This window comes from Scyliorhinus torazame, chromosome 9 (genome assembly GCF_047496885.1).
Source record: "Scyliorhinus torazame isolate Kashiwa2021f chromosome 9, sScyTor2.1, whole genome shotgun sequence".
NCBI classification, from domain to species: Eukaryota; Metazoa; Chordata; class Chondrichthyes; order Carcharhiniformes; family Scyliorhinidae; genus Scyliorhinus; species Scyliorhinus torazame.
Window position 1 is genome coordinate 233,267,981 of NC_092715.1, and position 72,089 is coordinate 233,340,069.

The 72,089-nt window shown below is 45.6% G+C and overlaps 1 long non-coding RNA gene across 1 annotated transcript; it reads right to left on the reverse strand.

Annotated features, from left to right (window-relative positions):
* Positions 1–23,839: 23,839 nt before the first annotated feature.
* Positions 23,840–53,446, reverse strand: LOC140430078 (uncharacterized). The gene is made up of 3 exons (XR_011949315.1): positions 53,318–53,446; positions 47,897–48,000; positions 23,840–23,932 (listed from the first exon to the last, which is right to left on the reverse strand). It is a non-coding gene; the product is annotated as an uncharacterized lncRNA (long non-coding RNA).
* Positions 53,447–72,089: the final 18,643 nt, after the last annotated feature.

Below are 72,089 nucleotides of genomic sequence, written 5' to 3' on the forward strand. Positions count from 1 at the left end.
ACTCTGTGATCAGATTGAACTAAAGTATCTGACTTTAAAGAGAAATGCCGAGGCGTAAAGAAATGTACTGATCATGCAGAGACCTTCTTGTTCAAAGAGACTGTCCGTCGAGAAGGAGTTTCAGTTGGAGGAAGAAGAACAAAAAAAAATGGACTATATCATTATACCTGTTTGCGTGTGTTGTTTTTTGTAACAAAAAAGTATATTTACTGTGTGCATTTCTTAAAGGATAGTGAAAAGGTGAAAAATGAAACCATCTTGAAGTTGATTGGTTTTTTGTTTCTTGGGGGGAGATGTCATGTCAGAGTACCTTTAAGAAATGGGTGTTTAAGAAATGTACCTTTAAGAAATCAGTGATGTCAGAGTGTGGGTGGAGCTGGGCTCTCTGTCAGCTTTTTACTTTCATTTTAGGCTGTTTGCTGCAGGGTGTGAGGTGAGGTGATTCATTTTTGAAGGAATAACAGGAATACAGAGTACTGGGCAAATGGTAAGATTTTTGGTAGTGTGGATGAGCAGAGAGATCTCGGTGTACATGTACAGAGATCCCTGAAAGTTGCCACCCAGGTTGATAGGGTTGTTAAGAAGGCGTATGGTGTGTTGCTTTTATTGGTAGAGGGATTGAGTTTCGGAGCCATGAGGTCATGTTGCAGCTGTACAAAGCTCTGGTGCAGCCGCATTTGGAGTATTGCGTGCAGTTCTGGTCACCGCATTATAAGGATGTGGAAGCATTGGAAAGGGTGCAGAGGAGATTTACCAGGATATTGCTTGGTATGGAGTGAAGATCTTGTGAGGAAAGGACTTGAGGCTGTTTTCGTTAGAGAGAAGAAGGTTAAGAGGTGACTTAATTGAGGCATACAAGATGATCAGAGGATTAGATAGGGTGGACAGTGAGAGCCTTTTTCCTCGAATGGTGATGGCTAGCACGAGGGGACATAGCTTTAAATTAAGGGGAGATAGATATAGAACAGATGTCGGAGGTAGGTTCTTTACTCAGAGAGTAGTAAGGGCGTGGAATGCCCTGCCTGCAACAGTAGTGGACTCGCCAACATTAAGGGCATTTAAATGGACATTGGATAAACATATGGATGATAAGGAAATAGTGTAGATGGGCTTTAGAATGGTTTCACAGGTCGGTGCAACATCGAGGGCCGAAGGGCCTGTACTGCGCTGTAATGTTCTACGTTCTATGTTCCATGTTCTATGTGTGTTTTATTTTCTTTTTCAGAACTGGATAGCTGCAGTCACAGCCAGAAGGTGTATGAATCTCTCTCTCTCTCTGTAATGTAAAGGCTGCAAATCAATCCTTTGGTGACTACTGCTCTCAGTAGTGACTTTAACCTGAAGTGCTTCTGTTTAAATGTTTTTTTTAAGTTCTATGGATGTTAAAAGGACAGCTTAAGGATTACTTAGTGCTGTATTCTTTGGGGGTTGTATTTGAATTAATGGTTGCTAAGATGTTCACTGTATGTTTTAAAAAGGTTAATTTGAGTTCATAGAATAAACATTTTGTTTTACTTTAAAAAATACTTTTCCATTTCTGCTGTACCACACCTGTAGAGTGGGCCGTGTGCTCCCCAAACCACAATCTATTAAAAGTTGTGGGCCAGGTGAACTCCATGATACACTTTGGGGTTCTCTAAACACTGGCGCATAACAGCTATGATTCTAGCAAAGTGAGGTTCAATATCATACACCATACAGACGGATGATTGATGAGTTTGACACCGTCATGCTGATCAATTTATTGCTTCACAAAGTGAGTTCACAGAAAGATCTCAAGAGGTTCTTCCCATGGAAAATCTAGAGAGAAATTCTTCAGAACAGAGGCCTGACACAGTGACAAGTTCAGAATCTGTTTCTGAGGACATTTTGATACATATCGTGAAAGCTGCTGGAAAAACTACTCAAGAAGTACCATCTAAAGAAAGGCATGAGGACAATTCTGTGGTCTCAAGTAGCCCAATTCCAGATGCCACATTTCAGCAGAAAGGAATAGATGTCAACCATAGAAGTGTATATTGTATATTGTATATGTTTCGAAATAATGGAAACAGCGCGTGAGTTTGAAAAAGCGCGGGAGCTGCGAGGCAGAGGGGACAGTTTAAAAGGTTGCGGCGTGGGTGAGGTAAGTACTGCTTAACCACTTCCTTACCTTGCAGGTCAGCTGTTCGGGAGAGAGAGAGAGCCGGGACCTTGGAAACAGCGCGGGAGTTTGAAAAAGTGCGGGAGCTGCGAGGCAGAGGGGACAGTTTAAAAGGTTGCGGCGTGGGTGAGGTAAGTACTGCTTAACCACTTCCTTACCTTGCAGGTCAGCTGTTCGGGAGAGAGATCAGTTTCGGGAGCAGGCCTATTGGCTGACTGTAAATCAGGAAGGATACAAAGGGTGTGGCTGAAGTGCCTATAGAAACAGAGTGCTGGAGGCAAACAGAGTGTATCTGAGTTTGGGTAAGGCTGCGTGAGGGTAAGAGGTGAGTGAGGGCTGTGTTTTTGTTTGGAGTTTGGTGTTTGGGGTTGAGTTTCCCCCCCCCAAAAAAATAAAATCCAATTAATTAAGTAAATTAATTAACTAGTTAAGGGAATTTGGTGCTCATCTTAAGGAGGTGCAGAGAAGCAGACCTGTGAGGGAGCCTCGGGCGCAATTACATCACAGCCAGCAGGTAAGTGATTGGCTTGTAACTGGGAAGTGATTTCTCTCTCATTGACTTTCTCTTAGCTGTGTAGTGTAGTTCAAATTTAACTTCAGGTTTAAGTCATGGCAGGAGAGCTCAGACCCGTGTCATGCTCCTCTTGTGAGATGTGGCAAGTCAGGGACCCTTCTGGTGTCCCTGACTCCTTCATCTGCAAGAAGTGTGTCCAACTGCAGCTCCTGTTAGACCGCTTGACGGCTCTGGAGCTGCGGATCGACTCACTTTGGAGCATCCGCGATGCTGAGGAAGTTGTGGATAGCACATTCAGTGAGTTGGTCACACCGCAGATTAAAATTACTGAGGCAGATAGGGAATGGGTGACCAACAGACAGAGGAAGAGTAGGAAGGCAGTGCAGGGATCCCCTGCGGTCATCTCCCTCCAAAACAGATTTACCGTTTTGGAAACTGTTGGGGAAGATGGCTCACCAGGGGAAGGTGGCAGCAGCCAGGTTCATGGCACCGTGGCTGGCTCTGCTGCACAGAAGGGCGGGAAAAAGAGTGGCAGAGCTATAGTGATAGGGGATTCAATTGTAAGGGAGATAGACAGGCGTTTCTGTGGACGCAAACGAGAATCCAGGTTGGTATGTTGCCTCCCTGGTGCAAGGGTCAAGGATGTCTCGGGGCGGCTGTAGGGCATTCTGGTGCAAAAGGGAGGGTTTCAAATTCCTGGGACATTGGGACCGGTTCTGGGGGAGGTGGGAACTGTACAAATCGGACGGTCTGCATCTGGGTGGGACCGGAACCAATGTTCTCGGGGGTGTGTTTGCTAGTGCAGTTGGGGAGGGTTTAAACTAATGTGGCAGGGGGATGGGAACCGATGTAGGAAGTCAGTGGGGACAGAAACAAAAGGCAGGAAGGGAGAGTGTGTAAAGCATGACCAGAGAAAGCAGGGCAGAGAGCAAGGAAGGTCTACATTAAACTGCATTTATTTCAATGCAAGGGGCCTGACGGGCAAAGCGGATGAACTCAGGGCATGGACGGGCACATGGGACTGGGATATTATAGCTATGACTGAAACATGGCTAAGGGAGGGACAGGACTGGCAGCTCAATGTTCCGGGGTACAGATACTATAGAAAGGATAGAACAGGAGGTAAGAGAGGAGGGGGAGTGGCGTTTTTGATTAGGGAGAACATCACGGCAGTACTTAGAGGGGATATATCCGAGGGTTTGCCCACTGAGTCTATATGGGTGGAACTGAAAAATAAGAAGTGAGAGATCACCTTGGTAGGACTGTACTACAGGCCCCCAAATAGTCAGCGGGAAATTGAGGAGCAAATATGTAAGGAGATTACAGATAGCTGCAAGAATAATAGGGTGGTAGTAGTAGGGGACTTTAACTTTCCCAACATTGACTGGGACAGCCATAGCATTAGGGGCTTGGATGGAGGGAAATTTGTTGAGTGTATTCAGGAGGAATTTCTCATTCAGTATGTGGATGGACCGACTAGAGAGGGGGCAAAACTTGACCTCGTCTTGGGAAATAAGGAAGGGCAAGTGACAGAAGTGCTAGTGAGGGATCACTTTGGGACAAGTGACCATAACACCATTAGTTTTAAGATAGCTATGGAGAATGATAGGTCTGGCCCAAGAGTTAAAATTCTTAATTGGGGCAAGGCCAATTTTGATGGTATCAGACAGGAACTTGCAGAGGTAGATTGGGGGAGACTGTTGGCAGGCAAAGGGACGGCTGGTAAATGGGAGGCTTTTAAAAATGTGTTAACCAGGGTGCAGGGTAAGCACATTCCCTTTAGAGTGAAGGGTAAGGCTGGTAGAAGTAGGGAACCCTGGATGACTCGAGATATTGAGACTCTGGTCAAAAAGAAGAAGGAGGCATATGACGTACATAAGCAACTGGGATCAAGTGGATCCCTTGAAGAGTATAGAGATTGTCGAAATAGAGTTAAGAGGGAAATCAGGAGGGCAAAAAGGGGACATGAAATTGCTTTGGCAAATAATGCAAGGGAGAATCCAAAGAGATTCTACAGATACATAAAGGGGAAAAGAGTAACTAGGGACAGAGTAGGGCCTCTTAAGTATCAACAAGGACATCTATGTGCAGAGCCACAAGAGTTGGGTGAGATCCTGAATGAATATTTCTCATCGGTATTCACGGTGGAGAAAGGCATGGATGTTAGGAAACTAAGGGAAATAAATAGTGATGTCTTGAGAAGTGTGCATATTACAGAGGAGGAGGTGCTGGAAGTCTTAAAGCGCATCAAGGTAGATAAATCCCCGGGACCTGATGAAATGTATCCCAGGATGTTGTGGGAGGTGAGGGAGGAAATTGCGGGTCCCCTAACAGAGATATTTGAATCATCGGCAGCCACAGGTGAGGTGCCTGAAGATTGGAGAGTGGCGAATGTTGTGCCCTTGTTTAAGAAGGGCAGCAGGGAAAAGCCTGGGAACTACAGACCGGTGAGCCTAATGTCTGTAGTAGGTAAGTTGCTGGAAGGTATTCTGAGAGACAGGATCTACAAGCATTTAGAGAGGCAAGGACTGATTTGGGGCAGTCAGCATGGCTTTGTGCGTGGAAAATCATGTCTCACAAATTTGATTGAGTTTTTTGAGGGGGTGACCAAGAAGGTAGATGAGGGCAGTGCAGTAGACGTTGTCTACATGGACTTTAGCAAAGCCTTTGACAAGGTACCGCATGGTAGGTTGTTGCAGAAGGTTAAAGCTCACGGGATCCAGGGTGAGGTTGCCAATTGGATTCAAAATTGGCTGGACGACAGAAGACAGAGGGTGGTTGTAGTGGGTTGTTTTTCAAACTGAAGGCCTGTGACCAGTGGTGTGCCTCAGGGATCGGTGCTGGGTCCACTGTTATTTGTGATTTATATTAATGATTTGGATGAGAATTTAGGAGGCATGGTTAGTAAGTTTGCAGATGATACCAAGATTGGTGGCACAGTGGATAGTGAAGAAGGTTATCTAGGATTGCAACGGGATCTTGATCAATTAGGCCAGTGGGCCGACGAATGGCAGATGGAGTTTAATTTAGATAAATGTGAGGTGATGCATTTTGGCAGATCGAATCAGGCCAGGACCTACTCTGTTAATGGTATGGCGTTGGGGAGAGTTATAGAACAAAGAGATCTAGGAGTACAGGTTCATAGCTCCTTGAAGGTGGAGTCGCAGGTGGACAGGGTGGTGAAGAAGGCATTCAGCATGCTTGGTTTCATTGGTCAGAACATTGAATACAGGAGTTGGGACGTCTTGTTGAAGTTGTACAAGACATTGGTACGGCCACACCTGGAATACTGTGTGCAGTTCTGGTCACCCTATTATAGAAAGGATATTATTAAACTGGAAAGAGTGTAGAAAAGATTTACTAGGATGTTGCCGGGACTTGATGGTTTGAGTTATAAGGAGAGGCTGGATAGACTGGGACTTTTTTCCCTGGAGCGTAGGAGGCTTAGGGGTGATCTTATAGAGGTCTATAAAATAATGAGGGGCATAGATAAGGTAGATAGTCAACATCTTTTCCCAAAGGTAGGGGAGTCTAAAACTAGAGGGCATAGGTTTAAGGTGAGAGGGGAGAGATTCAGAAGGGCCCAGAGGGGCAATTTCTTCACTCAGAGGGTAGTGAGTGTCTGGAATGGGCTGCCAGAGGTAGTAGTAGAGGCGGGTACAATTGTGTCTTTTAAAAAACATTTAGATAGTTACATGGGTAAGATGGGTATAGAGGGTTATGGGCCAAGTGCGGGCAACTGGGACTAGCTTAATGGTAAAAACTGGGCGGCATGGACTGGTTGGGCCGAAGGGCCTGTTTCCATGCTGTAAACTTCTATGATTCTATGATTCTATGAATGCATAAGTGGGTCTGTTGTATAAGAACATAAGAACTAGGAGCAGGCATACAAAATGATCAGAGGGTTAGATAGGGTGGACAGTGAGAGCCTTCTCCCGCGGATGGAAATGGCTAGCACGAGGGGACATAGCCTTAAACTGAGGGGTAATAGATATAGGACAGAGGTCAGGGGTAGGTTCTTTACGCAAAGAGTAGTGAGGCCGTGGAATGCCCTACCTGCTACAGTAGTGAACTCGCCAACATTAAGGGCATTTTAAAGTTTATTGGATAAACATATGGATGATAATGGTATAGTGTAGGTTAGATGGCTTTTGTTTCGGTGCAACATCGTGGGCCGAAGGGCCTGTACTGCGCTGTATTGTTCTATGTTCTATGTTCTATGTAGGAGTGGGCCATCTGGCCCCTCGAGCCTGATCCGCTATTCAATGAGATCATGGCTCATCTTTTGTGGACTCAGCTCCACTTTCCAGCCCGAAAACCATAACCCTTAATCCCTTTATTCTTCAAAAAACGATCTATCTTTATCTTAAAAACATTTAATGAAGAAGCCTCAACTGCTTCACTGGGCAAGGAATTCCATAGATTCACAACTCTTTGGTTGAAGAAGTTCCTCCTCAGCCCAGTCCTAAATCTACTTCCCCTTATTTTGAGTCTATGCCCCCTAGTTCTGCTTTCACCCGCCAGTGGAAACAACCTGCCCGCATCTATTCTATCTATTCCCTTCATAATTTTATATGTTTCTGTAAGATCCCCCTCATCCTTCTAAATTCCAATGAGTATCCAGTCTACTCAACCTCTCCTCATAATCCAACCCCTTCAGCTCTGGGATTAACCTCGTGAATCTCCTCTGCACACCCTCCAGTACCAGTACGTCCTTTCTCAGGTAAGGAGACCAAAACTGAACACAATACTCCAGGTGTGGCCTCACTAATACCTTATACAATTGCAGCATAACCTCTCTAGTCTTAAACTCTATCCTTCTAGCAATGAAGGACAACATTCCATTCACCTTCTTAATCACCTGTTGCACCTGTAAACTAACTTTTTGCGACGCATGCACTAGCACACCCAGGTCTCTCTGCACAGCAGCATGTTTTAATATTTTATCATTTAAAGAATAATCACTTTTGCTGTTATTCCTACCAAAATGGATAACCTCACATTTGTCAACATTGTATTCCATCTGCCAGACCCTAGCCGATTCACTTAGCCTATCCAAATCCCTCTGCAGACTTCCAGTATCCTCTGCACTTTTTGCTTTACCACTCATCTTAGTGTCGTCTGCAAACTTGGACACATTGCCCTTGGTCCCTAACTCCAAATCATCTATGTAAATTGTGAACAATTGTGGGCCCAACACTGATCCCTCAGGGACACCACTAGCTGCTGATTGCCAACCAGAGAAACACCCATTAATCCCCACTCTTTGCTTTCTATTAATTAACCAATCGTCTATCCATGCTACCACTTTACCCTTAATGCCATGCATCTTTATCTTATGCAGCAACCTTTTGTGTGGCACCTTATCAAAGGCTTTCTGGAAATCCAGATATACCACATCCATTGGCTCCCCGTTATCTACCACACTGGTAATGCCCTCAAAAAATTCCACTAAATTAGTTAGGCATGACCTGCCCTTTATGAACCCATGCTGCGTCTGCCCAATGGGACAATTTCCATCCAGATGCCTCGCTATTTCTTCCTTGATGATAGATTCCAGCAGGTGTTATGCATCAGGGTATACATTCCTGCTGGTTCTGCATCACATGATGTGTCGTGATGTCAGCAGAGTGTTTGGTCGGGCTTTGGGCAGTTCACCAACTTTGATTATATGAGCAATGTCTCTTAAGAAATTTCTCATTGTGTGTTCCAAGAATACAGCATGTGGGCACTTCCATACCCTTTCTCTTTGCAACAGCAAAGAATATATACACAAATCGCCTTCTTCATCTTTCGAGGCAAAGATGACTATGTTCATCATCTGGAGTGTTAGTAGGGTCCTGTTGGGCATTTTGATTTTTTTTAAATATAAATTTAGAATACCCAATTATTTTTTTCCAATTAAGGGGCAATTTAGCATGGCCCATCCAGCTAACCTGCACATCTTTGGGTTTTGGGGTGAAACCCACGCACACACGGGGAGAATGTGTAAGCTCCACACAGACAGTGACCCAGAGCTGGGATTCGAACCGGGGTCCTCAGCGCTGTAGATAGCAGTGCTAATCACTGCACAACCGTGTCGTCCATTTACTGCTAAAGCTGATCTGCACCTGAAAGGTTCTGCTGTAAATAGGACAGGGTATTACAGATGACAGAGTTTTGGACAAGTTACCTGCTCAGGATTTCCACAGCTTTAGCATTTTCTCTCTTTTTCTGATATGTGCTTGCCTAGGTGAATTGGACCTTCTGAATTCTCCCTCTGTGTACCCGAACAGGCGCCGGAATGTGGCGACTAGGGGATTTTCACAGTAACTTCATTGCAGTGATAATGTAAGCCTACTTGTGGCACTAATAAAGATTATTATTATTATTCAAAGGAGGCCACACATTTTTTCTTTGCCCAGGTGCCGCAATCCTGGATGAGTTTCTTCCAGGGCTCAAGATCGTTTTCAAAACTCTGAAGTGAATTCTTCAGTGTATTCTTGTCGCATTTTCTTTGACTGGCATGAGTCTGCAGCCCAACTCAATCTCTCCATAGAGGGTTCACTTTGGTGAGCGAGTGTCAGGCATTCTGGTTACATGACCAGTCCAACTCAGTTGTGATTGTTTCAATATGGTGTGGATACTTGGCATGCCAGCTCAGGTGAGCTGTGTCTTGTATTTTATCTTGTAATCTGATCTTCAAAAGTTTCTTAAGGCAACTGAAGTGAGAGTGGTTGAACCTCCTCGCATCGCACTGGTGTACATTCCAATTCACGCAGAGTGGGCAGGACCAGTGTTCTATTTAACTTCAGATTGATAGGCAGACAAACTCTTCTTCATTCCAAGATTGATGTTCAAAGTCTGCCGATGGCTACACTTACTTTGGCAATTCTTGAATGTGGTGCTAGCACACAGCCCAGCTTAAGGTAGTAGGAGTGAGATTCCTCTATGATTGTTGCATTATTGTATTAGTAAAGAAATGGTTTGGGGGAAATTAATGGGATTCAAGGCGGACAAGTCTCCAGGGCCTGATAAACTTGATCCCATAGTATTTAAGGAGGTGGCCCTAGAAATAGTCGACCCAATCTCCAAAATTCTTTGGACTCTGGAATTTTTCCTCCAGATTGGATTGTAGCGAATATAACCCCGCTATTCAAAAAGGGAGATAGAGAGAGAACAGGGAACAGTAGTTAGCACTGTAGCTTCATAGCGCCAGGGAACCAGGTTCAATTCTGGTCTTGGGTGATTATCTGTGTGGAGTTTATATGTTCTCCCCGTGGCTGCATGGGTTTCCTGTGAGTGCTCCCGTTTCCTCCCACAGTCCAAAGGTGTTCGTGTTAGGTGGATTGGCCATGTTAAATTACCCTTAGTGTCCAGGGATGTGCAGGTAAGGATATGGGGTTTCAGGACTGGGGCAGGGTGGACGGGGAGTGGCCAAGGTTAGAGTGTTCATTCAAAGGGTCAGTGCAGACATGATGGGCCGAATGGCCTCCTTCTGCAAGGTAATATCTATGCTAGGACTCCAACTGTTCACATTATATATTAATGATTTGGACGAGGGAACAAAATATATTAGCTCCAAATTTGCAGATGATACAAAGTTGGGTGGGAGGGAGAGTGGTGAAGAAGATACAGAGATGCTTCAGCGGGATTTGGACAGGCTGACTGCTCTGCACATCTTTCTGGAATCTGGGCTTTTTCTGTGAGCAGTGTTGACCTATCGGCACCAAGGATTGGTGATAAACCAGTAGACTGGGGCTCATAAACAGATTCCAGAGATTCAGAGATGCATAAGTAATGATACACTTTCAAAGACTTCATTAGTGAACACCAAAGACTTACAAGGATCTACAAGAGCAGCAAAATGTCCGCAGCCAACTCTGGAATGCCTCTGCCTAAGAGAACTCCTCCCCCTGGGTGATTCCTCCCTTTGAGTCCGCTTGGTTACCCAGGCCAGGTATCCCTTCCTCAGCCTTAAAGGGATGATCAGCTCATCCCTCCCCTTTAACTCTGTTGTACAATCTTCAATAACTAATTTAGTCACTCCTAAATTAAAATTAAACATCATATACATTTTGTTGAATGATTATAAATCACGTATTTTGGGTTTTTTTTTGTTTCTTGTAGAGCAGCATAATTGTGTAGTCTGAGATGCTTCCGTAGGATTGTCGTTCATAGGAACTGCAATAATGGGTACCCATTCCGGCACAGGCAGTTCATCACTACTTGCTTCCAAGGAGACATCAGTTATGTCAATCAGGTACTAAGCTGTTTACAGGTTCAGAAATATATCTTGATGGCAAAACAATTGTTGCCCATCCCTCGTTGCCCTTCAGAAGGTAGTGGTAAGCGGCCTTCTTGAACTGCTGCATTATGCTGTTAAGGAGGGAGTTCCAGGATTTTGACACAGCAACAGTGAAGAAAATAAGTTATTTTTCCTTCATTGTCAGGGTGGTGTGTGACATGAAGGAGAACCTCCAGGTGTTGGTGTTCTCAGGTACCTGCTCCCCTTGTCCTTCTCGATCATAGTGGTCATAGATTTGGAAGTGCTGCCTGAGGAACGTTGGTGAGTTTCTGCAGTCCGTCTTGTAGATGGTTCATATGGCTGCCGTGTGTGGTGGGGGATTGAATGTTTGTGGAAAGGGAAGCCTTCAAGCGGGCTGCTTTGTCCTGGATGGTATTGAGCTTCCTGAGTGTTGTTTGGATCTGCACTCATCCAGGTAAGTGGAGAGTATTCCATTATATTCTTGACTTGTGCTGCTTAAATTGAGGACATGCTTTAGGGAGTCAGGAGGTGAATTACTCGCTTAAGGATTTCTACCCTTTGATTTGCTCTTGAAGCCAAATATGCTAGTCCAGTTCAGTTTCTGGTCAATGGTAACCCTGGGGATGTTGATCGTGACGGATTCAGCGATAGTAATGCCATTGAATGTCAAGGGCAATAGTTAGATCCTCACTTGTTGGAGATGATCAATGCTTGGCGCTTGTGTGGCACAAATGTTACTTGCCATTATTCAGCCCAAGAACATTGTTCAGTCATCAGTGAACATCCCCACTTCAAACCTCATCATAGAAGGAACGTCATTGATGAACCAGCTGAAAGTGGTTGTGCCAAGGTCCCTACCGTCAGGAACTCTTATAATGTTGTCCTGGATCTGAGATGATTGAACTCCAATCACCACAACAATCTTCCTTTGTGCCAGGTATAATCCAGTGGAGAGTTTTCCCCCGATTCCCATTGATTCCAGTTTTGCGAGGGCTCTTGCTGCCATACTTGGTAAAATGCAATCTTGATGTCAAGGGCAGTCATTCTCATTTCACCTCTGGCATTCAGCTCTTTTGTTCATGTTTGAACCAAGTCAGGAGCAGAACCCAAATTGAACATCTGTGAGCAGATTATTGCTGAGTAAGTGCCTCTTGATAGCACTGTTGATGATCCCTTCCATCACTTTGCTGATGATCGAAAGTCAACTGATGGGGCGATAATTGATCAATTGAATTTGTCCTGTTTCTTGTGTATAGGACATCCTTGGGCAATTTTCCACATAGCCAGATAGATACCAGTGTTGTAGCTGTACGGGAACAGCTTGGCTAAGGGCACAGCAAGTTCTGGAGCAAAAGTCTTTGGTACCATTGCCGGAATATTGTCAGGTCCCATTGCTTCTATAGAATCCAGTGCCTTCAGCCATTTCTGGATATCACATGGATCACGTTGAGTGAATCAAATTGACTGAAGCCTGGTATCTGTGATGCTGGGAACTTCCGGTGGATGCCAAGATTGATCCTTGGCCTTTCTGGCTGAAGGTTGCTGCCAATGCTTCAACCTTATATTTTGCACTACTGTGCTCGGCTCCTCCATCATTGAGGATGGGGATATTTGTGAAGCCTCCTCCGAGGGTGAGTTGTTCAGTTGGCCACCAACATTCATGGCTGGGTGTGGGAGGGCTGCCGGGCTTAGATCTGATCTGTAGGTTGCGGAATTGCTCAGATCTGTCTATCAGTGCTGCTGATGCTGTTTGGCACACAAGTAGTCCTTTGTTGTAGCTTTAGCAGGTTGACACCTCATTTGAAGATATGATTGGTGTTGCTCCTGGCATGCCCTCCTGCACACTTCATTCAAGCAGGGTTGATCCCCAGTTTGGTGGTAATGGTTGAGTGGGGGATATGGCGGGCCATGTCGTTGCAGATTGTGGTTGAGTACAATTCTGCTGCTGCTGAGGGCCCACAGTGCCTCATGGATGCCCAGTTTCAAGTTCCTAGATGTGTTCAAAGTCTATCCCATTTAGCACGGTGGTGGTGCGACACAACACGATGGAGGGTACCCTCAATGTGAAGACAGAACTTTTTCTCCACAAGGACTGTGCAGTGATCACTCCTACTGTTACTATCATGGACAGATGTATCTGCAGCAGGCAGATTGGTGAGGAAGAGGTCAAGTATGTTTTTCCCTATGGCTGGTTCCCTCACCACCTGCCCCAGTCCAAGTCAAGCAGCTAAGTCATTTAGGACCCAGTCAACTCGGTGTATTGTCAAACAACTAAGCCGCCCTTGGTGATGGACATTGAAGTCCCCCACCAGACTACATTCTGCACCTTTGCCACCCTCAGTGTTTCCTCCAAGTGGTTGAACATAGAGGAATACTGATTTATCAGCTGATGTGGACAGCACGTGATAATCAGCAAGAGGTATCCTTGCTCATGTTTGACCTGAAGCATGAGACTTCATTGTGCTCAGAGTCAATGTTGAGAACTCCCAGGGGAACTCCCTCCTGAGTGGGTACCTCTGGGCCACCATTTCTGCTGGTGGAAAAGACCCAGGAATGGTGATGTGGTATCTGGATAATAATCTGTAAGGTATGATTCCATGAGTATGACTATGTCTGGCTGTTGTTTGACTGGTCTGTGAGGCAGGCCTCCAAATTTGGGCACAGGCCCTCGAGATGTTGGCAAGGAGAACTTTGCAGGATCGATAGGGTTGTGTTTGAAGTTGTTATTTCTGGTGCCTAGGTCAATGCCGGGTTGTCCATCTGGTTTCATTCCTTTGGGCTTTCTTTGTAGCGGTTATACACAACTAGGCCATTCCATTTGCTGGGCCATTTCAGAGGGCATTTAAGAGTGAACCAATTTGTTGTGGTTCTGGAGTCACATGTCAGCCAGACCAGGTAAGGATGGCCGATTTCTTTCCCTAAAGGATATTAGTGAGCCAAATGGGTTTTTACGACAATTGACAATGGTTATTGATATATTTATTGAATTTTAGATTCCATCATCTGCCTCCCCTTGACTCACAACTGACCGCTTGAGCTTTAAGACAGAGCGATGCTCGTGGACCTTCATGCTCTGGGAGAATTACACGGAATAGATCTTAATGTTGGCTTTGAGATTATAAGACAGTAGTCAGTCCAGCACTACACAAGGCTTTCATTACAAGTCCATCCTATGTGAAGTGGAAAAAAACTATATCAGAATTAATTTGAGACTATAATTATCCATTTAGCACTGAAGGGGTTAAAACTCTTCTGTATCGATCTGTATTACACACAACCTGGTTAGCTGTAGGAAATTGGCCCAAAGACACATCTTGTTAGTGATGCGGCCTCAGGAAAAAGATGAACAACAGATGGTCATTTTCAAGGACGGCAATAAACAATGTGGAATCTTTTCACCATTTGTATTAGTGTCAAGTTGTCTAGAAGACATAATCATACAGAATTGTTATTGCAGAGGAAATGTTTAACTTGGGAAGACCATTATACTTAGACAAGGGAGTGATTGATGCCCACATTCTTTATATTGGGAAGCCAGTGATAAATATTAGGAGACAGCATGAACGTGCCTTTGCACTGATTGGATAGTATAATTAAATAAGCATGCACTTATTATAATTGGTCAATTATTCTCATATACTATGCAGGATGCAAATCTAATCAATAGCCATGATTGGACATGGCTAACTAGTGACAAATTATTGGTACATACTAATTTCTTGTAACTGAATCTGAAATATATTGCTCTCTGGCATACCGGTTTGGAACATCATTAGCTCAGTTACAGCTGCAATAAAGGCATTGTTCATAATTCCAAGAGTCTTCACCTTGTCTCTTGTGAGCATGAGGGTGAAGTACACTATAGTCAAATAGCTGTATAATTACCCCTCAACATCCTGCCCCTCTCTCTGCCTGGTGATGACAGAGTCAGTAATATGTCAATACAGAGAAATGGGGGTGCATTCAAGGCATCTTATTGTGATTAGGGAAGTGGAAAATTGTATTGCTGATTAAGAGCTCATGTTTCGCACACACCTTCAGCAAAAGGAGGACATTGTTGTTACAACTAGCAACCCCATTATTTCTGATGACTCCTTCCCATGCCTGGTGATCTGCACTAATTCTTGAATTGAAGTCACCAAGAATGACTAGTTTGTCTGACTTTGGCACCATAATAATCAAGGATTATTATGTCCCAAAGGCCACTAGATTAGAACAAAGAACAAAGAAAATTACAGCACAGGAACAGGCCCTTCGGCCCTCCCAGCCTGCACTGATCCAGATCCTTTATCTAAACCTGTGGCCTATTTTCCAAGGATCTACTTCTCTCTGTTCCCCGCCCATTCATATGTCTGTCTAGGTGCATCTTGAATGATGCTATCGTGCCCGCCTCAACCACCTCCGCTGCAAAGCGTTCCAGGCACCCATCACCCTCTGCGAAAAAACTTTCCACGCACATCTCCCTTAAACTTTCCCCCTTTCACCTTGAAATCATGACCCCTTGTAATTGACACTCCCACTCTTGGAAAAAGCTTGTTGCTATCCACCACGTCCATACTTCTCATAATTTTGTAGACCTCAATCAGGTCCCCCCTCAACCTCCGTCTTTCCAATGAAAACAATCCTAATCTACTCAACCTTTCTTCATAGCTAGCACCCTCCATACCAGCCAACATCTGGGTGAACCTCCTCTGCACCCTCTCTAAAGCATCCACATCCTTCTGGTAATGTGGCGACCAGAACTGCATGCAGTATTCCAAATGTGGCCTAACCAAAGTCCTATACAACTGTAACATTACCTGCCGACTCTTGTACTCAATACCCCGTCCGATGAAGGTAAGCATGCTGTATGCCTTCTTGACCACTCTATCAACCTGCGTTGCCATCTTCAGGGTACAATGGACCTGAACTATCAGATCTCTCTGTACATCAATTATCCCCAGGACTCTTCCATTGACTGTATCGCCCGCTCTTGAATTAGATCTTCCAAACTGCATCACCTCGCATTTGCCTGGATTGAACTCCATCTGCCATTCCTCTGCCCAACTCTCCAATCTATCTATATTTTGCTGTATTCTCTGACGGTCCTGCTCGCTATCTGCAACTCCACCAATCTTAGTATCATCTGCAAACTTGCTAATCAGACAACCTATACCTTCGTCCAGATCATTTATGTACATCACAAACAAAAGTGTTCCAAGCACGGATCCCTGTGGAACACCACTAGTTACCTTTCTCCATTTTGAGACACTCCCGTCCACCACTACTCTCTGTCTCCTGTTGCCCAGCCAGTTCTTTATCCATCTAGCTAGTACACCCTGAACCCCATACGACTTCACTTTTTTCATCAACCTGCCATGGGAAACTTTATCAAACGCCTTACTGAAGTCCATGTATATGACATCTACAGCCCTTCCCTCATCAATTAACTTTGTCACTTCCTCAAAGAATTATATTAGGTTTGTAAGACATGACTCTCCCTGCACAAAACCATGCTGCCTATCACTGATAAGTCTATTTTCTTCCAAATGTGAACAGGTCCTATCCCTCAGTATCTTCTCCAACAGTTTGCCTACCACTGACGTCAAGCTCACAGGTCTATAATTCCCTGGATTATCCCTGTTACCCTTCTTAAACAAAGGGACAACATTAGCAATTCTCCAGTCCGCCGGGACCTCACCCGTGCTCAAGGATGCTGCAAACATATTTGGTAAGGCCCCAGCTATTTCGTCCCTCGCTTCCCTCGGTAACCTGGGATAGATCCCATCCGGACCTGTGGACTTGTCCACCTTAATGCCTTTTAGAATACCCAAAACCTCCCCCTTCCTTATGCCAACTTGACCTAGAGTATTTAAACATCCATCCCTAGCCTCAACATCCATCATGTCCCTCTCCTTCGTGAATACCGATGCAAAGTACTCATTAAGAATCTCACCTATTTCCTCTGACTCCACGCATAAATTCCCTCTTTTGTCTTTGAGTGGGCCAATCCTTTCTCTAGTTACCCTCTTGCTCCTTATATACGAATAAAAGGCTTTGGGATTTTTCTTAACCCTGTTAGACAAAGATAGTTTATGACTCCTTTTAGCCCTCTTTATTGCGCGTTTGAGATTTCTCTTACTTTCCCGATATCCCTCCAAAGCTTCATCAGATTTAAGTCGCCTAGATCTTATGTATGCTTCCTTTTTCATCTTAGCTAGTCTCCCAATTCCACCCGCCAAACATGGTTCCCTAATCTTTCCTTTTCTATCCCTCATTTTCACAGGGACATGTCTGTCCTGCACTCTAATCACCTTTCCTTAAAAGACTCCCACATTTCAAATGTGGATTTACCCTTAAACAGCTGCTCCCAATCCACATTCCCTAGCTGCTGCCGAATTTTGTTATACTTGACCTTTCCCCAATTTAGCACTCTTCCTTTAGGACCACTCTCGTCTTTGTCCATGAGTATTCTAAAACTTACGGAATTGTGATCGCTATTCCCAAAGTAATCACCGACTGAAACTTCAACCACCTGGCCGGGATCATTCCCTAATACCAGGTCCAGTATGGCCCCTTCCCGAGTTGGACTATTTACATACTGCTCTAAAAAAACTCTCTTGGATGCTCCTTACAAATTCTGCTTCATTTACGCCTCCAACACTACATGAGTCCCATTCAATGTTGGGGAAGTTAAAATCTCCCATCACAACCATCCTATTGCTCCTACATTTTTCTATAATCTGTCTACATATTTGTACCTCTACTTCACGCTCGCTTTTGGGATGCCTGTAGTAAAGTCCCAACAATGTTACTGCACCCTTCCTATTTCTTAGCTCTACCCATATTGCCTCAGTGCTCGAATCCTCCATCGTGCCCTCCTTAATCACAGCTGTGATATCATCTCTGACCAGTAATTCAACTCCTCCACCCCTTTTACCTCCCTCTCTATCCCTCCTGAAGCATCTATACCCTGGGTTATTTAGTTGCCAGTCTTGCCCTTCCCTCAACCAAGTCTCAGTAACACCAATAACATCATATTCCCAGGTACTAATCCAAGCCCTAAGTTCATCTGCCTTACCTGCTACACTTCTCGCATTAAAACAAATGCACCTCAGACCACCTGTCCCTTTGCGTTCATCATCTCTTCCCTGTCTACTCTTCCCCTTAGCCACATTGAGTTTATTATCTAGTACCTTACTGGCTTTAGTTGCTGCCTCTTTACTGACCTCTAACTTCCTAATCTGGTTCCCATCCCCCTGCCACATTAGTTTAAAACCTCCCCAACAGTGTTAGCAAAGCACCCCCTAGGACATTGGTTCCAGTCCTGCCCAGATGTAGACCATCCGATTTGTAATGGTCCCACCACCCCCAGAACCGGTTCCAATGTCCCAAAAATCTGAACCCCTCCCCCCTGCACCATCTCTCAAGCCATGTATTCATTCTGACTATTCTTGAATTTCTACTCTGACTGTCTCGTGGCACTGGTAGCAATCCTGAGATTACTACCTTTGAGGTCCTACTTTTTAACTTATCTCCTAACTCCCTAAATTCTGATTGTAGGACCGTTTTTTACCTATATCGTTGGTGCCTATATGCACCACGGGAACTGGCTGTTCACCCTCCCTCTTCAGTATGTCCTGCAGCCGATCTGAGACATCCCTGACCCGTGCACCCGGGAGGCAACATACCATTCGGGAGTCTCATTTTCAACAGAGTAGACAGAAACGCCTGTCTACTCCCCTTACGATTGAAGCCCCTATGACTATAGCCTTGCCAGCCTTTTTCCCGCCCTTCTGTGCAACAGAGCCAGCCACAGTGCCATGAGTCTGGCTACTACTGCCTTCCCCTGGTGAGTCATCGCCCCCAACAGTATCCAAAACGGTATACCTGTTTTCGAGGGAGATGACCGCAGGGGACACCTGCACTGCCTTCCTGCTCCTTCTCTGCCTTTTGGTCACCCATTCCCTGTCTCCCTCACCAATCCTAATCTGCGATGTGACCAACTCACTGAACGTGCTATCCACTTTGAGTCCATCCTCAGCTCCAGAGCCGTCATGCGGTCTAACAGGAGCTGCAGCTGGACACAGTTCCCGCACATGAAGGAGTCAGAGGCATCGGCCGCATCCCTGAACTCCCACATTGAGCACAAGGAGCATAACACGGGCCTGGGATCTCCTGCCATTTTTACACTTTACCTTAACTGATTACAAATATAATATCAAATAATGAATAAGTGACAGGAATAAAGATTTTACTTACCAATCACAATACTTACCAACACACGAAGAGTTAAATTTCTCTCAGCTACTGCTAATTGGAGCACTTTCCTTACCAGCCAATCAGGTCACTGCTTTGCTGTGATGTCACTCTTCGCTCTCCTCGTGCTCTTTTATCCTGTGTCCCCGCCGCTCTCCTCGCGCTCTTTCACTGTGTCCCCGCCGCTCTCCTCGCGCTCTTTCACTGTGTCCCCGCCGCTCTCCTCGCGCTCTTTCACTGTGCCCCCGCCGCTCTCCTCGCACTCTTTTATCCTGTGTCTCCACCGCTCTCCTCGCGCTCTTTCACAGTGTCCCCGCCGCTCTCCTCGCGCTCTTTCACTGTGTCCCCGCCGCTCTCCTCGCACTCTTTCACTGTGTCCCCGCCGCTCTCCTCGCGCTCTTTCACTGTGTCCCCGCCGCTCTCCTCTGCTCTTTCACTGTGTCCTCGCCGCTCTCCTCGCGCTCTTTTATCCTGTGTCTCTGCCGCTCTCCTCTGCTCTTTCACTGTGTCTCCGCCGCTCTCCTCGCGCTCTTTCACTGTGCCCCCGCTGCTCTCCTCGCACTCTTTTATCCTGTGTCTCCGCTGCTCTCCTCACGATCTTTCACTGTGTCCCCGTCGCTCTCCTCGCGCTCTTTCACTGTGTCCCCTGCCGCTCTCTTCACGCTCTTTCACTGTGCCCCCGCCGCTCTCCTCACGCTCTTTTATCCTGTGTCTCCGCCGCTCTCCTCGAGCTCTTTCACTGTGTCCCCGCCGCTCTCCTCGCGCTCTTTCACTGAGTCTCCGCCGCTCTCCTCGTGCTCTTTTACTGTGTACCCCCCGCTCTCCTCGTGCTCTTTCACTGAGTCTCTGCCGCTCTCCTTGCGCTCTTTTACTGTGTCCCCGCCGCTCTCCTCGTGCTCTTTCACTGAGTCCTCCACTGAAGCTAACCACTGAGATTAAGGGAGGTTCTCCGTCCCGCTCATCTAGGTAGATCATAGATCGTACTCATGTGAGGCCCAAGGAACTCTGAGGTTGCCGAAAACTTGGCCTCCTGTAGGGTTTTAACAATTTCCCAACTTGAACACCAGTTTGTGGAAGTGTATAGTTTTGTTTTGCTTTGGTGTGAGCTGACAAATGAAACCCCAGTGAGAATAAGCAGCCTAGTCATCATATATCAATTATTAAAGACTATTTATTAAAATAAAGAAAAGACAAATGCGCATAAACAGGGTTACTCTATACTATGACAATTAAGGTATATGAATTGCAAAACACACGCACACACAGTTTATATATGACATACCTTTGGGCAGCACGGTAGCACAAGTGGATAGCACTGTGGCTTCATAGCGCCATGGTCCCAGATTCAATTCCCCGCTGGGTCACTGTCTGTGCGGAGTCTGCACGTTCTCCCCGTGTGTGCGTGGGTTTCCTCCGGGTGCTCCAGTTTCCTCCCACAGTCCAAAGACGTGCAGATTAAGTAGATTGGCCATGATAAATTGCCCTTAGTGACCAAAAAGGTGAGGCGGGATTATTGGGTTACGGGGATAGAGTGGAAGTGAGGGCTTAATGTGGGTCGGTGCAGACTGGATGGGCCGAATGGTCTCCTTCTGCACTGTATGTTCTATGTATACCCTTATTCCAAAATATATCTACGATCCATGAACTCCTTAAGACTACCCCATTTCACCCCAAACAACATACAAAGTAAATCTATAAGTTACACCAGTTTGTAGTTGCTACACAATACCAGGATGATAATCAAGTCTGGGAAACATCTTTTCCTGGCCCAGCGAAGATATTTAAACTGCCTTCATGAAGGTTTTCTGCACTGCTTTGGCTCTGAGACTTAGAGACTGTTAGCTGTAAAACTTGGCCTTCAGATTTGATGGCCTGAAACTGGCTTGTCTGCTTCTGCCTGCTAGATGTTAACAGGCCTCCCTTGCTTCTGAGGATCTGGCTCTTTATTCTACTTTCATTATGACTTCTGTGTATTTGGCTGCCTGCCTCTATCAACTTCCTTGACTCTATACTTTAACATATGCGTACCTCACTGATTTTCCCAATCGTTTATGAAAATTGTTTCTACTCACATCTGATTCTTATCTAAACTTCCTTCTAATCTCATTATTGGGAGAGACACATCTCATTGGGGGCATTTGAATACTGGCTACTGCTGACACTAGACAGATTTCCACCTGTTGCTGGACATCCTGCATCCTATTACTTTTTGTGTTATAACCTGTCCAGATCCTTTTGGCTGGGGACAATTGGTTACCCCATGGTTCTTGGGGAATATGAGCTCCCCCAATGAGGGGTGAGGTGGGGTGTTCACTGGTAGTTGCAGCTGTACAAATAGAGCTAACCAGTGTGGTATTGGCTAGAGAAGGAAGCAGCAGTGAATTACTGCTGCCGTGTACATATTGTTGTAAATAAAGTTACTTTCTGTTTGACTCCACAAATTTGTGCTGGATTCTTCATGGTCCTCACAAAACTTTGTTAACTTTGTTTTACTACAGTTGCAAGGCAAATTCATGACAGCAGAGTTACGGACGCAGCTCCTAGTGAATTCTTTCTTTCTGCTATATATCACTTGCCCAATGGCACAGGACTTGTAACAGACAGATAGTGGATTACAGATGAAGGAAGATGGTGAACATGATTTGTGTTTGAATTGGATTACAGTGAGGGAGTGTTGGGCATCACCAGCCTCAGTCTCTTGTCCTTTCCTATCTTGATCCAGTGGCAAGATTAGTCTAGCTAGCTAAAGATAGATCTGGATGCAGTGGGTAACCAGGACATCTTCTGTGCTTGTCAAGCTCTATGCGTTCCACAACATGATTCCAGCCCACCCTCAAGACCATTTGACCTTGGATTGGTCTGATCCAACCAGTCCCCGGAATCAGTCTTCTCATGCCAGTGCAGACAAATCCCGAAGATGCTGATGGTGGTGTCCCAATGTCTCCCTCATCTGATTTGACCCTCCGGCCAAAGCAGTTTTTCAGGGTGCGGCCGCTGTTGCATGCTAACCACTACTTGGAGCCACAGGTGAGATCTAGGTGAAGTTGAAGACCAATACAGGTTGAGCCACTCAAAAGAACATGGCGACTCCACATGAGAGGGCCGCTGTCTCTTGCTCTCACCCCTTACACCACAAGCAAGTAGTATCCAGCTATCCAAAGAAAAGAAAGCCCAGATGAACTTCAGGAAAGACCAGTCTTCACGTCAATCTTACATATAGGGCGCATTTAGCCGGGTGTTTGCTGGCACTCACAGTGCCGAGAAAGACTTGCAATTGAATGGGACATGGTTGCAATCTGGGGCATCAGCAGGCAAATCCCCGCCAAGGCTGCACGTAGTCCTGTTTCCTCGCCAGAACTCCTCAGTGCAGGAGGAGATCGGGACACCATTTTAAAATGGCCCCTGATCTTGACCCCACCCCCAACCTGACCCCCAGACCCCTCAAGGCCCCAACTCACCTAAAAGGGGGTCTTCGGGCCCCTGCCTGCACACCACCTGCCACGGGCAGGGCACCCCCAGGCCCGCTCCCCAGCATAGGAACAACGCCAGTCTGGCTGTGTCCCTATCAGCCAGGCAGTGCCACCTGTGTATCTTGGCAGTGACAGGGTGGTACCCAGGTGGCACTGCCAGGTGCTGAATTGGCACTGCTAGGGTGCCACCCTGCCCAGGGGGCAACCACCTTGGGGCCTCTAATCCCCTAGGAGATTCCCCCAAGTGCCATTCCGCCTAGTCCTCATTTGTGGCGACCAGTACTGAACAGTGCTCGCCTAAGATCTCCGAGGCAAAGGGGTTAGATAGACTACCTATTCACTCTAATCTGCAGATTTGCTCAACACTGACCCCACCTACAGAAGGCAGAATTTAGATCACGACGGCTCGTGAAAAGCCTGATAGACCCCGGAAGAAGCCTGTCCCGGCATCCACGTCCGCGTTGCACCTCCATTCACCCGAACGGGTGTGCAACATGACCGGTAGATCACGCAATGTGTCTTGTGTTCGAGAAAACATTCCCAGTAACAGTCCTATAAGATTCTACAGCCTGTACTTAGCGGAGGTGAAAAGATCGCAGCCTGACATCATCGACAATGATCATCTTAAAATCACTTAAAAGGGAACTATTGAAGTTTTTAAAAAGAGGAAGAGAAAGGGAGGCATGTTGCGCAGTGGTTAGCACTGAGACTGCGGCGATGAGGACCCCGTTTCGAATCCTGGCCCTGGGTCACTGTCCGTGTAGAGTTTGCACATTCTCCCCATGTCTGCGTGGGTTTCACCCCCACAACCCAAAGATGTGCAGGTTAGGTAGATTGGTCATGCCAAATTGATCCTTAATTGGAAAATAAAATAATTGGGTACTCAAAATTTTTTTTAAATGGAAGAAGAGTAAAGGACACAGGAAAATAGGAATAGATAGCTCCAGTTGACAAAATAAGAAGCACAGGTTTGTTGGGCCAAATGCATTTCAATGTTATCATTTCTGTGATTCTAGGAAATGTACATTTGTGATACTTTAAGCTATTCGGATTAATTCATCCATGTTATTTATTTTTTTAAATCACTGGATCATCTGTCCACTGATATTTCTAACATGCACACCCACATGGAATAATCTTGTTGCATAACTTTTCGTGAACTGTTAAAATATGTCTGCAGCAATAAAAAAACATAATTATGAATCATTTTTATTACTCATTGCGAGAAAGGAAACCCCAGAACAAATACTCGTCTTGTCTGATGTTGAAGCTCAACTTTTCCCTTGAGGGTGAGTTTAACCAGTCGTGTTTATGTTTGTCTGTGGGAGAGAGAAAAAACTGAACTCAGGGAGGTCCATTCACACATCATTCAAATCTGCAATCTGCTAGGTCAAACAACGGGCAGGATTGATGGCTTCTGTGGAGATGTTTTCAGGCGGGGTGACACCACGTTCTAGACCGAGGAGAATGGAGAGATAAATAGAACTGAGGATAACTCGAACAACCTTGCTTTATCCCACAAATCTCTTCAGGTTATTATAATTTACATAACATTCAGTATCGCAAACAAGCATTGCAGTGGTGAGCGAGGCCAAAAACAAAAATGTTTGAATTTTTTTGTGACAAGCAGCCATGTAATTATAGCACTTTTTACAACTTCTAGGCCACTTCAAATCGGTGGAATTGTTGGACTTCAATTAATTGGGTGAAAAAATTAGTTTTGCCTCAGTTGATCTTCCATTACTGTCAAGACTGTGATCCTTGTAGAAAATCCCCAAAGTTACCTCAGCATTTCAGCGTTCAATGCAGTTAGTTCATGTAATACAGGGTGAAGTTCACACAAAAAATAACATGTAACCTGACTGGATTAAGTATTCAAAGGACTACAGCAGCGCTTTGTAAACTGTTTTAATAATAATAATAATAATCGCTTATTGTCACAAGTAGGCTTCAATAAAGTTACTGTGAAAAGCCCCTAGTCACCACAATCCGGCGCCTGGTCGGTGAGGCCGGTATTTTCCAGTGTGATCCCATTTTAACTCACCGCAATCTTCTCGAGGACAAGGAAGGCTGGACTTGCTCGTGAAGCCCACGTCCCATGAACAAATGTATAGATCTAAAAATAACTCTTGAAAATGAACGTGGCTCCAGATGCCAACAAAGGTGGAGCAGCAATAAAGCAGCATAGTAATAAAAAGAGGAAGTGCTGGAACAATGCAGCATGTCTGGCAGCACCAGTGCAGCGGGAAGCAGAGTTAACTATTCGAGTCAAAAAATCACTTCTTCTGAACTCAGTTCTCTGTGTCTCTCTCCACAGATACTGCCAGACCTGATAAGTTTTTCCAGCACTTCCTGTTTTCATTTCAGATGTCTAGCATCTGCATATTTTGCTTTGATTTAAGCAACATGATAACATTTGGTACGTTATGAATAGATAAGCATATAAATATGAAAATATGTATGTTTTAAATATTTACTAGAAATGTTACTTTATGTAGATTTAGATTTGGATTATAATTGTAGAATAAACAACCTGGAAACAGAATACGAGGAGGCCTTGTTCATCGGGGCCGGGAACTTCAACCTGGCCAACCTCAAGAGTGGCCTGCCAAAATTCCACCAATACTTCTCTTGTCCCACTGAGCGTCCTAACATCCTTGACCACTGCTACACAACCATCAAGGGCACTACCACTCCATCCCCCAACCACATTTCAGAAAATCAGACCACAAGACGGTGCTCCTTCTCCCAGCGTACAAGCAGAAACTTAAGTGGCAGGATCCGGTCAAGAAGGTTGTGCAATGCTGGTCCGAGGCAACGGAAGAGCTCCTACATGACTGCTTAGAGTCAGTGGACTGGGTCATATTCAAGAAAGAACTCCGCGGCTAACCTAGATGAGTAATCCATTACCGTTACAGACTTCATCAGTAAGTGTGTCGAGGACTGCGTGCCAAAGAAGGTTGTATGTGCGTTCCCCAACCAGAAACTATGGTTTGACTGGGAGATCCTCTCCCTATTGTAATCAAAGTCTGAGGCATTCAAGACAGGTGACCCTGACCTATACAAGAAATCTAGGTACAACCTCCACAAAGCCATCAGGAACGCCAAGAGAAAATCCCAGATTAAGCTAGAGTCCCAGACTAACGACACAAACTTTCACCAGTTGTGGCAAGGCTTAAACAATATAAAGGGCTACAAATCAAAGCCGAATAGAATCTCTAGCACAAAACACCCCTCCCCAATGACTTCAATGCATTCTATGTTCATTTTGAGCAGGAAGCCATTGAACCAATGTCACCTGCCCCAATAGTCTCGGACACACCCTTACCTACCATCACAGTCTCAAAGGTCAGATCGGCCTTCTTCAAAGTGAACCCATGGAAAGCAATGGGTCCTGATGGAGTCCATGGTCATGCACACAGATCCTATGCGGACCAACTGGCGGGTGGGTTCGCAGACATCTTTAACCTCTCCCTACTCCACTCCGCAGTTCCCACCTGCTTCAAGAAGACCGGTGCCAAAGAAGAACCAGGCAACGTGCCTCAACAACTACCAACCGGTGACCTTGACACATTTATTATGAAGTGCTTCAAGAGGTTGGTCATGAGACACATCAACTTCAAACTTCCAGAATGCCTTGATCCACTATAATTTGCCTACTGCCACAACCAGTCCACAGCAGGATACCCACATCAGACTCTGTTCATTGACTACAGCTCAACCTTCAACACCCTAATCCCAGCCAAGCTTATATTCAAACGCCAAGACCTAGGACTTGGCTCCTCCCTCTGCAACTGGATCCTTGACTTCTTGACCCACAGACCACAATCAGTAAGGATAAAAAACTACACATCCTCCACGATAGTGCTCAATATCGAGTCCCACAAGGCTGCGCACTTAGCCCCCTACTATACTCCCTATGCACACACGACTGTGTGGCAAAATTCAACTCCAACTCCATCTACACGTTTGCTGATGACACGACCGTAGTGGGTCGGATCTCAAACAACGACGAGTCAGAGTACAGGAGGGAGATAAAGAACTCAGTGGTGTGGTGTAATGACAACAATCTCTCCCTCAATGTCAGCAAAACTAAACAGCTGGCCATTGACTTAAGGAAACAAAGTCTCGTACACACCTCTGTTTGTATCAATGGTGCTGAGGTGGAGATAGTTGACAGCTTCAAATTCCTAGGTGTGCACAACACCAACAGTCTGTCCAGGTCCACCCACATTGACGCTACGACCAAGAAAGCACAATAGCACCTATACGTCCTCAGGAAATTAAGGAAATTTAGCAAGGCTACATTAACTCATGGCCCAAGACGGAAGAAACTCAAGAGAGTCGTGAACACAGCGCAGTCTATCACACAAACCCGCTCCCATCCATTGAATCTGCCTACATCTCCTGCTGTCATGGGAAAGCGGGAAGCATAATCAAAGACCCCTCCCACCCAGGTTATTTTCTCTTCCAACCGCTTCCATCGGGCAGAATATACAAACGTTTGAGAACATGCACCAATAGACTAAAAAAGAGCTTCTTCCCCACTGTTATCAGAATCCTGAATGACCCTCTTAGGTCTGAACTGATCTTATGGACTGAACTGATCTTTACATTTGTAGTACTATGTACCATATACTTCACCCGCTGTCTAAGTTTATGTATTTTCACTATGTATCCTCATGAATTTATCAGATGTTCTATGTTTTCATGTATGGAGCGATCTGCCTGGCCTGTACGCAGTGCAATGCTTTTCACTGTACCTCGGTACGCGTGACCATAAATCTAATTCTAAAGAGCTGAAACGTTTAATAAATTAGACTGAAACCCAAAACATTTAGAAAACATTGATTGACATGGGAGGAAAGTATCTGTCAGGGCCTGACCCCAGGGTCTTGGCACTACTCATCCCCCCCTCTCCTCCCATCTGCACATCCGTCCCCTCCAGTGGGTCTCAGATCCCAACCCCCAGGCCTCAGCCCCACTGAATTGCAACAGACCTAATTAAAACACTGGGTGTGATTTCCCCACAATGGGTGGTGGTATTGCTGGAAATCCACTGGTGAGTGCAAGTAGAAAACACGAATATCTACATGTTGTGTTCCCATTTTAGTTAGAGCTGGAGTACTGGAAGTGATCTGGCAAGTCCAGATTTGGGATGATTCACTTTATTTTTGTGGAAAGGGGAAAGTGTGTTCCTGATGGGAAATAAACAAGTTAGCAATTTTTGAAGTCCAGGCTAAATAGGTCTTCTCAGGGAAAAAATGCTTACAATGCTGAGATTGGTGAGTGTTTTTGTGCTATTTGCGGGGAAGTTGCAGCAAGGGGAAGACTGGTTTCTCAGTAATTCATTTTTCAATTGATAGTTCTGCGGTGGGTCCCCAATCCCACCAGCACACTCATTTCCTTAAGCCCCAATGACTAGTCCTTCTCTTTCAGAGTGAAGGTGTAAGATAAAATCAGAAGGTTGGTTTAAGCCCGTTTTTGGTTTGCTCTCTTCACGGGAGAGCACCATTCTGATCATTTTTCTTCTTATCATTGGTTATCATTGGTGGCATACACTGTCCCTGTGGACTTGATAATCCCATTGTAACCTCTTCCTCTGAAAGATGCAGGATGTTGCGAGAGTGCACATTAGAATCATAGAATCCCTACAGTGCAGAGGGAGACCATTCGGCCCATCGAGTCTGCACCGACCCTCCGAAACAGCACCCTACCTCGGCCCACACCCATGGGCGGCGCGGTAGCACAGTGGTTAGCACTCTTGCTTCACATCGACAGGGTCCCAGGTTCGATTCCCTGCTTGGGTCACTGGCTGTGCGGAGTCTGCATGTTCTTCCCGTGTCTGCATGGGTCTTCCGGGTGCTCCGGTTTCCTCCCACAAGTTTCGAAAGATGTGCTTGTTAGGTGAATTGGACATTCTGAAATCTCCTTCAGTGTACCCGGAGAGGCACTGGAATGTGGCGACTCGGGGATTTTCACAGTAACTTCATTGCAGTGATAATGTAAGCCTACTTGTGACACTAATAAAGATCATTATTATTATTATTATCCTAAAACACCACCTTTGGACACTAAAGGGGCAGGTTTTAGCATGGCCAATCCACCTAACCTGCACATCTTTGGACTTTAACTCTACTTTTCTTCAAGTACTAATCAGCACAATTGGGTCTCATAAACGAGTCTCATGGCTGATGCCAGCACTCCTTTGAAGTCCGAGTTAATTTAATGAAAGCACAATAGCTGGAACCAGGTTTGTTTGTATTGCAGCACAAAGGAAAGCCATTGGATTGAAATAATAGCAAATGAATCCTGTATTTATTCAACACACTGGAGGAGCAGTAAAGTGTGCTTGGTCACAAAAGAGGCACAAATCTACCAAACTGACAGCACACCCAAACTGATGCTGAAAAACATTTAGAAATTGATAAACTGCTGCCTCCTTTATAGACTGTTCTCAGACTTACTGATATATGTATATAAAACCGTATAGTGTTTGCAAAGGACTAATTAAAAAGAGAATAATGGATATCTGACGGTGATTACAAGGCAATAATCTTATCAAGGGATTCATATGTGCCATAAACTTGCATAAGTAAAGTTCAACTGCTTTATAATCACATCTGAATCGTGAAGTAAGATAACAGCCTGGAAACCTCTTTCATGTGCGATTTTAACATGTAGAATTGAGCGCATAATGGTGGTTTTATTGACATTTTGTTTGTAGCTACAGGCATCATGGGTGTGGTCAACACCGGCCAGGGTTTTGGGGTAGCTCTACACAAAGGCTGCACTGAAGGATTAACAGCTACAGCGCTACCAATGCATGTTTATCAAGTGATAATCCACTGTTGATCACTAAGAAATAACACAGCGTTATATCATTTCAGTGTCTGTTCGAATGATACATTTCTATAGCAAGATACAGTAAAGTGTTGCCACGTACCCTGGAGCATACTCAGGAAGCCAGGGTTCACGAACACATTCCAGAGTGTCATCTCTGTAAGCTGCAACAGCTGCATTTGTTTTTTTCCCTCAATCTGACTTTTCTTCTTCATGTAGTTCGAAGGAGCTGGGAAAAGATATCCCCTTTTTTAGAAAAGGGAACATAAAAACTGTGGCCCAGTCTGGAGGAGAAATATAATGATCATTTCTCCTAAGGAAATCAAATCCTTAAATCTTAATTCTGAGGCAGTGTAAAAGTACAGATAAAGTTTAAGCTGCGCTCATGGCCTCTAAAATAAAATTATGGTTCCTCTTTATTTCTAAAAGGAGCACAGAGAGTATTTTTGAGAGCATAAAATGGGCATTAAATCCAATGCTCAGTTGGGGGGTTAGTTTGGATCCAGGCAAGGGTTCATATTTCAGACACATATTGTTTAATTTAACTGTTCAGACGCTGAACCCGATCAATTTAACTACTTTCCCCTTCGACCTTAGCTAATATGCACTAATTAGTCAAACATTTACATAAAATGACATTATAAATTGTAGTTCCCTCTAGTTAAGTGAGTAAGTGCACGCACAGTGCAGCTATTTAGAGATATTTAGACCAGGGGAGCTTTCGGTACAATCCCCAGTCTGCACTGCATTAACACATCTCCGCCAGAAGTTTAACAGGAACACTTCAGTTGGCCTGGCAGCCCTGGGTGAAGGGAGAAGTAAATCGGCGAGGGTTCCAATTTTGATTGTTGCTCTGTATCTCTGCTGAAAAGTGCACGAGGATTGGCAGAGTGACAACACCTCTAGCCTTACATTAATTGCGGCTGACTTTCAACTTAAGCAGAGGTACAAGGCTGGCATCATGTGTGTATGTAGATTCTGAGGCGGGAGCGCAGTGTCCACCATATTGGTATAGGCATCAAAAGTGGAGTCCAGGTTCTGTGCCTGAAATAGGTGTTAGGCCCTTTACATATGTGCTGGTAGGTGCAGGCCAATGCAAACTAGTTACTAGGCCATTAGATAACCAACAAAACTTAAAAATGAATAATAACATTTGACAACAAACCACGAGGTTGCATTGTTGAGTTATACATTTTGTATTATAGCATGCATAATTTTTTCAATTGTATATTTTATTTTTTTATAATTCCATAAAACCCACAACTAGCATGGATAGAAAGAGGAAAAGAATGAAAACAGAAAGGAGATTTTAGGAAGTTAAGTTGGATAACCCCCCAAAATAGGTGCTGAGGTCACAATGCACGATTAATTGCCAGCTGTTTATTACGATGCGAGCAAATCATCAAATTGGAGCTACTGCTCCTTTCCATGATTTCTGCATACAGCGAGCATTAGTCATTGGCTGCATACATCTGCAGGGGTCCTGATGCTGCAAGTGCCTAGTGTTATTTAAAGGCAGCCTGCATCTCACCAAGGGGATAATTGACTGGGTGAATATTCTTATCCTGAGAGAGGACATACTCTTGGAATCACTGTCACTTTCCCATAGCGACGCCTCAACACTCCTAATAAGATGTTGTAGAATAGATCATTGGAGTGTTGTGACACCCTGGAATCCACTTTGAACACTTTTTTAATTGCTTCATGGATTGTGGATGTTGCTGGCAAGGCTAGCATTTATAGCCTTCCCCAATTGACAGTGAGAAGGTGCGATCTAAATTCAGGTGTTTTAAAGGTACAACTTTTAGTTTTAGGAAATGAATTTAAATGTAGTTAATTGGAAACATCTGATTTGGAAACTGGTAAACAACCATGAAATAAGTGCAATTCAAACAGAACTATCAGACGATTACAGTTTAAAGGGTAATCTGTGTTTAGCTAATAAAGGTCAGAGTAAAATAATGGACAGCCTACCTCTGAACTTGGGTGGAACAGGAGGTCAACAATTATTTCAAAACGGGATTTAAATTATTAATGTAGCTCTCAGATCAACAAGTCTGGGAGGAGAGCCATTAACTCCTTTAGAATTATAAATTATTCACATGTTTTCTAGAATCAAAAAGTTCTCCCCCTCAACGGGTCCCAGGTTCAATTCCCGGCTTTTGCCACTGTGTGGAGTCTGCACGTTCTCCCCGTGTCTGCGTGGGTTTCCTCCGAGCGCTCCGGTTTCCTCCCACAAGTCCTGAAAGATGTGCTTGTTAGGTGAATTGGACATTCTGAATTCTCCCTCAGTGAAATCGAGCAGGCGCCGGAGTGTGGTGACCAAGGGATTTTCAGAGTAACCTCTTTGCAGTGTGTAGCCACCTAAAATGGCTGATTCCCGATTAATTTGGCCAAAACCCGATATAAAATGGCTAACCGAAAAGGCTGATGGGAAAAGCAGCCAACAGGACACAAACGGACAGCTGCAGACAGAATAGCGTATTCGGCTCTGGAGAAGTCGACCCAGATCGATACCTACGACTATTAGCAGTACATCAACACAGACATCTGCAGTTTAATCGGCTATCCCCGGGAACAATTGCAACATATTAGCAATTGAATGCTGGGCCAGACCTCTCGGCGCCTGCAGTGGCCAAAACAAAGACAGGTGAACGACCACCCCCCCGATCAAGGAATCGCCCCATTATTGGAGCATATCGAACCCAGTGATTGGGAACAACTCCAATCACTTGGGACTCAGGGTCAAGGGCCGCCCCGAGAGGCGGAAAGCCCCTGGGCCCTATAAATTGAGGGACCAAGTTCAGATCTCTCTCTCTCTCCCTTCTTCTCCTGCTCGCAACCTTCGCAAGAACATCGACCAGAAACTGTAAGTTTGACTCCAGCGATCGCTACCCAATAGAGATTCCTAGCCATCGACCCGTGTCAGCCTTTTGAATCCCGCAGGCCAGATCCAATTCGATAAACCATTTATTTTCCTGGCCTGGCGGGCCATCCCCAAAAGTTAAGTATTGACCAGTAGTGGTAGGTTTTGATATAGATAGTAGGATTATTGTGTAAGTATTGATTGCTGTACATAATAAATGACCGTTGATTTCAATCTTACTAAGCGGTGTGCTGATTTATTAATCATAACTCGAGCTTGAACCATGTGGCGGTATCAGAAAGATACCTGGCGACTCGTGAGCAAAGGTGACATTATCAGAGCTAATAAAACTAAGGCTAAAAAGAACAACATAATTGGCGACTCTGTTGGGACACGACATAGAAGTGGAAAACCACTCCAGGAGAACCCCAGAAATTTGAATAGAATCCAATCGGAAACAAAAACAAAAAAACCCACAAGTGTTCAAGCGGTTCTGGTTAATAATTCACAATTCGGAAGTGTGTGTATGCATGGTAACTAACAGGGTTATAAGGTAAAACTGATAGATTTTGTTGCGTCAAAACTGTCGGAAGTCGATATTTTTGGAAATTAGCGCAAGCCTTACCCGCATCTACGACACCACCTTAGCCCCCTATTCCAAATTTGAACGTAGCAAGCAGATAAGAGAGATGGCCATGCAGGCAATGCAATGCCTCATGAACCCCGAAGAATTTGCGGTCGCACCGATCAGCAGCATTAAAATGGGACAGTGTCCTATTTGGGAAGCGGAAATTCGGAAATTTCTACAGGGCAAAGGATGGCCCGTGTGGAGCGGTTTCTGTAATAATGACGACTTAGGTCCCGGGAGTATGGGGCGTACTTGGTGGGAGAACATGAGTGAAATTCATAAGAAAAGCTTAGCAAAAGCACACAAGCCAATGGCAATCGTGTCCTGTATGGCACAATTGCGAGGCACAGAGGAGGTCGTCAGGACACTCCGAAAATAAATTGAAGGCATACATCGTATGAGTAAAATCGATGTATGCGAGATGGAAAAAGGGAACCGGGAATTGAAAAGGCAGTTAGCGGCCAAGGACGAAGAGGTGGCTGACGCCAAACGGGGTCACCAGTCCTGTCTGGCGCATTTAAGCAGTTTTCAATCCCAGTATGAGAAGGCTTCTCAGGACACGCAGCGTGCCGTCCTGGTTAAGAAAGAGACAGAGAAGCAGGTGGAGACGCTACAGAAGCAATGTAGTGATCTCAAGGCAGCCTTGAGAGCGCTCCACGCTGCAGCCACGGAACAAAGGCAGAGTACCTTAGGCCACGCGAAGTGCCAAAAGCAAATTGCAGACCTGCAATCAATGCTTTCTGTCCAAAAAGGATTCCAAGACATCTTTGGGGAAAGTTTAGAACAGGAAGACGGCCCTGATTGGGAAGAATTGCAGGAGACAGCGCAGAGATATGTTCAGGGAATATGTGCGCAGGGAAAGCCCCAAAGGAGGAAAGCACCCCCACCCCCCACACAGCAGGTAATTCAGGCTCCCATGAACCCTGTAACAACCCACCGCACCGCCACAGCAGACGAGGCGGCAGTCTTATATTCCACCCCCCTCACAGTGACCCAATTACGGGACGCGTGTGCTAAAATCACACCGTTCTTCCCCGCTTCAGACCCACACCATTTATTTGCCACCGTCAAACACCAGGCAACCTTGTACGGCCTGGATGAGAAAGAGCAGGTAAAGCTCACGGTCCTCAGCTTAGACCCATCGGTCGCAGCAGCCCTTCCCGACCTACAGAATGTAGGAGGAAGCACCCTTGCAGAAATGCATACCGCAATCCTGGATGCAATCGGGTATAACCGGGGCGACCCCGTAGATGGCCTAAATAAGTGCAGACAGAAAAAGTCTGAACATCCCACAGCGTTCGCAGGACGCTTGTGAATTCACTTTGAAGCCGTTTTCTGAAACGTAGACCGTGCCCATTTGTCCGCAGACAATATGGCCAAATGGACCCACACCCTTATCTCCCATGCCACGGAAGCAGGACAGAATGCCTGTAGTAATTATGACCCCCTCGGAGGAAGCTCATAATGAGAAGTGGGCGGTCAAAAGATTGTCACGCGTTTGGGAACAGTCGGCTCACAGTAAACCCGCAGCTAGAACCCCCGAGGGAAAACAAGCCGCCGCAGACGTGCAGGCAGTAAGAACCACTCTTCACAACCCCGCCTGGGTAAACGAGGGAAAGAGCAGCCCCCCAGCAAAACCGCAAGAATGCTACAATTGCAGACAATTGGGACATTTTGCCAAAGAATGCAAGGCCCCTAAAAAGCCACAGAGAGCCCAACAGACAGGCACTCTCAATAAGAAAAAGGCAGAGCCCATACATAGCGTTAGCGCCCAGTCCGATCAGACAGACTTGACCGGAACGGACTGACGGTGTACAGGCTCCCCCAGTTGGGTCTGCGATACCATTTGGGATAGGTCAGGACGACCCGTAGTCGCAGCAAAGGTTAGGGGACAACCGATCGAGCTTCTCTGGGACACAGGAGGGTCCCGCACCACCTTAAATTCCTCCACCCTTGGTAAGGACATATGGCCCACTACAGCCACTATCACCCTCAGTGGCTTCACAGGCCACTCACAGCAGGGACACATCACAACCCCTGCACCCATGCAAATCGGAACCATTAACAAAAAACACTCTGTAGTGTTAGTCGACCTGCCCCAAACAGCAGAGCACATTTTGGGGATCGACTTCATGAATTCTCACCACCTCTCTCACCACCTCTCTTTCGATCCAGTCAACCAGTGTGTCTGGAAGATGGCGAAATCCGCTAAAGCCCCCGCAACGATTAATATAGGGGATTATATGAACAAAACTAAGCGCAGTAGGCGAGTTTTGGTTCAACCCCACCACGCTCAGCACGGACCGACAGGTTAGGGCAGTCCTGCAAAAAAACAGGGCAGCATTCGCGACCCACAAACACGACTGTGGACAGATGACTGGTTCCGTACAAATAACAGGACCGGACCCTAGACCCCAAAAGCAGTACAGATTCCCCCTAGAAGCAGAGGGAGAAATCCTAAAGGTTATAGAAAGTTTATTAGAGCAGGGCGTCCTAAGATCGGTAGCCTCAACTAATAATGCCCCGATTTGGCCAGTAAGGAAACCCAACGGATCATGGCGCTTGACCATTGATTATCGGGAACTCAATAAAGTCACCCCCGTAGCAGCCCCCACCGTTGCAACAAGTCCCGAGACCATGCTCAGACAGGGACTCCATGCCCGATATTTCACGGTTTTGGACGTCAGTAATGAGTTCTGGTCCATTCCATTGGCAAAGGCGTGCCAGTATAAATTTGCCTTCACTTTCCGAGCGCAGCAATACACGTGGACATGCCTGCCACAAGGCTTCCACAATTCCCCCTCCATTTTCCACCGACAGCTGGCAAATGGACTAGCGAACTTTTCTCGCCCCGAATGTCTGGTACAGTATGTAGATGACCTACTACTGCAGACAGACCCAAAGGAAGAGCACATTGAGCTTCTGTCCGAACTCCTGGAATTACTGCATTCCATTGGCTGTAAAGTCAACCCCAAAAAGGCCCAGATATTGGAAGAAAAGGTGGTATATTTGGGTACTATCATCACACACGGCAAACGCGAGATCGAGCACAAAAGAATTGACTCGATCGCTAAATTGCCCCTTCCCCAAAACGTTTCAGCCCTCCGGTCGTTTTTAGGACTGGTTGGCTACTGCCGAAACCACATTGACGGTTTCGTCAGCAAGGAAGCGCCCCTCTCAGAGCTCTTAAAGAAAGGAGCCCCCTGGGAGTGGCTTCCGCAGCATACGGATGCTGTGGAATCATTAAAACAGGCGCTCATAGCCGCCCCCGCACTACAAGTTCCCGACCCGCTTTCCCCTTACGCCATAGAGGTAGCGACCACAGACTGCACCCTTTCAGCCGTGCTCCTGCAGGAACGGCACGACCAGTTAAGACCCGTGGCTTATGCCTCCCGAATTTTAGATGCTGTGGAGCAGGGATTCTCAGCCTGTGAGAGGCACCTGCTCGCAGTTTTCTGGGCAGTCCAGTACTTTTCATACATTACCGGACTGAACCCCATCACCATTTTGACCGAGCACACCCCCACCCAACTTCCACTAGACGGACGACTTAAAGACGGTACCGTCAGCCAAACCAGCGCTGCTAGGTGGACCCTTCTCTTACAAGGACGGGACATCACAGTCAAACGGACCAAGACACACACATACTTAGCGGACAATCTACAGTACCCCGGAACACCCCCATGAGTGCGAAATCATCTCGCCCCACCATAATACAGGCCCCTTTATTGCGAAAACACCCCCCAGAAAACTAGCCACCCCATCTCAAAGCCCCCCTCACCCGGACACGTGTGACCCCGTTAGGATCTATGTGGATGGATCTTCCACAGTCCTGGATGGGCAACGCATAACAGGTTGTGGGATTTATGTGGAGGACGCGCCCTCGAGGAAATTGCATTAAAGTTACCCGGACACTTAGGCGCGCAGGCAGCAGAGCTTGCGGCCATCGCTTACATTATAGAGCACCCCGATTCCTTCCCCAGCCCAGCAGACATATATTCAGACAGCCTATACGTTTCCAACAGCCTCACCGAATTTCTACCCCTCTGGGAAACAAGAGGATTTGTTTCCGCGGATGGGAAACCCCTCCCCTCAGCCCCATTACTCCGCCATATTCTGGAAAAAGCCAAGGACAGGACTTTTGGCATTATAAAAGTCCGCAGCCACCATCGTTCCTCCCCCCCGGGAAATGTAAAAGCCGACGCGCTGGCAAAGGCAGGATCCAGACATGGGTATATTTGGAAGCCCCCCGAAAACGCCCCAGTGAGTGCGCCAGTGAGTGCACTTCAGGTCACGCAGACGAGGATCGAAGATCTAGTAGAGGCCCAGAAGCAGGATAGCACTCTCACTGAGATCGTGAAAGGGAAGTTTCCAGCCTCATACGAGAGGTACAGAAATATGATAACCACACATGATGGTGTGGTGTTAAAAGACACCCTTTATGTAGTTCCGAAGCAGGATCGGAACCAATTAATCTGTTTATTCCATGATGGTCATGGACACCAGGGAATTGATCCCACTGCAGCCCACCTCAAACAGCTTTGTTGGTGGCCAAATCTCAAAGAGGATGTATCCCATTACATTCAGAATTGCCTCATCTGCGCACAGGACAACCCAGATAGATATGCCAAAAAGGCACAACTCAGCCACACCCGACCCATTAACGGCCCCTGGACTAACCTCCAGATCGATTTTATAGGTCCATTGCCCCCTTGCAGGAATGGCTATAAATATGTTCTGGTGGTCATAGACACTTTCACAAAGTGGGTGGAAGCATTTCCAGCACGCACCAACACCGCGAAAACCACAGCCAAAATCCTAACCCACCACATTTTTACAAGATGGGGACTCCCCCGCAGTATTGAATCGGACCAAGGTTCTCACTTTACGGGACGGGTCATGCAGAACGTCCTCACGATATTTGGCATAACCCAAAAATTCCACATTGCGTACCACCCACAGTCGAGTGGTATGGTGGAGCGCATGAATCGGACCCTAACAACCACCCTTAGAAAAATGGTCCAGCAGAACAACACCACTTGGGATTCGGTCCTCCCTTTTGCGCTGATGGTTTTGCGTAATACTGTTTCCACCTCCACAGGTTGCACCCCACACACCCTCATGACCGTACGCCCCATGAAAATGACAGAGTACTTGTTGGGTTTAGACCTGACCAGCCCTGAAGTTACGGCCCTCACCCACAAGAAAGCCGTTGAGCAATTACTTGTAAATGTAAAAACGGCTCAGCTAGCAGCCGCTGTTAAACTGGGCACTAAAAGAAAACAGAGCAAGGCCTGTTTTGATAAGGCAGCACATGCAACGGAGTATAATATAAGACAACAAGTGATGTTGTCTGTGTATAACCCCAGCACATTCCTGTCTCCGAAATACTCGGGTCCGTACTCCATTACGGATAAAGTAAGCCCATCGGTATACAAAATCAAATACCCAAATGGTAAGACTGCGTGGTTTCACATAAACCAGCTAAAGGCTTATGGAGCCCAGTCAAACCACGCCCACCACGTCATCCTTGACGCAGCAGACCAAACCCCGCCCACAGCCAACGTGACCACACCAACCCCCACCACGTCCAGCCCAGACTCGGACTCGCCCCCGACTCCACCCTCAAAATCAACACTCCGCCCCGGAACGCCTGCAGCAGCAGAGACAGCGACTGTGACTCTGACGATAGCCACAGCACGCCTCCCTACTATCCTGGACCCACACCCAGCGACTCCGAGTTTGACTCCAGTGATCCCTTCCTGATCACTTTCTTAAACAAACCACACCACCGACCACCGAACCATACGGACGACCCCGACTTTGTCCCCACACAACTTGACGAACGCCATTGGCACCGCGACAACTCCTACAGACTCGTCCGCAACAACGAAAGCAACCCCAACTCACACCACGCAGCCCTCTCAACATTAACTCACTCCAGAATTTGGCACCCGGGAGAAGGGGACGACCTCGAGTCAGACCCCCAATCCGCCAACCCCTTTGCGACCCTGTTCGCAACAGAGAACTGAAGTGTCCACATGATGATTTAAAGGAGACACTTGGGGAAAAGTGTTGTCCTTCCTGATGGAACCTGCAGGATGTTTTATGTTGTTTGTATGTTTTGTTTAAGTGTTGTACGTCCGACAGGAGAATTTTTCTCACGGTCACACACCCATTCACCTGAAACTTTTTAGCTCTTTCCAACAGACGCTTGTTCAGCGGAACTAGCTTGTCTGCAGACACTTTAGCTGATACCTGTTCGGGTACCAGACGCCCGTTCTCATTCGAGGGTAGAATCACAGCACTAGCTTTTCAGCTGGTACTGGCTCAAGGCCAGACGCCCATTCTGATTTGACGGTAGAATCACAGCAGCAGCCCCACCACGATGACTACATTTTTGCCCATTCTTGTCGGTTGCTCAGGCAGTGGAGAAACGGCGTGAGACCCGGCCACCCTGGGAACCCCCCGCTGGTCAAAAAGGCTCGGGTAGGGGACATACGGTATTGGTAGCCGTCCTACCGGGGGACTCCATCCAAATCTTACCCGTCGCGGCCCATACGCACCTCATTCGACCTTTTTCTTTCAAAACAGTTTTATTTATTTAGGCGACCCTTGGGTTGCTGCCTCATTCTATTTACATCCAGGAACATTTGGATGATAAACTTAGCAGTGGTCCACCATTGGGAAGTGTGCCGTGTCCTAACATTTGTTTTGAAAAAAAAAAAAATGGGGGGGAGTCACATATAGTGACCAATGAGAAGGGTTTAATTGGCCCCAAGAAGGACAGACACACTAACATGCCGGATATTATACCAAGGTAGTTACAGATACTATGCTTGTTTTACAGAACTCCAGAAGCTCCAGGACCGGAGGAAAACAGAACACAAAGAAAGAAAAAGGAAGAGGACAGCCATGAGGACTTCTTTCATCGTGGTCAAAATTTTTATGATAAACATTTGGTTGCGCGGGAACGCGGACCCCATTACTCCAAACCCCCCTGCCGTTAATGTTTCACTGCCCCGCAGTACCGAGGGCCCAGTCACCAGCCACGCTGCATTATCCTGGTGTGTCAAGTTCATAACTTGGTACTCCCTGTCGTACGTCATTGAAGCACTATTAGCGTTGGCAATACTCTGCTGTGCAGTGCAGACTATGCGCCTCCGCAAATGGAGAAGGAGAGCGTACCGCGCTCGAACCCCAGTATATCGGATCCGATCCCCTATATTCGGGTATGACCAGACCCCAGACCCCCGCGACCTATGAAACCAGAATAATAAAACATGCACTTGCGTTTTTCTGTAAATAAAAGATGTACAAAACGTGTCATGAACAAAAAAATGTATGATCCTGAGCTTGACTGCCAAGCCAGGAAAGAATATATGGAATGTTATGATTGTTGTTGTGTGTTTTAGAGAGATAGGATGATGCAATGCTTGATGAGTGTATTTAGGTAAAATTAGAGGTTCCAAGTTTTTATTTTGTAGATGCATGCCCCTGCCTGACATAGCGCCTCAAGAATTGTTTAGGTAAATTTTTGTGCATAGCTAGGATTAGAGTAGTGGCCATGTAGGAGGTGTCACCCCCCCCCCCCCCCCCCCCCCGGTCAGGGAACGGAAAGGACAAAATTTATGTGATCCTTCACGCTTCGCGTTAGGATCACAAGGAGGGTCTGTAGCCACCTAAACTGGCTGATTCCCTATTAATTTGGTCAAAACCCGATATAAAATGGCGAACCGAAAAGGCTGATGGGAAAAGCAGCCAACAGGACACAAACGGACAGCTGCAGACAGAATAGCGTATTCGGCTCTGGGGCAGTCGACCCAGATCGATACCTACGACTATTAGCAGTACATCAACACAGACATCTGCAGTTTAATCGGCTATCCCCGGGAACAATTGCAACATATTAGCAATTGAATGCCGGGCCAGACCTCTCGGCGCCAGCAGTGGCCAAAACAAAGACAGGTGAACGACCCCCCCCCGATCAAGGAATCGCCCCATTATTGGAGCATATCGAACCCAGTGATTGGGAACAAGTCCAATCACTTGGGACTCAGGGTCAAGGGCCGCCCCGAGAGGATCCTTAGGGAGTTTAGGGACTTCTCAAGCTACAAGCTTAGCGTGGGGAAGAGTGAGCTCTTTGTGGTGCATGCGGGGGGCCAGGAAAGGGGGCTGGAGGAACTGCCGCTTAAGAGGGTGGAGAGGAGTTTCCGATATTTGGGTATCCAGGTGGCCAGGAGTTGGGGGGCCCTGCATAAGCTTAATTTGGCTTGGTTGGTAAACCAGATGAAGGAAGAATTTAGGAGATGGGACGTGTTGCCACTCTCCCTGACGGGCAGAGTGCAGTCCGTTAAGATGGCAGTCCTCCCTAGGTTCCTGTTTGTGTTCCAGTGCCTGCCCATCCTCATCCCCAAGGCCTTTTTTAAGCGAGTAAGCAGGAGCATTATGGGGTCTGTATGGGTAAGTAAGACCCCGAGGGTCAAGAGGCTGTTTCTGGAGCTTAGTTGGGACAGGGGTGGGCTGGCGCTGCCGAACCTGTGTAGTTATTACTGGGCAGCCAGTGTGGCAATGATTCGGAAATGGGTAATGGAGGGAGAGGGGGTGGCGTGGAAAAGATTAGAGGCGGCGTCATGTGTGGGCACTAGCTTGGGAGCGCTGGTGACGGCACCTTTGCCTCTACCGCCGACGCGGTACACCACGAGCCCGGTGGTGGCAGCGACATTGAGGATCTGGGGGCAGCGGAGATGGCACAGGGGTGAGTTGGGAGCTTCAATTTGGTCCCCAATACGGAATAATCATAGGTTTGCACCGGGCAGGATAGATGGCAGATTCCTAAGCTGGCAACGGGCGGGAATTAAAAGGATGAGGGACCTATTTATCGATGGGGCTTTTGCTAGCCTGGGGGCACTGGAGGAGAAATTTGGGTTACCCCCCGGAAACACTTTTAGGTACATGCAGGTGAGGGCGTTTGTGAGAAGGCAGGTAAGGGAATTTCCGCTGCTTCCCTCACGGAGGATTCAGGACAGGGTGACCTCGGGTGTATGGGTGGGAGAGGGCAAGGTCTCGGCGATCTATCAGGAGTTGCAGGATTGCAGGAGGCGGAGGAAGCCTCGGTGGAGGAGCTGAAGAGCAAGTGGGAGGAGGAGTTGGGCGAGGAACTGGATGACGGCCTTGTGGGTGGAGGCCCTGGGCAAGGTTAACTCCTCGTCTTGCGCCAGACTTAGCCTGATCCAGTTCAAAGTGGTTCACAGGGCACATATGACAGGGGCGAGGATATGCAAGTTTTTTGGGGTGGAGGACAGATGTGTGAGGTGCTCGGGGAGCCCAGCGAATCACACCCATATGTTCTGGGCATGCCCAGCGCTGGAGGGGTTCTGGAGGGGCTTCGCAAAGGCTATGTCCAAAGTCTTGGGTAAAACCGAGCTGGGGGATAGCAATATTCGGGGTATCAGATGAGCTGGGAGTACAGGAGCCGAAAGAGGCCGGAGTTCTGGCCTTTGCGTCCTTGGTAGCCCGGAGGAGGATCCTACTAATGTGGAGGGATGCGAAATCCCCAAGCATGGAGGCTTGGATTAATGACATGGCAGGGTTCATCAAATTGGAGAGGATAAAGTTTGCCTTGCGAGGATCTGTGCAGGGGTTCTCCAGACAGTGGCAACCGTTCCTAGACTTTCTCACGGAACGTTAGGTGGAGGTCAAGAGCAGCAGCAACCCGGGGGGGGGCTTGTTTTTATTATTGTAAGGGGCATTTACCCCATTTTTGTTCATAGTTTGTTAGATAGTTTAATGTTTAGTGGTTTAAGTTGTTGGAAGGGATGGTGTAAGGCCCCCCTTTTTACTTTTCTTATGTATATTTTCTTTCCTTTTTGGAGTGTTTTGTAAAAATTTATTGAAAACCTTGAATAAACATATATTTTTTTAAAAGAATAACAATTCGGCCGAGTCTCAAGAGTAGAACATCTACGATCATCAGATCTGCCTGAACTTTTCTGTACTGAGGACATCGCCCTTTCGGCCACCCATTTTGAAGATGGTGAATGACCCTTTGTAGTTTCGCATCCTTCTTAGTTTCATTTCTGATTAAGTTTAACTTCTGATCTGATGCCGGTAGGTTTTCTGCACAGAATTGCGCCTGAGCTTCGACATCACATATGAATTCAAATGGTTGACTGACAGCGTAATGGAGCATGATAGTGTATCCGCTATGATTAAATCTTCCCCTGGTGTGTAGATTAGGTTGAAATCATACCGTCGTAGTTTCATCATGATCCTTTGGAGTCTTGGCGTAATGTCATTGGTCGATAATGTGGACCAATGGCCTGTGATCCGTCTCAACTGTGAGGATGAGAAGCCCATAGACGCAATCATGGAATTTGAATATTCCTGTCAGTAGACCTAGACATCCCTTCTCAATTTGAGCATAGCTGCATTCCGTTGCTGTCATTGCTCTTGAAGCATATGCTACAGGAACTCAATATGAATTGGCGTCTCTTTGTGAGAGTATGGCGCCTATCCCATCCTGACTTGCATCATTGGATATTTTGGTTTCTCTTTTAGGATCAAAGAAAGCTGGAATTGGTGCAGTCATGAGTTGAACTTGCCACTCTTTCTGATGGTCCTCTGTCCATTCAAAAGGTGTAGACTTCTTTATTAAGTGTCTTAAAGCTGTTGTTCTTGTTGACAAGTTGGAGATGAACTTGCCTAAAAAGTTGACAAAGCTTAAAAATCTGAGTACAGCCTTTGTGTCTTCAAGTACCTTCATGTCCTGAGTAGTTGAAATTTTGTCATCATCAGGTTGTACACCATGCTGAGATGTGGTATCTCCTAAAAATTTAAGTGATGATGTTCCAAAAGTGCATTTAGATTGGTTGAGCTTGAGGCCATATTTGTTGATGTGCTGAAACACTTGCTTTAATCGCTCAATATGCTCTTCTTTTGTTGTCGACCATATTATGATGTCATCAACGTATACCCTCACACCTTCTATTCCTTCCGTCATTTGTTCCATGATCCTGTGGAATATCTCAGATGCAGATATGATATCGAACGGCATTCGATTGAAACAAGATCTTCCAAAGGGAGTATTAAAAGTTGCGTTTGCCAAAATCCCTGTGACGCGTCTAACTTTGTAAAGATGCATGCATTTGCCATCTTACTGGTGATCTCCTTGCGTTTTGGAATGGGATAGTGTTCCCTCCTTATGTTCTTATTGAGATCCTTGGGATCAATGCAGATGTGTAGATAACCGGACGTTTTTTACTCAAACTAATGAACTGACCCAGTCAATCGGTTTAGTGATTCGTGAGATTATCCCTTGGTTCTGAAGTCGGTTTAGTTCTTGCTTCAACCTTTCTCATAAAGGAGCAGGAATTCTCTGGGCGGATGTACCACTGGCTTGGCGTCCTTCCTTAGTAGGATTTTATATTGGAATGGTAGTGTACCCATGCCTCTAAAAACATCAGGATATTGATTCAAAGTGCTCTGGATATCATCATCCAATATTGGTGTAGATGCAGTCGCTCTATAAATACACTGCACTAGATGCAATTCTTTACATGCTTGTGCACCTAGAAGTGAAGATTTGTCATTCTTAACAATCTCAAATCATAATATCTTTTCAATTTGTTTATTGGAGACTTTAAATGGCATGACCCTATTGAAGAAATCAAGTTGCTCTTATATTCCTTCAGTCTGCAGGCTGCTGGAAGTATCTCAGGTGCGTGTTGAAGCTTGTTGAGATGCAGCCTTGAGAGCAGGTCAGCCGAAGTGCCAATGTCCAATTTACACAGAATTGGGCAGTTGTTTACTTGTTCGACTGTGTTCCATTCATTATTAGAATTTAGTGAATTAATTTGTTGATATTTGTTTGTTGCTTCATTGGATTCTTCACACCAACAAATTAGGCCAACAAAGAACGTGTTTTCAAATGAGTAATTGTCAGTATCGGATGAAAAATTCTCTTCTTCTTCTTTTTCTTTTGAATCGACACTTCGAACATTAATCTGCCTGTAGTTTCGTTTAGCAGGTTTAAATGCGAGTGAAGATCTGTACTGTGCAGCAAAATAATTTAATTTGCCACATTTAGAGCATCGTTTTCCATTTGCTGTGCATTTCTTCTTTAAGTGGGCAGTTCCACATCTAGAACACGTCATGACGTTGACGTTGTGACGCACCACACATCTTCACACATGTGCAAATCGGCTTTCGTCGGTCTCGCATTTTTTCATGAAGTGCGCATATGCAGGGCTTGAGTGCGCGCACACAAGATGGCTGCTGTCTGAAATGTGCTTCTTCATCGATTGTGACATTATTTCTACACACTCAACCTCATGGTGAATTTTCACACCTTTTTCATGAATATAATACTTTTGGTACTGATTCTTACTTTGCTGATGTGCTAGGCATTTTTCAATCGCTATTTCTAACGTTAAATCCTTTTGTCTCAAAAGTCTTTCTCTGAGGTGCTCATCATTTATCCCAAATACAATCTGGTCATGAATTAGAGAATCATGCAGTGCTGTAAAGTTACAGGATTGAGTTACAAGTTTTAAGTCTGTCACAAAGCTAGTAAATGATTCCCCTGTTTTTTCAATCTCTAATGGAAAATGAAGCGCTCAAATGTCTCATTTGTTTGGATCTTACAGTGGTCGTCGAATTTACTTAAAATAACATCAAATTTAGCTTTGTCCTGACCAGCAGAATACTGAAAGGAATTATATATTTCAATTGCATGCTGTCCTGCCATTGTTAAGAGCAATGCAATTTTGTGAGCATCAGTTGCATCAGTTAAATCTGTAGCTTCCAGATATATTTGAAATTGCTGGTTAAATAGCTTCCAATTTGCATTCAAATTACCGGTTATCCTGAGGTGACGTGGAGCTTGTGAGTGGTCCATTGAGGCGTTTGTCTTCAAAGGATTCGTTTGCTGCGGTGCTTCTCCAGTCGAATAGCTGCGAAGGTTTTCTTCTGTTTCTGATCTAACTAAATCACTCTAGCTAATTTTCTGAAGCCAAAACCTGGTACCATGTTATATTACGTGATCATAATATGTCGCTACTCTTTGCTTCACTTGCAGAATGGTCTGATTTCAATGAAAATACCAATCTTCAATTTAAAGCAAATTAGATTTAATGAATAACTAATATAAGTACTAAAGAGTTTGTTCACTCGACAGAACCACAACTGAAGTTAAAGTAAATCAGAAGAAGTATTAACTATGTTTAACTACACGTGCCAACTAAGCTATCTCTCTAACACTCTGCTGTCTAGTCACTCCTGGTTCGAAGAGACCCAAGATCCTCTTAGTTCAGTTTATATACCGGAATCTAGTGCTGCCATCTAGTGGTTGTCTAACACAGTGATGCAATTGTTAATCCTTTACACATCAGCAGATATACAGATCACTACATTAACATTGCACAATGTTCAGTGCCATCATGATTTCTCAGATACTGAAGCAGTTTGTTTCCATTTGCAGAAAGACCTGGACAACATTCAGGATTGGGCTGACAAGTAACAAGCAATATGAATGCCCCTTGAATCCAGGCAAAGGCCATCTTCAACAATTAAGAGAGAATTTAATCATGGCATTCCCATTGCTGAATCCCCCACCACCAAAATCCTGGGGGTTATCATTGACCAGAAACCGAACTGGTCAGTCATATAAATACTGTGACTACAAGAGCAGGCCAGAGGCTAGGAATCCTATGGCACGTAATTCAGTCCCTGACTCCACAAAGCTTGACCAGAATCTAAATGCACAAGTTTGAGATGTGATGGAATACTCTCTACTTACCTGAATGGATAGAACTAAAACACCAATCAAGAAGCTCGACCAACACCATCCAGGATAATGTGGCTCATTGTATCAGCGCTGATCCATCACTTAAACATTTATTCCCTTCACTACTGGTGCACAGGGCAACAGTGTGTACCATATACAATATGCACGATAGCAATTTGCCAATCGTCCTTCAATCACACCCTCCAAACCGGTAACCTCTATGACCTAGAAGGACAAGAGCAGATACATGGGCACTACCACCTGCAAATTCCCCTGCAAGCCATTCGCCATCCTGATTTGGAACTATATCACTGTTCCTTCATTGTCACTGGGTCAAAAACCTGCAACTCTCTGCTTGACAGTATTCTGGGTGTGCCACATGGATGGTAGCAGTTCAAGAAGGTGCTCACAACCACCTTCCTGAGGGAAATTAGAGATGGTCAACAATTGCTGACAAGGCCAGCATTGCTCACATCCCATAAACAAATAAAACAAACAAGCCCGCTACAGCTGAAAGGCTGGAGGTTTGTGGAAGCAGCAGGAGCTGTAACGGTGAATATCGGGGTGTTATGTGGATGGCTGAGTGACAGCAATGTGGTGCATTGAGTGACATGAGAGGTTGTTGATCTGGTGGATTGGAGATGTCATGTGATGATTCATTCATTGACTTTTACCATCTCCATTAGTCCATTCGGCTTGTTTTGGCACTGCTTCTAGCTCCTCAGAGATAGATTTCTTGCATTGCCCTGGCTCCTGCTCCCAATCCCTTCTGAAGATGGCCCTTGAGAGCCTCCTGGTCCCTGTGGAACTGTGGCATCTCTTCTCCTGTCTACTGCTATGACAAAGGCTTCAACATCCATGAACCCGAGAGCCTTCTCGCTGCCTTAATGCTTCATGCACCTCTTGCAGCAAAGTATTCTGCAGCAGCCTTCTGTGGACACAGTGCAGCTTCCATTTAAGAGGGCAGGACTGTCCTTAAGAGCAACATGTTGGCTGCACCAGGTGCTATGAGCACAAATGTCTTGGCTCCATGCTTAGCATTCAAGTAGTTCACAGCATGCGTCTTACTTGGATCAACACTATCATAGGGTAAATGAGGACAACATCAAATTTGCATGCTGCCTCTCCTCTATAATAATGGGTACGAGCTGGTCACTAACCTTAATCGCCGCACCTTTGAAGTATCGCAGGCCAATCTCTAGGCTGTACTCCTGACTGATTCTCAACAATTGTTCACAATGGGGGTGGTTTTCGTGAGACATATCTGCAAGAGAAAGGGAACAGGATCTACAACCATATTAGTTTAATCTGGTAACAGAACCGAATTGAATACAGCCTGTAGATTATATCATCTTTTCTCCTCAGGGGAACATTTCTGTATTCTGTATTTTTTTATCTGTTAACATTCAAATAGAAAACCACACAAATTACCATTGTGATTCTGGAACTGAAAAATGAATTTTATTTTCAGAAATACCCTCCTAATGGTGTTAGGGCAGCAAACCATTTAGCTGGAACTGGAATTTGATACATCTAACAATCCACAAAGATATAACACACATTAGGCATTAATTTTCCACATTTCCCAATACTGTTGGGATCTCACATGCCACTGTCTATCATCAGGAAATCTGGCATGGGACCTCAAGTGCTACTTTCACTTCATGCCTGATTATCCAATAAACTTTTCAGGCTCTTGCCTGGAGGGGCTGCACAACTTTCTTAATTTGATTTAAGTCAGGGATGAATGAGCCCATGCCACGATTTCCTGAGGCCTCACCCACAGCACAAGCCATGACCACAAGAATCTGGTGCATTGAAGCAATGCTTAGTGGGCCATTTTAAGGTAGAAGGTAAATATTAATGGATAGTTTTTTTTTCAGGTTTGTTTTTGTTTTTATGCTTACTTGCCTGTTTACACTCTGTGCATTACTCAGCTTTGCTGGCAAGTCTTCCACTTTTGCAGACCACCTTCTACGCTGGAGACATGAGTTCACCTGTGCCACAGATGCTACAGCACTTGTCACAACATGCACAGGCTTCATATTTATGTTGTTAGAAAATTGGCTTCAAAGCACCAGAGGCTTCTTCCCAATCCACCCAAAAATATTGCATTGGTTTCCATTCAGATATTGCAGGACAGCTGATTATTAATTGATGTATGAACAGTCTTACTGCGTATAAATCAGATCCATTAACACCTGCAAATGTGAGGAATATCATTGCATTTCCCCTCAAGTTTCTCCTGATCTTTTTCCCCATTACAACCCATCTGAATGGTGACTAGCGTTATCCCCAGGCTTAGGTTTGTGTCGGAGATATTCAGAATTAGCCACTTTAATTTATTCAAGATGTCTTACAACACCAGGTTAAAGTTGTAAGACTTCTTACTGTGCTCACCCTCGTTCAATGCCGGCATCTCCACTTCAAGATATGTGTTCAGCGCTGCAAAATTTCTTCATATAAGCACAGGCTGTATTGTCTGTCACCAAAGGGTCTAAGCGGTCTTATTTTGTAATTTGGGGGTTCCCATCCACTGTCTGGACCATGTGAATACACTCGGCTGGATTCAGTGAGATCCAGTCATGAGGTTCTTTCAAATAATTTAAAATTAACCCTGCACGAGACTTTATGTCAATTCTAGTAAATGTTAATGGACAGTTTTATTTGCCCTAGAAAATCTATCAGGGAGTTTTGCCAGGATTGTACCTGGAGCAGAATTCTGCAGTGGTTCATGGAAATAAGCACTCCATGAGTGGCCTTCAGTTGATTAGAATTGAACCTCCACATTGGCCAGCCCAGAAACACGATAATAAACCACTAGCCCTGGAAAAGGAATCTGATTTCTCAAGGAGTTCTACAACAGGGGCCATTTCAGAATGGAAAACAAAATACCACGATAAGCCTGGATCCTGAGGTGGGCCGAACTAGTGCCACAATCGACTAGTTATGCTTGGTGAGACTAGGCATGCTTGTACCGGTGATACGCCGGGATCTGATTGAGAGTCAGAGCATGGAAACTCCAGATTATGAAAGTCTCTGCCTCCTTCCCTACTATGTCAGATGGATACTCCATCTCTACAAGGCCCACTTATGCTGTTCTTCTGCATTCTTATCCAGTTTGTGGTTGTTCCGATAGATATTGTGGCACTTAAGAGAGGATGACAGTTTCCTGGATGATACGTTATTATTTTGTCATCCCACAGGTAATGAGAAGTAAGAGCAATGGTTGGGTGGCTAGCCAGAAGGGACAGAAGAAGCACGTAGTACAGGAGTCTTCGGAATGTTTACAATTCTCAAACAGTTACTCAGCATTAAATACTGCTGTGAGTAGCAATACCCGGAAGAAGTGCATCTTAGTCCATATCATCAGTACAAAAGAGATTGTACGGGGTGGCAACAGCAAAACATGGAAATGCAATTGTAAGAGACTACATCATCAGGAGAACAGATGGGCATTTCTGTAACCATCACCTTGAGTCCCACATGGTGTGTTGCTTCCGTGGTGCTTGGCATGAGGACATAAGGAAAGGATGCAGAATATTCTGCAGCAGGAAGGAAGTGAGCCAGAAGTTGTGGGACAAATTAGTACCAATTACATAGAGAGGATATATATTGAGGTCCGAAGGTCAGATTTTCAGCAGCTAGGGGGGATGTTAAGAAGTAGGACCTCAGGGGTAGTAATCTCTGGATTACTCCCAATGCCATAAACTAGCGTGAGTAGAAATTGGAAGATAGGAAGGTTCAATGCATGGTTTTAAAGTTTGGTGCAGGAGGGAAGGCTTCAGATTCTTGGAGCACTGAAACCAGTTCTGGGACAGAAGGCGCCTATTCAAAAAGGATAGGTTACAGCTCACCAGAACTGCAGCTGATGATTTCAGATAATGACTTCAGCTGATGATTTAAGATTTCATTGTATTCGTTGAAAAAAATCAAGAGGTTTGTCCACAAAATCGCCATGTCTTTGAAGTTTTGAGGTTTTAAACTTTCATTTGCCAGTGCTTCCCTGCATATAGCACACATGCAGTTTGAATCCTGATTTACATTGACACAATTAATAACTCATCTTTATGGGTTTATTATGCTTTGTTCCTGTTTCCAACCTCTTCTTCATGGGCTGTTCACCCGAGGCCCTGGAGTCCACACCAGCGCTGCTCGCAGCTGCAAGATGGAGGAATCTCTCCCGTGCCCAGAACACGTGACGTCAGTGTTGCTGCGTGACTTTCTCTCTGCCGCCACTCCAGGCAAGAAGGCTCCAACGATTTCAAAAAAATCTGCCCTTGGGTCAGTGCGCTGACGTCAGGAGGAGGCGATCCGCCCTGCTGGGCTCCGGGCCCGCGCACTGCCGAGGGGGTACGCATGCCCATGCCATCAGCAACTTCCTGCCACGATGAGGAATGCACAACGCATGGTCCCGCGATCGGGAACGCCGCGAAGCATGGCCCCACGATGCCCCCAACACCTGCCCGTGACCCACCCAAAGGTCGTGACCCTGGGTTTGAAAATGACTGCTTGTGGGGATGTTCACGCATGCTCTTGGAGAAGGTTTAGACTAGATTGGCAGGAGGGTGGACCCCAGTATATCAGGTGCATAAAGTGAGATTGTTGGACAGTCTGAGAGAAGGATCACCTGTCCCTGCCTCACAGAATCGCAGAACCCTTACAGGTGCAGAAGGAGACCATTCAACCCATCGAGTCTGCATTGGCTCTCTGAAAGAGCATTCTAGCTATTTCCATTCCCCTTCTTTATCTCTTATGAATACCTCGATGGAACCTGCCTCCACTACCTTCTCACAAAGTTAGTCCCAGACTCCAACCATCCTTGGGGTTAAAAAAAAGTTTCCATCCATCACATTTAATCCTTTTGCCAATCATTTTCAGTCTGTGCCCTCTAGTTCTTGATGCTCTCTTGAGTGGGAACAGTTTCTCACTAGTTACCTTGTCCATACCCCTCAGAATCTTGAATACGTCTATCGTACTCCTCTCAGCCTTCCTTTCTCCAAGGAGGAATTCCCAACCTCTCCAATCTATCCTCGCAGCTACAGCTCTTCATCCCTGGAATCATTCTTCTGAATCTCCTCTGTACTCTCTCCAATGTCTTCACATCTTTCCTCAAGTATGGCACCCAGAACTGGACGCAGTTCTCCAAATGATACCTAACTAGTGTCTTATATAAGTTCAACATGACCTCCTTACCCTTGTACTCAATGCCCCAATTAATACAGCCTAAGATACTATGCTTTATTAGCTGATCGCTCAGCTTTCCCTGCCATCGTCAATGGCTTATATACATATACACTCTGTTCCACACCTCCTTTAGAGTTTCCCCCTTTATTTTATACCGTTTCTCCATATTATTTCTGCCAAAATGAATCAGCTCACATTGAGCTTTATCTGCTATTTAAATCCTCATCTGTGCCTTTGAACTCCATTCTGAGCTATTTCAATGTTCTCCTGAATCGCATCCCAATTTCCCCCTTTCCTAAGATTTTGTTTATCATAAACTCTGTTGCCTGTATCCTGACTTGCATCACGTCTCAATCACCTATTATCCTTTCACTCACTGACCTATGCTGGCTCTCAGGGTGACAACACCTTGATTTTAAAGATCTTATCCTTACACTCAAATGCTTCCGTTACCTTGTCCCCATCCCCTCTCTGTGACCTCCTCTAGCTCTACGGCCCTCTGCGATTTCTGCACTCCTCCAATGCATCTCTGATTTCCATCACTCCACCATTCACATGCCTTCAGCATACAGGCACTAAACTCTGGATTTTCTTACCTAAACCGCTCTGTCTCTCTATCTCTCTTTAAGTTGCTCCATAAAACCTATCGCTTGAGCTTCTGGTTAGCTCGGCTAATATCTCTTTCCATAGCTAAGTGTTGTGAACACTTTGAATGTGTTACTATGTAAAAGCTGCAACGTAATTGTAAAGTTATTGCTATTGCAAAATAAATCCATCCATCTGAGGGAATTTAGACAGTCAGTTTAAGGGGGGAATACTGAGTGAATCACACATTACTGGTAAGGAGATAGCTACAGTGGAGGAGCTGGAACCCATTAACCCATTTAGAGCCTGGACCTTGGACTTCACGAGGTCTGTATTTCAAAGAAGGTTGCTGTCTGATCATTGTTTTCGGCACCCAATAGAGTATGCAAATGGATACATTGTGAGATGCAGACATTCACAATCTGCATCTGAGCAGTCATACATCGCCACTTTCCTGAACTGCAGGTCAACATGCCATGATGACCTTCACTGGGAAGAGCAGTGTCATCCTTTTGGGAGAGATCATCTTCCAACCGATAGCACACACTCATTACTGCGTCGCTTTTGAAGCAGAGATGTAGGTGTTCCTGGATCTGTGCTCACTTCGGCATCAACAATCAAAAATGCAGTTTTCAACAACAACAACAAAAATCTCCAGTTTCCATAAAGCCCTGACATTCCTGGTCTTCACTCTCTAATTATACAGACATGCTGTACAGTTCCTATAAGAAAATTGGGGATTTGTGCAGACACATTTCAATGCAATTTCGATGTTAAATGAAACTCTGGCATAGAATCTATGGGAGCACCTCAGGTTGGTGCAAAGGTCCTGCTGGAAGCTTCAGTCCTGCATGATGATGACACTGATCCAGTTAAGGGCCTTTGCCTGGATTTTCAGTCCTTGCTTGGTCATTTTGTGAAAGCATGCGTGTTCAGGAGCTGCACTGCCTCATGTGATTATTGATCCTGCACTGTGAAAGAAAGACAGAAAATCAAATAGCTTTTAGAAATCTATTGTTGCAAATTCAAATTTTCTGCTTCATTTCACGTGGATTTGAACGGACATTACTGCCTCAATTGTGTTTACAGGCAGAGCAACTAACTCTGAAAACACATCTATAACGCTGCCATCTTGGTCACCAGGGAGGACTCGCACTGCGGCAGATGCTCGATCTACTACTGTGAAAACTTGTGTTGCTTTCCTTGTTTAATAATTTATGTAAATTTTCAAAAATTTAGCAGCATTCCCAGAAATGGCATCATCGACTGAGCTTATGTTCTGTCTTCTGCTTGCTAACTGAGTGCAATGATTTGAAGAGAAACGCTGCTCTTGAAGTTTAGACATTACAGCAAAAACAAGTCTCAATTCGTAAAGGAAAGTTCCAGACTTGAATATTCTCAACATTCTAGAAAAACGAAAACATAACGAAACCATCTAATTTAAATTCACAGTCGAAATCTGTTTACGTCAATCATACTGCATGAACTTCTGCCTGGTTAAAATTGTTGGGTAACGCAGCATTGCTGCGTGTAATGGGGATATGATCCGATCCATACTGAATGGGGATGTTCCAAGGGAGGTTTTGATGAAAATTGGAAGGGGAGGAAATCACAGCTGCATGGTCCCTATCAGCTCCTCCTGGCCCGTTATGGGGGCCACTGGTGACTGACTGGCAGCTGATAGTCCATCTGCCCTCTTGGCTACAAAACCATTAAGCAGCCAGACTAAAGAGGGAGATAATATACAGATGGAATAAATTAACAAAAAAACAGTTTAAAAGGGCTTGTCATCGCTGGAAAGCATTTGGCAAAGCATCGCTGTGTTGAAATAAAACAGAAAATGTCTGAAATATATAGTTCCATCAATATCTAAAATAAGGGAAGACGGGGTGAGGTCATTCCTTCGTGGTACCATAATGGTGTTATTACCGTCACAGAGCATTAGCCCACAAACAGCAGATAAGAAAAAACATGATTTAAAGAAAAAAGCCTTTTAAGAGTTTGCCTTGGAGCCCCATCCGTTGCTGCAGCTTAGATAGTCTGACTGCAGAGATGCTGGCTCCAAAACAGAACTACGAAAGCACAGACAGTTTTATTATTTTCAAGAAAAGCTGTCACTTTAAGATGATTGTGGAGGAGTGTGCAGTTCACTTCAGACAGTATAAGTCTGGACTATGATGGATTCAATGAAATGGAACTTACACAGAGGAGTTCAGTTTGTGTAAAAAGTATATAAGTTTCCATCCACCTCACTATACAATTTCAAGATAAAGTCCTGAATCTGGAAGAGCATTAATCGCCATTTCTCTTGTAGGAGGGAATTCAGATCTGTTATCCTGTATACTGAAAAGGCACCCTTTTCCTTGCAACATTAAAACAATTTTGGCTACTCTGTATAATGTCAGAATCCATTTCCTTACAGTGACAATATTTGCATTTCCCTATCCATTGAAATATTGTATTAGATATGCGCAGCATGAGATAGTTCAGCAAGTTCTATGTTGAATTTGGACCATTTCTCTGATTTTGTGGAAGTCTCTTGCAGTTCAAAACCCAGTTAATTCTTTTCCAACTTTCAAGTTTAAAAGTTGTGTCATAGGTGTGTCCCGCACTTCTTTCCTGTTGATTGAAGTTTCTGACCAATAGTCTACAGAGAAGATGTTTTCCCCCCCGTTAGCTTTGCACAAGTATGTTGCAAGGAATTATTTGCCTTTAATGATTTTAAGGACTTTATACTGAGTGGCCTGGATTGTGTACTTTTGAGCAGAGTTTTGATGGAATAACATTACTACCCATCTCTCCATATTTACCAAAGCCTGTTGTATTTTGTTGATGATATAAGTGCATAAATAAAGGACTGGGTAAACACATCATGGGTTCATTTATAGACACATTTATACATAGGTTGAAAGCTTGAAGACATCAGCAGCAGAGCTTTGCGGGTGTGTGTTTTGCTCAAGAGCAAAAGCAAAATTAAAACTGGAATGCATGACACATTTCCCTTCTAGTGTTATCATGCTGCTATCCCTTAAAGTTACATTACAACACAGCCCTTATTTATTTTTGGGAGGACAAGACTCTTTGAAATTATGGACATGATCTTTCCATCATGTTGTGCCCGGTGTCGATCTTGTTGCACTGGGGGCATCAGGAGCGAGGCCCAAATCAGGCTCTGCACTGGGTGCAAAAGTACTGGCAACTCACCATGCATTAGGCTCATTTAAATATGCACAGTCTGATTGAGGACACATTCTCCCAGCATCTGGGAGTCCCCGGCTGCGCTAGCAAGGCCATAACTGGGCACTGATTAGTATTGGTCTCCACATAGGGCAGCACGGCGGTGCAGTGTTCAGCACTGCTGCCACAAGGTGCAGAGGTCCCAGGTTCGATCCTGGCTCTGGGTCACTGTCCGTATGGAATTAGCATATTCTTCCCGTGGTTACGAGGGTTTCGCCCCCACAACCCAAAAATGTGCAGGCTAGGTGGAATGGCTACGCTAAATTAACCCTTAATTGGAAAAAAATTAATTGGGTCCTCTAAAAAATTTTTTTTTTTTAATGTATTGGCGGGCATGAAGGCCTTTGGAACCCTGGGTGATTGGGGACAGGGCAGGGCCGGGGCACTGTCCAGGTGTCAAGTTGGCACTGGTAAGGATCGCCCCTGGAAAGAGTGTGAACGGGATATGAAGGGTGGGGGGTATATAGAGGGATCATAAAGGTTAGGAGGATGAAGTGGGAGAGTCCTGAAATGGGAACCGTCAGCAGGAGGGTGTGCTCATTTGCGGGGGGAGGGGGGATGGAATGCCCATGTCTGCAAGGGGTGGCATTGTCCATGGATGGGAGGTGTGGGGGACTCTCAAGCTCACTGAGAAATCGGGGCACAATTTCAAAATGGCGTATTGTACTCCGAAGAGCTAGTCTCACCAGCGAGTTCAGTTCCCACTGCTGAAAACATTTCGAAGAGTGGGCTAGGTTGGTAAGAAACCCCCTGAGTCTGAAATGTGTGGGTGAATGCCGGCCTGGATCTCACCCAAAAAGTCAGTGCGAAATACCTCACCACACCCGCCCTAAATGATAGTCATTTTTTGGAAGAATCAGGTTCCTACTTGGATTCCTCGTTTCGACAGGATGTCTGCCAGTAGAAAAGGATGCAAAATATCTGGGAAAAAACTTAAAAAGACAGAGATGACCCACAGATTGGAAAAAAGGTCTCCATTGGAAGTCTCAGCCAAGACAATGGGCTATCTGGAAGGAGAAGAATTTTTACTCCATTCAACTATTAGCTTCCCTTAATTAACAGAAATTGATCTGATTGTCCCTTAATCTGTTTCGATAATTTATTCCAAATGTTATTCTTTGGATTAAAAAAGTTTCCCTTCACTTCACTTTCCTTTTTACTCCTGATCTTTAAGTTGTTCCCCTGCTGTTTCAAAATATCAACATTGTAAATAGTTTGCATATATGATCAATTTACAGAAAGATCAAAATCTTTTTTCCACAGAAAACCACACCATTTCCTTCAACTTTTTCTCGTAGCTTAAATATCTCGTGTATGGAACCATTATTTATCACCCCCTCTCTCTCGAAGACAATAATATCCTTTATGTTTAAGTAAGCAGAACTGTCAGTGGGTTCCAGATGGAGTCTGAATGTAACAAATTTCTCAATAGATTCTGGAACTCTAAGCTAACCGTAATCAGAAATTTTGAGGCAAATGGGCAAAAAAAATCACTTTAAAATATTTCCTTTGCATAAATCCACTCTTTTAAAACAGTGCAATAAACCTAAATTCAACAACTTTTGATTTATCCTGGATTATTGGACATATTACATAGAACATACAGTGCAGAAGGAGGCCATTCGGCCCATCAAGTCTGCACCAACCCACTTAAGCCCTCACTTCCACCCTATCCCCAAAACCCAATAACCCCTCCTAAACGTTTTGGTCACTGAGGCCAATTTTGCATAGCCAATCTACCTAACCTGCACATCTTTGGATTGTGGGAGGAAACCGGAGCACCCGGAGGAAACCCACACAGACACGGGGAGAACGTGCAGACTCCGCACAGACAGTGACCCAGCAGGGAATCGAACCTGGGACCCTGGCGCTGTGAAGCCACAGTGCTAACCACTTCTGATACCATGCTGCACATTGGGCCATAAGAAGCCTGTGCATGGAAAATATGGGGGCATGATTCTTAATAATTACTTTACGTCTGTCTAACCCTAACCCTAACCCAACAAAGGGAATGACACAGACACTGAAGTCAGGAGGAGTGTGAAATATTGGATGGGACAATTATAGTGAGGGAGGAACTATGAAAGGGTTTAACACCCTGGAAAGTAGACAAATCGCCAGGTCTGGGTAAAACTTATCCCATGGGGGTAAGAGAAGCCGGCGAGGGAATAATAGAGGTACTGATCATCATTTTCCAATCCTCTCTGGGTACAGGTGTGATGGAGTGGCACCGCTCTTTAAAAAGGGAGGATTGAATAGAACAAGTAATTACAAGTCAGTCAGTCTAATCTGACGGAATAGAACCTAACCCTGTATGTTTTTGTAAAATATATCCTTATTGGACGTTTCAGTTGAACAAAGACCATTAATATCGCTGACCCCCTGTCAGTCACCAGGAAAAAATAATTCCCTTCTCAGTTTCAGGAATGTCACACCTCGCTGTATGTTCGAGGTGTCTCGATCTTCCACTGGACCACTTTGCCGCTGTTGACCACAGCCCAACTTCAAAGGGAGCTACAAAAGGACATTTGCATTTGACAAACTACATTTGCCAGCGGCGTCTGTGAGTCTACAAAGACATCGGGCAGATTATAATAATAATCTTTAATCGTGTCACAAGTAGGCTTACATTAAAGCTGCAATGAAGTTACTGTGAAGTTACTGGTCCCCACACTCCAGCGCCTGTTCAGGTACACTGAGGAGAAATCAGAATGTCCAATTCACCTAACAAACACATCTTCCGGGACTTGCGGGTGGAACCGGAACATGCGGAGGAAACCCAGGCAGACACGGGGAGAACATGCAGACTCCGCACAGATAGTGACCCAAGCCGGGAATCGAACCCGGGTCCATGGTGCTGTGAAGCAACAGTGCTAACCACTATGCTACTGTGCCACATCCAGTCATGTCTGCCCTTAGACCGAAATTCCCACCCAAGATCAATGGACCTTTAATGGGCCATCCAACATGTGATGATTACCGGAGCAGGTGGGACCAGAAAATTTACTCCAACGACTTCCCAAACAGCAAGTCCTCAAGAATAGCAGCTTGTTCAACCCATGGTGGCTGAGACATTATCAGCCTGGAATACGGAGCCAATTTTCAGACACTGTAAAAAACATCCTTTGTTGAAGACATTGTGGAGAGTTAAGGTCACAAGACCTAAGGCTCTGACTTGTTAACATTGCCTTCCAGATCTGCAAACTCCAGTCTGTTGTGTTAGGACACGGTTGTACCTTTGTCTGTTCTGTATTTCTGTTAATCCTGGTCCTGCTTCCAGCCTTTAACCTACAGTCTTCTGGTTAGCTGCTGCATCATTGGGATTTCTGTTTAAACAACAAACTTTGGACAAACTGAAACACCCCTGCTCTTATTGACTAGTTGGAACTTCCTGTTCGGTTCTGTGGCAGAGCCTGTAATGTCAGTTTGATAGACTTGGCAAGCAGCCAATCAGCTCATTTGGAGTCGAGACCTTGGACTGATTCCCATTTGGGATTGGTGGAGCTTTCCAGAAATTTCTATAACAGGAGAAGCCAGCTCCATTTTGTCATCTCTAAGAAGAGTTCAGCCCTGCTGCAGCTTGAAGGTTTCCTTTCTATTCTCTCTTACTTCCAGGGGCTTGGAGAAGCTGCCAGTCAGACCTGTGATGGCTTTCTTGTTTAACAGACACAGTCAGCAAACAGAACTGTGTAAGAGATCTCTGGAATAAGAAAGTACAGCCATTTTTCCACAGGGCTGTAACACTCTAACGTTCTGTCTGAGGAGCTGGGAAGAGCAAAATCAGGCAAATGAAAGGTCCGCAAATATTCTGATTTAAAGCCCAGTAATATCTCAGGCTTCAGAGGCTTCATCTGGTGGTAGAGGGGCGGAAGCGCATTGACCAGAATCCTGTGTAATCCACCTGGTGCTGGTAGGGTAGAATTGCATCTACCTGGAAAAGTGGTGTAGAGGTAATAAACGAGTTTCGGGAGTTAGGCTGGAGGTTAAAAGCCAGGACAGACTCTGGTTTGTCATCTCTGGTTTGTTGCTGGTGCCACGTGATTGCGAAGCTAGGAGTAGGGAGAGAGTATAGTTGAACACGTGGCTGCAGGAATGGTGTAGGGGGGCGTGCTTCAGGTATTTGGATAATTGGAGCGCATTCTGGGGAAGGTGGGACCTGTACAAGCAGGACGGGTTGCATCTGAACCAGAGGGGCACCAATATCCTGGGAGGGAGGTTTTCTAGTACTCTGCGGGAGGGTTTAAACTAATTTGGCAGGGGAATGGGAACCGGATTTGTAGTCCAGCAACTAAGGTCGCCGATATTCAGGACGCCAAAGCGTGTAATGAGGCAGTGGGGAAGGGAACACTGACAAAGGAGAGTACTTGCAGGCACGGAGATGGGTTGAAGTGTGTATACTTCAATGCAAGAAGCATCAGGAATAAGGTGGGTGAACTTAAGGCATGGATCTGTACTTGGGACTACGATGTGGTGGCCATCATGGAAACTTCGATAGAAGAGGGGCAGAAATGGTTGTTGGAGGTCCTTGGTTATAGATGTTTCAATAAAGATTAGGGAGGGTGGTAAAAGAGGTGGGGGGGTGACATTGTTAATTAGAGGTAGTGTAACAGCTGCAGAAAGGCACTTTGAGGAGTATCTGCCTACTGAGGGAGTATGGGTTGAAGTCAGAAATAGGAAAGGAGCAGTCACCTTGTTGGAAGTTTTCTATAGGCCCCCCAATAGTAGCAGAGATGTGGAGGAACAGATTGGGAAACAGATTTTGGAAAGGTGCAGAAGTCACAGGGTAGTAGTCAGGGTGACTTCAACTTCCCAAACATTGAGTGGAAACTCTTTAGATCAAATAGTTTGGATGGGGTGGTGTTTGTGCAGTGTGTCCAGGAAGCTTTTCTAACACAGTATGTAGATTGTCCGACCAGAGGGGAGGCCATATTGGATGTGGGACTTGGTAATGAACCAGGGCAAGTGATAGATTTGTTAGTGGGGGAGCATTTTGGAGATCATGACCACAATTCTGTGACTTTCACTTTAATAATGGAGAGGGATAGGTGTGTGCAACAGGGCAAGGTTTACAGTTGGGGGAAGGGTGATTACGATGTTGTCAGACAAGAATTGAAGTGCATAAGTTGGGAACATAGGCTGTCAGGGGAGGACACAAGTGAAATGTGGAACTTGTTCAAGGAACAGGTACTACGTGTCCTTGATATGTATGTCCCTGTCAAGCAGGGAAGAGATGGTCGAGTGAGGGAATGATGGTTGACAAGAGAGGTTGAATATCTTGTGAAGAGGAGGAAGGAGACTTATGTAAGGCTGAGGAAACAAGGTTCAGAAAGGGAGCTGAAGAGATACAAGATAGCCAGGAGGGAACTGAAGAAAGAGCTAAGAGAGGGCATGAACAATCTTTGGCGGGTAGGATCAAGGAAAACCCCAAGGCCTTTTACACATATGTGAGAAATATGAGAATGACTAGAGCGAGGGTAGGTCCGATCAAGGACAGTAGCGGGTGATTGTGTATTGAATCTGAAGAGATAGCAGAGGCCTTGAACGAGTACTTTTCTTCTGTATTTACAAATGAGAGGGGCCATATTGTTGGAGAGGACAGTGTGAAACAGACTGGTAAGCTCGAGGAAATACTTGTTAGGAAGGAAGATGTGTTGGGCATTTTGAAAAACTTGAGGATAGACAAGTCCCCTGGGCGTAACGGGATATATCCAAGGATTCTATAGGAAGCAAGAGATGAAATTGCAGAGCCGTTGGCAATGATATTTTTGTCCTCACTGTCAACAGGGATGGTACCAGGGGATTAGAGAGTGGCAAATGTCGTGCCCTGTTCAAAAAAGGGACTAGGGATAACCCTGGGAATTACAGGCCAGTTAGTCTTACATCGGTGGCAGGCAAAGTCATGGAAAGGGTACTGAGGAATAGGATTTCTGAGCATCTGGAAAAACACTGCTTGATTAAGAATAGTCAGCACGGATTGTGAGAGGTAGTTCTTGCCTTACAAGTCTTATTGAATTCTTTGAGGAGGTGACCAAGCATGTGGATGAAGATAAAGCAGTGGATGTAGTGTACATGGATTTTAGTAAGGCATTTAATAAGGTTCCCCATGGTAGGCTTCTGCAGAAAGTAAGGAGGCATGGGATAGTGGGAAATTTGGCCAGTTGGATAACGAACTAGCTAACCGATAGAAGTCAGAGAGTGGTGGTGGATGGCAAATATTCCGCCTGGATCCCAGTTACCAGTGGCGTACCGCAGGAATCAGTTCTGGGTCCTCTGCTGTTTGTGATTTTCATTAATGACTTGGATGAGGGAGTTGAAGGGTGGGTCAGTAAATTTCATAGATTATCATAGAATTTACAGTGCAGAAGGAGGCCATTCGGCCCATCGAGTCTGCACCGGCTCTTGGAAAGAGCACCCTACCCAAATTTGCAGACGATACGAAGATTGGTGGAGTTGTGGATAGTGAGGAGGGCTGTTGTCAGCTGCAAAGAGACATAGATAGGATGCAGAGCTGGGCTGAGAAGTGGCAGATGGAGTTTAACCCTGAAAAGTGTGAGGTTGTCCATTTTGGAAGGACAAATATGAATGCAGAATACAGGGTTAACGGTGGGGTTCTTGGCAATGTGGAGGAGCAGAGAGATCTTGGGGTCTATGTTCATACATCTTTGAAAGTTGCCACTCAGTGGATAGAGCTGTGAAGAAGGTCTATGGTGTGCTAGCGTTCAGAAACAGAGGGATTGAATTTAAGAGCCGTGAGGTGATGATGCAGCTGTACAAAACCTTGGTAAGGCCACATTTGGAGTACTGTGTACAGTTCTGGTCGCCTCATTTTAGGAAGGATGTGGAAGCTTTGGAAAAGGTGCAAAGGAGATTTACCAGGATGTTGCCTGGAAAGGAGAGTAGGTCTTACGAGGAAAGGTTGAGGGTGCTAGGCCTTTTCTCATTAGAACGGAGAAGGATGAGGGGTGACTTGATAGAGGTTTATAAGATGATCAGGGGAATAGATAGAGTAGAGAGTCAGAGACCTTTTTCCCCGGGTGGACCAAACCATTACAAGGGGACATAAATTTAAGGTGAATGGTGGAAGATATAGGGGGGATGTCAAAGGTAGGTTCTTTACCCAGAGAGTAGTGTGGGCATGGAATGCACTGCCTGTGGAAGTAGTTGAGTCGGAAACATTAGGGACCTTCAAGCGGCTATTGGATAGGTACATGGTATACGACAGAATGATATAATGTAGATTAATTTGTTCTTAAGGGCAGCACGATAGCATTGTGGATAGCACAATTGCTTCACAGCTCGAGGGTCCCAGGTTCGATTCCGGCTTGGGTCACTGTCTGTGCGGAATCTGCACACCCTCCCCGTGTGTGCGTGGGTTTCCTCCGGGTGCTCCGGTTTCCTCCTACAGTCCAAAGATGTGCAGGTTAGGTGGATTGGCCATGATAAATTGCCCTTAGTGTCCAAAATTGTTCTTAGTGTTGGGTGGGGTTGCTGTGTTGTGGGGATGGGGTGGAAGTGTTGACCGCGGGTAGGGTACTCTTTCTAAGAGCCGGTGCAGGCTCGATGGGCCGAGTGGCCTCCAAGCGACCCCTTCTCCTGAAACTATGACCTCTCATTCTAGATTTCCCCACAAGAGGAAGTCTCCACTCTACATCTAATTTGTCAATCCCTTTTACCATCTTATACACTTCAATTAGATCTCCTTTCATTCTTCTAAACTCAAGAGAATATCGGCCTTAACTGCTCAATTTCTCTTCATAAGACAAAGGTCTCACCTCTGGAATCAATCTAGTGAACCTCCTTTGAACTTCCTCTGATACTATTACATCTCTCCTCAAATAAGAGGACCAAAACTTTGCAGTCTCACCAATGCATTGTATAGTTGCAGAAACACTTCCCTACTTTTATACTCTATCCCTTTAGCTATAAAGGCCAAAATTCCATTTGCCTTCCTTATTATCTGCTGTTCCTGCATGCTACGTTTTTACAATTCATGCATGAGGACACCCAGATCACTCTGCACCGAAGCACTATGAACTTTCTCTCCACTTAGATAATAAGTTGCCTTTCCATTTATCATACCGAAATGGATAACCTCACACTTATCCACGTTAAACTCCATCTACCAGACTTTGGCCCAGGCAGCTCACAAGACCAAGAGTGCATCGAGCTTGTATGCCTTATCTGCAGATGAGCGAGAATTAGTGTTGTCGATGCGTCTGCATGTCCAGGGATCTGGTGACTTACATTTTCCACATACTCCAGGAATTGGTGCCACAGTGACTGGGAGTCACCTATTGTCATTGGCTATGAAAATAATAACCGCATTCAACTTCTATGCCAGTGGCTCCTTCCAGGACTCCACTGGGGACCCCTGCGAGATCTCTCAAGTGGCCATGCACAAATGCATACTGATGCTCTTTTTGCAAAGGCCCACAATTACGTCAACTTTGACAAAGATTAAGCAAGCCAGAATTCCAGAGCACTGGGCTTTGCTGAGATTTCTGGATTCTCACAGGTGCAGAAGGCCTTTGACTGCAATCATGTGGCTATGATTGGGTCGGGTACCCAGGAAGGATCCACGACTCATGTAACTTGAGTAAATTGCAGATTCTGGACTTCTTCAAGGTACCACACAGGATCCAGGGCTGGCTCCTGAGTGACAAAGTGTACCGCTAAAAGTGTGGCTAATGGCATATGTGCGGCAGTCACGGAATCGTTCAGAGTAGGTACAACAAAGCTCAGATTGCTACCCAAACATCGATGGAGCAAATTATCGGCATCTTAAAGATGTAATTCCGATGCTTGGTCAGAGCACTCCAGTGCACTCAACAAAGGGCCTCACGGATCATTGTGGCTTGCACAAACTGGCATTGCAAAAGGCGGGAAGGACTTGCCAAATGCTGACATGGAGGAGCTGCATGTCTCCTGCAATATGGAAGACTTCAAAGGGGATGAGAGTATAGAGTTCGAGGAAACTAAAGCTGCAGGGGAATAGGCCAAGGCATGGGCCAGGCGAGTCACGCATGCACATGAGGCCCTCATGACCAACAGATTCCATGGGGAGGATGGTGAGTTGCAGTGAGTACCTCTCAGACAAGTGCCTCCCATCATGGATCAACATGAACACCAGCATTATTATTCCCCTCATTTCCACCATGAACTTCAATATGAAGGTTAATAGCTACACATTAGGCTTACGTTTTCCTGGTCTTTTGAAGGCTGATGAAACCCCTAGAGCATGCATCCTTGCTGAGATTAGTTGCTAGCTTAGGAGGGAGGCCCGGTACCAGATGTCAGAGGTTGCTGCTTCAAGTATCTCCAGCATCCTGGTCGTAGCATAAGCCTAAGAAGCCAGGAGCTGTTCCATTATTGTCAGTGGGCTCATATCTGACAAAGCTCCTCGAGGAGATCCATCTCCAGCAACTGGACAACGCATTCTGTGTAACATCAATGGTGAAACTGATCGGTGACACTTGGGTCAAAGCAACCGAGAACGTTTGCACTGAGTGCTGAATTTGGTGCATTTGAGTGCGATAGTGAGAGTTTGGTGACCGAGGGAGTATAAGGCTTCATTTTTATCTAAAGTTCAGTCTTTCTTTTATTTAGTTAATTAACTTAAAAGTTGCTGTTTGGTTTAGAAGAAGGTGAATTTTCAATCAGTTTTAAACAAGCTTCTACTTGTAGGCACTTGCAGCTGGAGCTTGTTAATTAGTTAATTGGATTAGGCCAGTTTTCAGAGGCTAGATTCACAGTATAAAAGTGATCCCCGACAGTGCAGACTTTGTTTGCACTGAGTGCTGAATTTGGTGCATTTGAGTGCGATAGTGAGAGTTTGGTGACGGAGGGAGTATAAGGCTTCATTTTTATCTAAAGTTTAGTCTTTCTTTTATTTAGTTCATTAACTTAAAAGTTGCTGTTTGGTTTAGAAGAAGGTGAATTTTCAATAAGCTTTAAACAGGCTTCTACTTGTACGCACTTGCAGCTGGAGCTTGTTAATTAGTTAATTGGATTAGGCCAGTTTTCAGAGGCAAGATTCACAGTATAAAAGTGATCCCCTACAGTGCAGACTTTGTTTGCACTGAGTGCTGAATTTGGTGCATTTGAGTGCGATAGTGAGAGTTTGGTGACCGAGGGAGTGCTGAATTTGGTGCATTTGAGTGCGATAGTGAGAGTTTGGTGACCGAGGGAGTGCTGAATTTGGTGCATTTGAGTGCGATAGCGAGAGTTTGGTGACCGAGGGAGTTAGGTGAGGAGGGAGTAAGGTGCTCCTTTCATTTTGTTTCCGACATTTCCGCAAAGAGTGCGAAGAGAGCCAGGAGTTTACAGAAAGTGTAGCTGACTGGGAGCAGGGTCGGAGGGCGGAGATCTAGTTAGTCCACAGGGCAGCTATATTCTGTCAGGTAAGAGGGGATGGAGGCTAGGCCAGTTACATGCTCCTCCTGTAGGATGTGGGTGGTGAGGGATACCACCGGTGTACCCACTGACTATACCTGCTGGTGCTCCCAACTTCAGCTCCTCAAAGACCGTGTTAGGGAACTGGAGCTGAAGCTGGATGAACTTCGGATCATCCGGGAGGCAGAGGGGGTGATTGAGAAGAGTTACAAGGAGGTAACCACACCCAAGGTACAGGACAAGAATAGCTGGGTTACAGTCAGGGGGAAAAAGACAAACAGGCAGAAAGTGCAGGGATCCCTCGTGGCCGTTCCCCTTCAAAACAAGTATACCGTTTTGGATGCTTTTGGGGGGGATGACCTACCGGGAGAAGGCCCTAGCGGCCAGGTCTCTGGCACTGAGTCTGGCTCTGGGGCTCAGAAGGGATGGGGGGAGAATAGAAAAGCAATAGTTGTAGGTGATTCAATGGTTAGGGGAATAGATAGGAGATTCTGTGGTCGCAAGCGAGACTCCCGGAAGGTATGTTGCCTCCCGGGTGCCAGGGCCAGGGGTGTCTCGGATCGTGTCTTCAGGATCCTTAAGGGAGAGGGGGAGCAGCCAGAGGTCGTGGTGCACATTGGTACCAACGACATAGGTAGGAAAAGGGGTGTGGAGGTAATAAAAAAGTTTAGGGAGTTAGGCTGGAAGTTAAAAGCCAGGACAGACAGAGTTGTCATCTCTGGTTTGTTGCCGGTGCCACGTGATAGCGAGGCTAGGAATAGGGAGAGAGTGCAGTTGAACACGTGGCTGCAGGAATGGTGTAGGAGGGAGGGCTTCAGGTATTTGGATAATTGGAGCGCATTCTGGGGAAGGTGGGACCTGTACAAGCAGGACGGGTTGCATCTGAACCAGAGGGGCACCAATATCCTGGGAGGGAGGTTTTCTAGTACTCTTCGGGAGGGTTTAAACTAATTTGGCAGGGGAATGGGAACCGGATTTGTAGTCCAGCAACTAAGGTAGCTGATATTCAGGACGCCAAAGCGTGTAGTGAGGCAGTGGGGAAGGGAACACTGACAAAGGAGAGTACTTGCAGGCACAGAGATGGGTTGAAGTGTGTATACTTCAACGCAAGAAGCATCAGGAATAAGGTGGGTGAACTTAAGGCATGGATCGGTACTTGGGACTATGATGTGGTGGCCATCACGGAAACTTGGATAGAAGAGGGGCAGAAATGGTTGTTGGAGGTCCCTGGTTATAGATGTTTCAATAAGATTAGGGAGGGTGGTAAAAGAGGTGGGGGGGGGGGGGGGTGGCATTATTAATTAGAGATAGTATAACCGCTGCAGAAAGGCAGTTCGAGGAGTATCAGCCTACTGAGGTAGTATGGGTTGAAGTCAGAAATAGGAAAGGAGCAGTCACCTTGTTAGGAGTTTTCTATAGACCCCCCAATAGTAGCAGAGATGTGGAGGAACAGATTGGGAAACAGATTTTGGAAAGGTGCAGAAGTCATAGGATAGTAGTCATGGGGACTTTAACTTCCCAAATATTGAGTGGAAACTCTTTAGATCAAATAGTTTGGATGGGGTGGAGTTTGTGCAGTGTGTCCAGGAAGCTTTTCTAACACAGTATGTAGATTGTCCGACCAGAGGAGGGGCAATATTGGATTTAGTACTGGGTAATGAGTCAGGGCAAGTGATAGATTTGTTAGTTGGGGAGCATTTTGGAGATAGTGACCACAATTCTGTGACTTTCACTTTAGTAATGGAGAGGGATAGGTACGTGCAACAGGGCAAGGTTTACAATTGGGGGAAGGGTAAATACGATGTTGTCAGACAAGAATTGAAGTGCATACGTTGGGAACATAGGCTGGCAGGGAAGGACACAAGTGAAATGTGGAACTTATTCAAGGAACAGGTGCTACGTGTCCTTGATATGTATGTCCCTGTCAGGCAGGGAAGAGGTGGTCGAGTGAGGGAACCATGGTTGACAAGAGAGGTTGAATGTCTTGTTAAGAGGAAAAAGGTGACTTATGTAAGGCTGAGGAAACAAGGTTCAGACAGGGCATTGGAGGGATACAAGATAGCCAGGAGGGAACTGAAGAAAGGGATTAGGAGAGCTAAGGGAGGGCATGAACAATCTTTGGCGGGTAGGATCAAGGAAAACCCCAAGGCCTTTTACACATATGTGAGAAATATGAGAATGACTAGAGCGAGGGTAGGTCCGATCAAGGACAGTAGCGGGAAATTGTGTATTGAGTCTGAAGAGATAGGAGAAGTCTTGAACGAGTACTTTTCTTCTGTATTTACAAATGAGAGGGGCGATATTGTTGGAGAGGACAGTGTGAAACAGATTGGTAAGCTCGAGGAAATACTTGTTCGGAAGGAAGATGTGTTGGGCATTTTGAAAAACTTGAGGATAGACAAGTCCCCCGGGCCTGACGGGATATATCCAAGGATTCTATGGGAAGCAAGAGATGAAATTGCAGAGCCGTTGGCAATGACCTTTTCGTCCTCACTGTCAACAGGGGTGGTACCAGGGGATTGGAGAGTGGCGAATGTCGTGCCCCTGTTCAAAAAAGGGACTAGGGATAACCCTGGGAATTACAGGCCAGTTAGTCTTACTTCGGTGGTAGGCAAAGTAATGGAAAGGGTACTGAAGCATAGGATTTCTGAGCATCTGGAAAGACACTGCTTGATTAGGGATAGTCAGCACGGATTTGTGAGGGATAGGTCTTGCCTTACAAGTCTTATTGAATTCTTTGAGGAGGTGACCAAGCATGTGGATGAAGGTAAAGCAGTGGATGTAGTGTACATGGATTTTAGTAAGGCATTTGATAAAGTTCCCCATGGTAGGCTTATGCAGAAAGTAAGGAGGCATGGGATAGTGGGAAATTTGGCCAGTTGGATAACGAACTGGCTAACCGATAGAAGTCATAGAGTGGTGGTGGATGGCAAATATTCAGCCTGGATCCCAGTTACCAGTGGCGTACCGCAGGGATCAGTTCTGGGTCCTCTGCTGTTTGTGATTTTCATTAATGACTTGGATGAGGGAGTTGAAGGGTGGGTCAGTAAATTAGCAGACGATACGAAGATTGGTGGAGTTGTGGATAGTACGGAGGGCTGTTGTCGGCTGCAAAGAGACATAGATAGGATGCAGAGCTGGGCTGAGAAGTGGCAGATGGAGTTTAACCCTGAAAAGTGTGAGGTTGTCCATTTTGGAAAGCCAAATATGAATGCGGAATACAGGGTTAACGGTATAGTTCTTGGCAATGTGGAGGAGCAGAGAGACCTTGGGGTCTATGTTCATACATCTTTGAAAGTTGCCACTCAAGTGGATAGAGCTGTGAAGAAGGCCTATGGTGTGCTCGCGTTCATTAACAGAGGGATTGAATTTAAGAGCCGTGAGGTGATGATGCAGCTGTACAAAACTTTGGTAAGGCCACATTTGGAGTACTGTGTACAGTTCTGGTCGCCTCATTTTAGGAAGGATGTGGAAGCTTTGGAAAAGGTGCAAAGAAGATTTACCAGGATGTTGCCTGGAATGGAGAGTAGGTCTTACAAGGAAAGGTTGAGGGTGCTAGGCCTTTTCTCTTTAGAACGGAGAAGGATGAGGGGTGACTTGATAGAGGTTTATAAGATGATCAGGGGAATAGATAGAGTAGACAGTCAGAGACTTTTTCCCCGGGTGGAACAAACCATTACAAGGGGACATAAATTTAAGGTGAAAGGTGGAAGATATAGGAGGGATATCAGAGGTAGGTTCTTTACCCAGAGAGTAGTGGGGGCATGGAATGCACTGGCTGTGGAAGTAGTTGAGTCGGAAACATTAGGGACCTTCAAGCAGCTATTGGATAGGTACATGGATTACGGTAAAATGATATAGTGTAGATTTATTTGTTCTCAAGGGCAGCACGGTAGCATTGTGGATAGCATAATTGCTTCACAGCTCCAGGGTCCCAGGTTCGATTCCGGCTTGGGTCACTGTCTGTGCGGAGTCTGCACGTCCTCCCCGTGTCTGCGTGGGTTTCCTCCGGGTGCTCCGGTTTCCTCCCACAGTCCAAAGATGTGCGGGTTAGGTGAATTGGCCAATGATAAATTGCCCTTAATGTCCAAATTGCCCTTGGTGTTGGGTGGAGGTGTTGAGTTTGGGTAGGGTGCTCTTTCCAAGAGCCGGTGCAGACTCAAAGGGCCGAATGGCCTCCTTCTGCACTGTAAATTCAATGATAATCTATGATTAATCTAGGACAAAGGTTCGGCACAACATCGTGGGCCGAAGGGCCTGTTCTGTGCTGTATTTTCTATGTACTATGTACTATGTTCCACATGTGTGCATACAATCAGAGATGACTGATCATCTCTGTCACCTTCTTCGCTATCACATTAACATCCAGTACCCCAGTTATGGTTGATGACATGCTTTTATCCTCACTTTACTAAGCTTGCGGACCAAACGACATTCAATATTCAACCACTTGCATGCCAGACATTAAAATGCCTCCTCTTTAAGACTCACATTGTGTCCTCATGACCAGCCCTGGCCCTTACGAATTCCAAGTTTCTCAGACAGCATGAAGCCCTCAAGGTCAACAGTCAATGCGAATAAAGACCAGACTTCAGATTCAGTACATTCTCACACGTATCCCATTGCTCACTCCACATTGTCTAAATCTATGATGCATGCTCCTAGAATGAGTCTATTGATCGCCAAATGCCATTTTTTGCAATTAGCATCAATCGTCTCCGCGAGTGTTTAGGTGATGGGCACCCCATTGCACCCCAACATTATGACCAGAGCCTTGTGACCGTCATCCAGACAATTATAAGTTGTCAAATACTCAAGGTTGTAGATTTGAGCATGAGGGCAATAATATGGCTGAACAGAGCAGAGCTTTGGCTCCTTGAGCTGGCAAGGTGCTCCCACTTATTGATGAGCATAGTAGACGTACACTCTGAAAGTCGGAAACGCAGTTGGCAGACAGGATCATACACAGTCTCTGAACATGGGCTCTTAGCATGAAAAACCTGCCAGAAGACAGAGAGCACATGGACTTGCGGAATATATGATCCTTCTCCATGCGTCAACAATCTCTCCTTGGACACCTTCCAATTATACAGACAAAATAAGAGAACACGTCTGCCTTAATCTTATACATCCAAGAATAAACATGGCTTGGCCCTGCAAAGCATATGATTCAGGTTCCTTCCACAAGCACACTTAACATTGAGGTTGACACACTGCAGTGATATGGAAAGACAGTACATAGATGAGAAGCCCATGATAGCAACATAAATGGGGGGCGGGTGGGGGGGGGGGGGGGGGGGAGGGAGGACCGTGGTATGACAATTAGGCACAGTTGTCTTCTTCCCTTTTGTGGCTTTCTTTCTCATCTGTGACAGTTCGGAGCTACAGACATTTAAATATGGTGCCCACAGTGAGAAAACGTTGAGCACACTGCAAGGCAGGCAAATCTGTGGCCTCCCATCCACGAAACGGCATGTTTCCTGTTCATAAGTAACTAATTCAATGGAGAGCAGATGATGTCATTACGGGCCAGGGTTTAGAGAACCCCAAAGTATATCATGGAGTTCACCTGACCCATAACTTTAAATAGAGTTTGGTTATGGGGAGCACAAGGGCCCACTCTACAGGTGTGGTGCAACAGAGAGCTAAAGTCTGTTTAAACAAAAACAATGTTTATTCTATGAATCCGGTTAACATTTTTAAACACACACAGTGAACATCTTAGCAACTATCAACTCAAATTGCCCCCCCCAAAGGATACAGTACTCTATAAGTAACCCTTAATCTTTCCTTGCAACATCCATAAGACAAAAGACCCTTTTTACAGAAAGACAGCGATCAGGTTTAAATTCTCTACTGAGAGTAGTTATCACTTTTAAATTAGCAAGTGATTTGAAGACATTCCTTTCATACAGAGAGAGACCAGAATTACGCTTTGTTTCTCTGGATGCA